Source organism: Thalia democratica, chromosome 2 (assembly GCF_965202585.1).
Source record: "Thalia democratica chromosome 2, ktThaDemo2.hap1.1, whole genome shotgun sequence".
In the NCBI taxonomy this organism is placed as follows: Eukaryota; Metazoa; Chordata; class Thaliacea; order Salpida; family Salpidae; genus Thalia; species Thalia democratica.
The window spans coordinates 29,410,414-29,482,502 of NC_139166.1; the positions used below are offsets into that span (position 1 = coordinate 29,410,414).

Genomic DNA, 72,089 nt, shown 5'->3' on the forward strand with positions numbered 1-72,089 from the left:
AAATAGTTTAACATAATGTTAATATTTAATTTTAGCAATTATAAACAAAAAAAAAAAGTTAACCTTTTTTTTTTTAAATCAATGGTGGTATTTAAATTTTAACTAAATAATACCTTGGTAAAAATACAAACGTTTAAAAATTCGTTCATATCAATTTATAAAGCTAAAATAAATCATTTGAATATGTTTTTATCTTTAAAATAACATAAATACTTTCAAAATGTTTGTAAATTTTATAAAAATTTAAATAAGTAGAAATTACTTTTCAAATAGAAAGCGTAAAATTTATACAACAATTTTTTGTCTGTAAACAGTACCGTATTTCAGTAAAAGCTTATTTTTTAGTTAAAAAGGTATTGTAATTTATTACTACTTCACTAATTAATAAAACATAAATGTTTTTGTTTTGGAATTGGATAGTTTATCACATTTAAAAGTTTTAAACTTGGACAGAATGCTTTTAAATAACTCACGGCAGAGTTCAAATATGACAGCACAAATTTTCAAAAACTTTAAAAGATAGATATACATATAATATTTATCCGTGGTATTTCAATCACGACCTTTTATTTGTAAACTAAAAGATAATTCGATGCAAAAATTTTAGTAGTTGTTTTTTATGAAAGGGATATCGAAAAGGACAATAAAATTGTTTTAGCTAAGCCAGATAAAGGCTCAGGTATTGTTATAATGGACAAAACTAGTGATGTACCGGACTCACTATCCGGGTCCGGATCCGGCCTGATATTGCCATTTTTGTCTGATATCCGGTTCCGGCCGGATCCTAACAGAGATCCTAACAGAGATCCGGCCGATTCGGATCTAGTTAGTAAAAGAGAACATACAAAAAAATATTTTTTAAATAACAAACCCTTTCTAAATTAAAAAGAGTCATTTTCGTCAGTTAAAATTAAACACCTACCGTGATTGGCTCATTTTGAACACGTGACTAGTTTACATTTGTTTACATTTAAACTATGAAATAAACATTTTAGAAATGCAACTCTTTATCTATGTTGTAAAATTAAAAACTTTACTACCAAATTGTTAGGCTAGTTTTAAGATTTTTTGAAAAACTCAGGCTAGTTTTCTTTTAGATTTTTAATGAGTTTAAGCTGATCCAGTTTTCAATATTTTGTGATTTTCTAGTTAATTTTGTTCAAGAACTTGATTTTAATTGATTTTAGGTTGGTAAGGCTATAGGGGGGGTCCTCCTTGATTTTTACAAGTTGATCTTATTTAATAGATTTTAATCTTAGCTACCAATTGTTTCTGTGATGTACTTTATCTTTCTATCAATTTTCCTTATACTAAACTTAAAGTTATTCATAGTTTTTTTTGAGCTTTTATAGAAATGAAATTTTGAAACTACAAATGTAAACTCTACTTTTATGTGAAAACTAGTGATGTACCGGACTTACTATCCGGGTCCGGATCCGGTCGGATATTGCCATTTTTGTCTGACATCCGGATCCGGCCGGATCTTGATATGAAAAAAAAGTCCGGATTCGGTTCCGGCCGGATCCTAATTTGAAAAAAAAGTCCGGATCCGGGTCCGGTACATCACTAGACAAAACTGACTATTTGAGTAAGATGAATGAGATCATAGATGATAAATTTAAATTTATTGAATTAGGATTACCTGGTATTTTGACAACTTTAATAAAATAGAAAAATGTATAATTCATTTAATAAAAAGATCGGTATCTAGTAAAGAAATTAGTCAAAAAATTTACAATGATGTTAAACCTATCGGTTCAATAAGACCCATAATGTATGGCTTACCGAAATTGCATAAATCACAAGTTCTACTAAGACCTATCTTGTTAATAACGAAGTCTCCCAAGCACAAACTAGTAAGATTTCTCAACTTATTGCTTCAACTGTTGCAGCACCAGAATTCACAGTTCCAAGTAAAAGATTCTTTTGAGATGGTAGAACGGATAAGAATAATAAAGTCAAACAATACTTTCTTATCTGCATTTGATGTAAGAAAACGATTTACAAATGTTCCTTTAGATGAGGTAGTACAAGTTTGTGTGGATAAGTTACAAGACTTAGAGGCTATTAAGAAAAATAGTTTTATAAAACGGATGAAAATAGCTACAAGCGATGTCCAATTTAGCTTTAACAACGTAAATTATAGTCAAATAGACGGGGTAGCCATGGGTTCACCTCTTGGGCATACTTTGGCGAACTCATTTGATATCTGAAATCCAAAGTTGTTGAGAATTTGTCTTCACAAGTTCTTAACGTTAGTTATATGGATGATTGTCTGCTTATTTTTTTCGAAACATTTTTTTGCAAGCTAAACTCCTTGCATGAAAATAATTCTTTCACCAAGGAAATAGAACAAGATAATCAAATTCTTTTTTTGAACATACTAATCACCAGGGGTACAGGAAAATTTCTCACCAGTATCTACAAAAAACCATCAGTCTCTGGGCAATACTTGCACCAGGGGCGTAGCGTGGGGAGGGACTATAACAAGTAGTAGCTTCTACTTGTTTCAAAAGCTAGAACGAGAAAATAACTTCAAATATTTTAGCACTCAGAAGATAAAAACAAATCAATTAAGTAAGGTAGGAAGGGTAGTATAACAAGTAGTAGTTTACTACTTGTTTCGAGAAGTACAATGAAGGAGTCAAAGATAAGTTAAGTGGAATTTACATCAAAGGAGTCAAAGTTTTAAGTGGAAAATTACAGAAAGACTTGTGCGTGACGTAGTAAGTAGAGAAGAGAGTAAAAAAATAAATAAGTTTTTCTTAGTGTGTTAAAAGGATGTTTTGGGTTGTTGTGTGTTGTTGTTGACGGATTGGGCAAAGGGAATAGAAGCTCTGCAAAGGATAGTAGAATTGCTTGAGTTTTGTAAATTGTAACCAGCGTACAGTCACTAAGCTTAAGAAAACCTCGAGTCAGTTGTGGTAGAACTTCATCACGTTACTTTATCACATTGTCGTGTTTTGTTTTTAAATGTATATAAATTCACCATTCACTTAAAGTTGTTTTCTAGAAACTAGATTATAAATAAGCTCAATACATTAAAGTTATTGATCGTTCCATTAGAACGTTTTATAATTATATTAGAATATATATTAGAACGTTTTAATATTATATATATATATTTTAACTAAGATTTCATGTCGTCCAAACGCTTATCGATGGACGACATAAAACGCATGACGCGGTCGCAAACTAAGGCGAAAAGCAATAATAAGCAATTACCTAACCTAACTACGACCGAGCCATCGGTCAGTGGTTATAGGACACTAGCGCATGCGTGCCACCTAAAAAAAAAGAAAAGAAGTAAAAAAAAACTAATGTAATATCTTTATCCTTTATTGTTTATTTTTTGTGCTTAATTTGCCATTTTTCAACTATGTTTATCTAGTATTCAAAAAATTAAACGAAAATTTGAATACCAATTATTGACAAGTTAGGAAATTAACCAATATACTGATTCGGTGCACAAGCGAAAGTGCGCACTGATATTGATAAAAAACTTCATAAAGAAAAATTTTATAACTTCATTTACATCATAAAAATTTAGACTCAAAAAGTACGCAACTAACTAGTGCACCGCGGTAGTATAACCTTATGACAGATTTTTCTACAAAAATTTTACAAAAATACGTCCTGCTAAAAGGAAAATTAAACAATTTTACAAGTTTTTTTTTTATGCTACAATAAATGTTAAGACTACAGCTAGTTTTCTTATCTTTATTTTTGTAAACATACAAGAAATAGCGTGTCGGCCTGTGAGAAATAAACTTTGTTTGTGATTTTTATTTTAGACAAGTACAATCAGATGAATTAAACTTAAAAAGTGTACTTTTAACTATTTTACAAAGTTATAATTAATTGTAAAACAGTTATAAAGTTGGTCTATTTTAACTTTTGTGTAACTTTATTTAAATTATGTGCAATGAGGTGTTACCACTGTTGTATTGTATATTAAAGAGATTGATACATTTTTTTGTAAATAAAAGAGATACTTTCCTTTTATTGAATATATTCATTTTTAAAGATATAAAGTTTACTGTAAGTAGTAAAAGCAATTTTTATTTAGTAAGTTTACATTTGTGCAAGTATAAATAATTCTAATAAAATTTATACTTATTTTAATTGTTTAATTTTGTAATATATAGGTATTTTTTTAAACAGTTACTTCGAACTTATTTTACTTAATGAATTTATTTCAATTATACTACTTATAAAAAAATCCTTTTTTAGCTAATTACAAAAATTTTAATTTAGGGGTGTGCTGAAATCGCTAATTGTCCCTGCTTTGTGATAATAGTAAATAAGTTTACAAATTAAGTAGTTGTAGCACTGCGAAATTAAATTTGTAAAAGCAATATGACGTTTACTTAACGATTTATTTTTAATACAAAATGCTATTCTTGTTGTAGCAACGGCAGTTACTGGTGAACTCTGATGAATGACACATCACTTTCTATCACTTTGAATTGAATTGAATCTTTGAGTGGAATTCAGTTAAGCGTTTGAACTTTTATAAATTTGTTGCTTTAAAAGAAAGTACCAAATTATAGATTAAACTTTGTTGCTTATTAAAGAAAGTACCAAATTATTAAATTATTCTTTAGCTTTATTAACTTTTTGTACAATTTCATTTGATTTAATGCGTATTTTTAAAAAAACATTTATTATTAAGTAAAGTATATTAAACTTTGCTGTGTAATTTATAACCAGTTGTTTTTAATTTAAGTTATTATTTAAGTGGTTACTATACTAATAGAAATGATTAAGACTAAGAAGGGCTTAAGACAAAAAAAAAAGTTAACGGGTTTTGTATCTGCTGACTTCAGGGGATTTTTTGAGAAAAAAAATTGCGCATACCCTGACCAAAATACCACGCTACGCCACTGACTTGCACTATCAGTCATTTTGTACTAAAAAACGAAAATTAAATTAATTAAAATGTTATACCATCGAGCTTTTATGATTCTTTCTGAAAAAGAGAAAATTAAAGAGATTTGGTGAAAAATGATTATCCATTGGAATTGATTAAGAGAATTACATGATAAAAATTTTAGGAAATCTATGTTGTTTGGTCCGGATAAATTTCCTGCGGTTCTTAAATTACCATATTTGGGTAAAATATCACAGTTATTTCAGAAGAAAATACAAGATCTCACACAATCAACTTACAATCAGATAAAATCCAGAGTAGTATTTGTTTCAAACCCAGTTATAAGATTGAAGCTCAAGGACCCAATACCCAACCTAGATAAAAGTTGTGTGGTATATATATTTATCTGCTTCTGCGAAAGAAGTTATTTGAGTCAGACTTCCAGGCATCGTAAAACAAGAGTTAAAGAACATCTACCTAAATGTATATTAAATTTCATGAAAGAAAAGACTAAAATAAAGAAAAAACAGTTATCAATGCTGCAAAAAGATCATCAAGAGCGGAACATTCAATTAATAACACATATTGTGCAAATAACTATATGTTATCGAGATTTAGAGTTGTTAGCAATGCAATAATGTAATTGACCTAGTGAAAATAAAGGCTATATTAATATTTCTAAACAAACCGAAATTATGTGAACGAAAATAATTTATTTATAAAGTGTCTTTATTTGTTCAATTAACTGACCATTTTGTTTTGTTTTGTATGGATTATAGTTAGTTTAATAATCGTTTTGCGTTGATTATTTTTATACTTTTGTTAATCTCATTAATGACTAATTTGCATTAAGATATTTTTTTGTTGTTTTTAAGAAAAAACTGTGTTTTAAACCTTGTTGTTCTGCAGTAACGTTTCTGAGTATATGCATTGAAAGTATATTAAAAGCTTTAACAATAGCATCTGAGTATTTTTTTATAGATTTATTAAATTACAATAGACTGATGTTTGTGTTATTTTGTTTAATAGTAGAATGTTGTTAAGATAAAATGTGCGATTCTTAATCTAAATCTTCAGATTAAATTTTGTTTGTAAAATTTATTTTGATTTTTTTTTAATGTACGCAACGTACAACTTTGCATGCAGCTGCAAAAAGTTAAGAAAAAAAAACTACATACTTGCAGTGTATCTGTGTCCGTTTATTCCTTAATCTAAAAAAATTTGATCTTTGTTTTTTCAAAAACCACCTAGGTGTGTAAAATTTAGCAAATAATCTTTTACGTATTGTGAATTAACATAGTTTTTTCTTAAAACACTTGAAAATATTTTATAGATATGTTTTAAGATATGATAGTTTGATAAGAATAAGCGTTTTCATCAACTAAAAATAAAAAACATTTTTTTTTTAATAATTTAACTCTATGTATAAAATTTGCTCCTTATTTATTAGTAAAACTCTTTAACAAACACTTATATGATAAAAATTACATATTTTTTTCTATGATTTGTTCCAAATTTTTTCAATTTGAATTAAAATTTCACAGTCGGCCCGCAAAAAAAAATATTAGAATTTTTCACTGAAAATTTGTGGGTAGAAAGTTAAAAGTCAAGCGCATTTAGTGATTTGAACTAAACTAAAAGGTTCCGCCTCTAGAAAAAGTTATGCTTGCAACATTGCATTATATAGTTGATAGAACGACAAAAAAAAAACGCTTAAAATATTTGTTTCTAGGACCTGGTGCAAGAAAAACTGTTTCGGTTATCGAGTCGCACACCACGGATACCATTTAACGTCTTGTCCAGGGCATTAGTTTTATGCCAGTTAGCATAAGGCTATTTAAAGAGTTTTTGGTTAGTTAAAATTTTGATGTCTTTAAAATTCGAAAATTAACAGTTAAACAAAAATCTACCCAATAACTACTTTATCATAAAATTACTTTCTTTTTTTGCATATTTAAAAAACGTATTTTAAAGATTTCTGTAATAGCTTATTTAGTATATATATCTCTTTTTTTTTGTAAACGAAATAAATAAACAAAAAAAAAGTACTTTTTGCATGTTTTTCTGTCGAAACTCTAGTAAACTTTATAAAAATAAAGTACTTTGTGCGCGAGATTGAGATATATATGTATGACTATTCAAAAATATGGATTTAAGCGTTTGTTAACATGATATCCTAGCGAAACAAGTTCACTGGAATATATAATAATAACAAATTATACAGTATCCTTTTTAATTACACTAACACAACATTTTTTATAACAGATAACTTTTCTTCAGTTATAGACAATATATTCTTTAAAAACACCTTATAGAACATATTTTTAAAGTTTTTATTAAATAACTTTAGTAGAAAGAGTACTTTTTTACTATTAAAAATTTGTATTTAATATTTAATAAACACCTAAAAACTGTTACTTATCAAGTTAATAATAAATGAGTTTATTTTTCCTTACTTCTTATTTTAAAACAAACATATTAAAAAAACACAGAGCAAAAATATTTTATAAGAGATACTTCTTAAAGTTATACTTAGTTGAAGAAAAAAATAATAGACGCTCAAATTGTTTGGTCCTATGATCTGGTGCAAGAAGAACCTTTATTGAGTCGCACATCACTTGGATACCTTTTAACTTTTTATCTAGGAGTCTGATAACTATTGTTCTATTAGGTACTTTTTCTATTTAATTTGCAAAGTTTAATATATAAAACCTTAGAATAAATTAGAATTAAACTTTTGTGATGATTTACAGACAATCATTTTATACAAAATTCCCTTTTTCTAGTTAAACGCGATTTAAGCCTTCAGTAAACTATGATTTTATTTTTAAATTATATAAAGCCATGTATAATTTATAAATAACATAAAAATTTATATTACGTACAAAATATAAAAATTAAGTTAGTCCTGGACACTGTCAACCTTGTTTTGTGGTTTTTCTACGGCATCAAACAGATAAATAATCGAATGATCTTAATTTGAATACATCTACAAACTTTATTACACATTAAAATTTTGAAAAGTTTTCAAGATTTTTACTTTCTTTGTTAGTAAAATTAGTAGAACAAGTTTTGAAAGTTTAGTTTTCATAGGTTTATTAAGTAAGAGAGTAAAACTCTTGAAAGGTTTTAAACTTTTAATGTGAATTAAAATTAGAATTATTCGATTATTTATCTACTAAATTTTTATAAATTAAAGTTTTGTATCCTTTTTAATTTTACTTTAAGGTAAAAAATAACTTGTTTAAATAGTTAAAATTATCAAGAAGATATTTATGTTTTTGGAAGATACTTCCTAAAAGCCTATACTACCTTTTACTCCATTGTAACCTTTATGGTGTTCTTTCAAAGTTCTTTTCATAATGCTGTATTGAATTAGAGCTGAGCAATCTACGGCCCGCAGGCCGGATCTGGCCAGCAACAAATTATTAGTTTAAAAACGACTTACAGAAAACAAGTAAAATTGAGAATTTTCGTCGGAAATATTGTAAAATGTACTCTTAAAGTGGTTTTAAAAACATATAAACAAGTTTTACTTAACATAATTAGTTATTCTTGGTTTTTAGCTAAAAACAATTTCAAAATTACACAGCCAGAGAGACTTTTTTTCCAACTTACAAAAAAACTTTTTTTACCCTATATAAAAGCCTTAGCATTAATTTAACATAGAAGCTCACTACTTAATTTAAAAAGGATAACTTTGAAGTTTTTGTTTTCTTTACTTTAGATATTTGACTACTCTAGAATAATCTTGTTAACAAAATTTACGAATACCTTTCTAAAAATTATTCATCTACAATAGCATCTTGATACTTGGTAACACATTTTTTATAACATGTAATATTGAAGTTTATTTTTCTAAAACACTTTATAAGCTATTTCTATTACAGTATATGTTCGTTCATAAGAATGTCGAAATTATTTAAGATTTAAAGCTTCTTAAAAAAAAATTGGAAAAATAAATAAAAAGCAACTTGTAACGTTTGATTTTTTTTTCTGTTTGCAGATCGGTGTTTTTCATTTGTTTATTATTAAGGCCATATTGTAGGTCTATGAAATTATTTAGAAGCATTTTTTAGATTTCTGTATGAAGGTTAAGAGTACAAACTGTAATTAAAATTCTGTTAAAGTCTTTAATAACGTTTGTAAACAATTTTGTATTCAATCGTCTAGATCTAGACCACTAAACGAATGTTTTCAATGCTAAATGTCACTTAAAGTTTGAAAGTTCACAAAAAGTCTATAAAATTTTTAGTGCTAAAAACTTTTCATTTATAACAAAAAATTTTCTGGTAAATTTAGAACGTTTGCACGATGCAGTTTCTTTTTAATATTGGAGATATTTAACTAATAATAACAATTTTGGGACAAAACCTGGGTACAATTTTTTAAACGTCTGAATGTAAATAGAACAGTAAGAATAGTATAATGTATATAGAAAAAATAACATTGGTAAAAAATTGTAGAAGAACAATAGATTTTTAGTGAAATATAATATTGTCTTTTTAGCTTGCACTTTACATATAGAAACTGTTTAAGTCAACTGATTACTTATATCTTAAAAACAGATTTAAATTTTTGTAAGCAGTAAAAACAACCTGGTGGATCAGATATAAGTATTCAAAATGAGACCAAAAAATTACAATAAAAAGACTTTTCTGTGGCGTTACTTAGTTATTAGTTTTATCAACTTAAACTATCTAAAAACTGAAGTTAAAACATCAATTAAATTATAAAACTGTTATTAAAGTGAAAATTCCAATTATATCCTATGATTATTTCTGTAAATATTAAAATTCAATAATTTTTGGTCACCTTGTTAATAAAGCAATATCAAATGATACGCTAACCACGACAAATTTTAAACATCAATCTTAAGTTTAATCATTAACACCCTTAATTAAAGTTTATCTGAAATTTAAATACATATTGTTGAAAGAAATATAAGTGAAGTCTAACTTGACTTAATAACATACTAATAAGTAAAAAAATCATGAAAGTAAAACGTAACAGAAATATATTTATAACTACATATAAATGTGCTAAAAACAACCAATAACGCGAACATAATGGATTTACTTTTAGTAATTTTTTTTATTACCTAGAATATCTAAACAGAGCTTTCTGTTAAAAATGCAACCAATAACAGAATGAACGTTGCTGAATTACTGTACTTAGTATTTTTAAATATAAGGCATATACAAAAGATTACAAAATTATTATAGATTTATTTTAAACACTCAAAAATTTAGAAACATACTGTGACACTTGTGCAGCATCAAAAAATTATTATAAATACAATAATTTTGTAAAAATAAATAAGTAAAAAATAGAGATATTTGCACTTAACATAAACATTTTTTACAAAAAAAGTACTTGTATAAAATCACAAATATTTGAAACAAAAAACTATTGGAGGTCAAACGTAACAGAAATTTTAATTCTTTTTAATATTTGAGTTTATTATTAATTTACTCAATAAAAATTTATGATAGACTCCATTAAACTGAATACAGTGCACTTGTAAGAGAAACTTCTAAAAATATAAAAAATAGCATGTAAAACTTTTAGTACGAATATCTTAGTTACATTATGTTTTAAAAAACTCATAGCTTTTTAACCATTACTTAGCTAATTGGTGAAAATAAAAAACAGTTGTTGTGCGTTTACAATTGAAACTACTGAGCAATTTTTACTGTTCAAACATAAAAACGTATAAATATCAATTTAAAGTACCAACGCTAAATTTCTAAAATTCAAAAACTCATTTAAAGTTTGACAAACTAGGTTCCTCAATAATATTTGAGTCACGTCATAATTCAGAGTGGAGTTTTGATGAGCTCGTACCAGAATTTTGAATCAAATCTCTAAATATTTCCAAGGATTTAATACTTGATGAAAGCCTGAAAAGGAAAATTCTAGTTCGTACTCAACTGTATTTTTTGTATAAAAACGATTCAAGGGCAATAAAAATTATTAAGGTTTAGAAACAGTTAACTAAACTGTGTAAGGCCTATAGGCAGAATAAACTAATAATAAAAAAATAATCCAATAAAAACAAATGTTTAAAATTATGGGTTTAATAAAAAAACACTAAACAAATGTTCATAGTTTGGTACAATTATAATTCAAGTGTTTGTTGGAAAACATAATTTTAAACACAATTAAAGTAATATTAAAGTTATATTTCTTTATAATATTTGTTTTGTCAACAAAAAATCTAATTGGTTTAGTATTTAATTTGTTATTTTAAGAAACGCTAACTCATTTTACAAAAGAATTAAAAGCCACGTGTATTTTAAATGTTTGCTTACTTTTAACATTTGTTTATTTTTCTTTCGTCTTACTTATATCACGTAACAATTGTTCTCGTACTTATCAAATACAAACAATGCAAGTGTTTTATTCATTTATAAATAAACAAATAAAATTTAACATTTTTACGAGTTACAACTAAATAAAGCCAAAAAAAAAAGGTTTGTTCATAATAACTTAGTGTTAATGCTTTAAATGAAACAAAACTCATTAAGTATTGTAATAGACAAAACAAGCATTAACCTAGCAAAAGCATTTACTAATGACACAACTTCTTGCCTAGATAATGTGAAGGAAACTTTGTCATTGTGAATTTCACGATGTGAAAATAAAATCTTCAAAGCAGTTCCTAATCCTTGGGTCTGTGAATAACAACTTTTTAAATAACATGTTATACATAATAATTAAAAAAATATTATATTAATTTTCATTCTCAGAAAATAGATATACGGTGAATTTTTTAGACGCTATTGTAATACTGCTTGTTGATGTTTTATCTGCTTTAAAAAAATTTAATACTGTGTTGTATAGTTTACTAGTAGTAAAAAAATTGATAAAAATCAAACGTTTTAAAAGCATAAATATTTAATTAATACTTATACATACAAGATATACTAAAATAGTATTATAATGTCTTTTGATTAAAAACTAATACTTACAGAAATAAGAACTTATTCAAATAAATGTTATAATTTATAGAAGTTTAAAATACATAAAACAAAAATTTTATAATTCATCTATATGTAATATGCGTATTACATTGTTTGTTGCTCTCTAAATTTACATTTATTTCTAATTAATTCTAAAACAAATAAAAATTTAATACAAAATAAAGACAGCAACCCTTTCCTCTCAACCAAAGTATTAATTATAAAAGAACAAAACATATTAATCAATAACAAAAGTAGCAACAAAAGAAAACTAAAAATAAGAACAAATACGATAAAAAACATAAGTTAACTTGTACAGAAGTTGCTTTTAACATTTGCTAACTAAAATTATTCAAAACTATTTGACAGGTCATAATGTGTATTTTTGTGATTCTTTAAAAAATTGCAGTTAGCTTTATTATTGTTCTGTTGAAACGCTTAATGCGTAGAAACTACAGAAAACAAGTCGAACATTAGTTGTTTTTTGTATTATTAATATTTACACACCTATATAGAACTAGAAAAATATATGGAAACAATTTTTTAAGTAATGTGAAACAAGCAACATAATTAAAAATAACTATCTAACCTGTAACTTTCCCCATAATCTGCACTTTTCACAAGTGACACAATCTATTATTCTAGTTACGTTTAAAAATCTTTCAGCAAATTCCTTTTTCAGGTGCGGACTGCTCTTATCTCGAAACATGACCCCTTCATCAAAATGCATAGGGAAATCTCTGAATTATATTAAAACAAATAAAAATTCTTGAGAACTGTTGAAACATTACTGCTTATGTAGCTAATTTTAATCCAAAATTTTTGTTGAACATAAGTTTCAAGTAAATTCAAGAAATTTCTACTTATGGCTATAATTATGTTGAAGATCTTCAGAAAATAGATAATTAGTGTACTGGCAATAAAGTATATATTTTGTTTGTTACTTATCTACAAAATAAGTTACACAACAAGTAACACTTCAAAACATATTGAAAAATGTTATACCTTTAATAATTATACCAAAACTATTATAAAACATACAAATTAGTTATTAAATTGATAAAATATAAATTTCAATATCTCGTTTATAATCATTAGAACAAAGTAAAAAAAAATAAATAAATGTGGTTAGTTAAAAGTTTTGCTTATGAAAAAAAAAAGATTTTTCAATAAACTAATCTAAAGTTGTTTTAGAATTTTAAGATATATATATATATACTCTATATATATAATATCTTATAAATATAAAGTTAGTCTTTTGGCCAGAAACGTATTTATTAAATTTAACTTTCATAATAACTATATAAACTGTTGTTGAGTTTTTATGTATACAAACTCTTATGTTTATAGTTTTAAATTAGAAATATTTATTCATACACCTATTTTAAACAATAAGATAATCTGTAATAACGTTAAGGTAAACTTATAGTTTTATATATTATTTTATGTTTAGTCAAAGTTTATACTGATAGATACAAAATATTTAATCTATAATTAGTAATTATTTAAAATGAAGTTCTATAAACACTTTTTTGTTCATTTTAATACCGTATTTACTTATTATACCATATTAGATCTTAATTTAATTGTAGTTTAAACATTATTGACTAATACGGTAATATAATTTTTTTTTACTTAGTTTTATCGAGAATGCTCATTAGAAGTTGCTTTGTATCATGGTCATCTTTAGAGTTTCCAGTATACAAGTTAAAATTATCTCGCTTGAAGTACTGAGCTACCTACAATTTTTATAAAAAATATGATTTAATAAATACTGTACATTCATATTTAGTAAACTTTAATCAAAATTTAGTTCTTTATATTAGCTGCTTTATTTGTTGCAACATTAAACAGCGCTTGTATTGAGTCTGGTTTATACATTTGCCACTCTTTAGCTGTCAAGCTACGTTTTTATATAGCATTAAAAGATTATACTTTATTCTCAACAGTAAAATAACATTAGTCTGAATAAATAAAAGTTAGTTTTTTATATAAATAGTAAAAAAAAAGAATCACTTTATAAATGTGTTATTAAAAATATTTACTTTAGACAGAGCACGTAATTCTAATAGATAGATGAAGTACAAATTTTTCAGTCTTTCCGTGCCCTCTCCTTCTGTTAGCTTTGGATCAAACCTTCTTTGAAATTCTTGTAAGTTAGGACCCCATTTCTGTACAAACTTATCTGTTTCGTTTAATTATAATCTTAATTAACTCTAAAAACTAAAAAACAGTTGTAAATTTAATATTTTAATGTCCTTACAACAATTATTAATTTTTTTTTTCTAATGACATAAAATATAAAATAACTTAAGAAAAAAAAGCTATCCAAAAAAAGTAGTGCAAATTAACATTTTTATTAAACTTAAAAAGACGAAAGTAAATAAACTAACCTTCAAACAAGTATTCAGCGCAAACATGTGTGTTTATACTCGTATGAAGTCCTGATATTACTCTGTAGAACACTCTTTTTTCTAAACACATTGCTGTGTAAAAAATTAATGTTTAAATTGATAAAGTTTTATGCATAAATAAAACAGTGATTATGATATCTGCTTTAAATGTCCTACTAATATTTATTTAATAACTGAAATGCTAAAAATATAATAAACATTTATAAGACTATTGAAATAAGTTTAAAAAAAAAAGTTTTTAACGTATTTCTATATTGAACTAATAAAAAGTAACACTAAAAAATAAGTAAATAAATAAAATTTTTACTTTTAAATAAAAAATAAAAAAACTAACATTGAGGTTAAATATAAACACAAAATATTTTTTTGTATTAGCTGTTAAAATGTTAAAGTGATGATCGAAAACTAATCGTATTAATTTTTCTATACTCAAAAAACTGTATAGACTATGAACAATATACGAATAAGCATAAAACAACCTTTAATAAGTTCACTACTGTACCGAATTTTGTTTGTTTTTCTACCTGTAACCAAAAATATCTACCACCTTTTTACACTACTAATTTTATACATACATATTATTAACTAAAAGAAAAAGTATTTAAAATAAACACACAAATTATTTTAGTTTAAAGATTATAGTAGCCTATGTAGTAATTCGATGTTCTAAGAAATTTTAATAGAAAAAAGACTGCAATGAAATTTAAAATAAAACTGTTACAATTTATTACTACATTTTTTATAAAATGTTGGAGCAGCATAAAAAAGTATTGAGTGGCTCTTCAATACTGTGTTGTTTCAATAAACATTCGATAAAATCTACATTTACACCTCTACAAATCACACATTTATTAAAAACTACTATATATTTTTTCTTAGTGTGACATAAGAAAAGTTGTACAAAATATATATTAACTAAATTATAACGTTTTAAAAAAGCCTAAAATATGATTTTAAAAAATCTATGTTGTACAAAATTGTTTCACTTAAAAATAATATTATATTCCGTTTTAAACTTCAACAATTTAATGCTAATTTTGTAGATGTATAAGATAATTAATCATTGAAAACAATTTAATAATTTTTATAGTTACATTATTATTTTTTAATTAAACTTTCAGAAAAGAGTTTACTAATATCATAAAAATTAAAGTTTTTTTTGAATCAAAACTAAACTATACAAAACGTGAAGAGCCCATTGTTTATTTATACTAGTCGTTTATATTAAACAATCATTAGTTATTTATTATAATTTAATCTATTTAACATAAGTCCTGACTTTTTTTTAAAAGATCAATAAATAAATTACACATCAAGCACGTTTTTATGAATACCCAGCAAAATTATTCATAAAATCTATAAAATACTCTGCTTTATAAACGATTTGAAAAGAAATCCAATTGTAAATACTCCGTAAATATAGTTTCACAATATAAAACCAATGTCAATATTGATAATAATTTTAGCTTCATTAGTAAAATTTATATTTAAACTTCAAGTATTGTGTTTAAATTCTCACCTCTAGAGGCTTGGCCGAACATCGGGTTGTAGTAATTAGTTGTTGCTACTTCTGGTCTGTGTTTAAAATAAAAAATAAATTGAGCTTTCAATCCAATATCAAGCATTTTAGATGTATTTACAAAAGTTCAAGGATAAGTTCTTAAAATTGTGCAAAAATAATTAGTTTTATAACACTATAAATTTAATTAAAGTTAAAAATATAATTCAGTAAACTTTTAAGGATTTTTTTAAAGGTTTATTCTTCTTTTTTTTCTTCTACAAATGTTACTTAACATGTAGGACTTAAAGGTTTGAAAAAATAAAGTTTACAACACTTTATATTTGCTAAAATATACAAACTTATTAACAGCAAGTCATTAAAAAACCATAACATAAATGCTAAACAAAAAGATGAAATACGAAGCATCAAATGCGTCATGCAAAAAAAAAAAACACATGCCATTAAATATCTACTTAAAAAATTTCGTATAATAAAGTAACTTGGCTAAATACTTTGCTTTATTGTATAAACAAAACTTATGGGAAAATAGTCTATAGTATAATGAACACATTATATTTCTTTGTTTTTAAGTATTTTTCAAAGTAATGCAAAACGTAAATTTTGATTATATCAAATACTATCAAAAAAAAAACTAACATTTGAAATATTACTCAATTGATTAATTAAAAAAAAATCTAATAAGAATGAAAAAGTTGAACTTCTTTATAAATAAAACTGCAAATAGCACTGGTAAGAGACGTCTTTAAAAAACCACTTGTTTGTTTTTAGCTCAGTAGTATATACTTTTAAACAAATTTAATAAGGTTTAATTTGCTAATATAGTATATATACTTAAACCATGTGTCTTTTTTTATTTATATGTGATATTTCAATAATAATAACTTGTACATTCATTTTAATAACTTAATTCTCTACAAAACTTAAAAAAAATTAATTAATCACACTCAAAATTTTATCCAAAAAATCATACACTTTAGTTATAGAAAGTCCCAAACCCAACAAAAAAAAAACACCTGAAATTTTAGAGTTTTGGAACAGCTTACCTGCATAAATCATCTTTTAATTGGCTTTGCCATCGACTAATTTAATAGTTTGATTATGAAAAAGCTGTTTTGTTTGTTATATAAAGATGTTTACATTATAAAAGAAAAGAAAAATGACTGAAGTTAATAAGTATTTAAAAGTCTCTAACACTTCTATTTATAAGTAATATTATCTTTATTTAGTTGTTTTGACATTTACAACTTTTCTCTGTTTAAAACCAGCTAGAAAATAACACTTTCCACAACTTAACATATAAAATACAAACTTTTAATAATTGCTATTGAAAGATGTTTATAGTTTAGTATGCTTATAAGTGTGTTAGTGATACATGAAACAATTTTTAAGCATACTTCAATTTTTTTTGTTACTTTTAAATTAGTTCTAAATTCCACTAATACTATGAAAAACTTTAAAAATTAGTAAATATAACTAGGTTGTGCCAGTCGAAAACCATAAATTTAAAGCTATTAACTAAATTTAGGCATTTAATAATTAATCATAAAAATAAATGCTAGATCTTTAACTACGAGTAATGTATTATAAAAAATACTATTTTGGCTAAATATTATTTCGATCAATGTTTCAAACTAGTCTTAGATAAACTTATAGAGAGGTAGTATTTATTATATGAAACTGTATGAGCAAGTTAGTATTAAATTAAAACTTGCTAAAAAGTATATAACACTAACTTTGGGTTCATAAACTGCAAAAACTCATTATTTACTTAAGGTTTTAGAATGTATAAAACAATTATGTTTTGGATGAATATTTATAAAAAACCAGTTACTTTATTTGAAAAATTTTCTATATATTAATAATTTATAAGCAACTATTATCCTTCAATTTAGCAAAATGTAATCAATATATGTAACCTTTATGACTAACAGGGTACCCAAAAGTATTGTGATTTTTTTTTCAGCTATCATTAATATCTTCCACGATTTTTTTTTGTATCATATATTTTTAAATGTAAATTTGTATTAAAATATTTTTTTTAATACTTATTCTAATTACATTGTAGTGATACTTACGTTTTTTACCAATTCATCAATACTCTAAAATTTTTGAAAAAAACTTTAAGAATATTCCAAGAGTTTTGGCAGCATGTAACATACATATAGCATAAAAGTTAAAATAACTAAAAAATTAAATAGTATATGTAAATTACTAATGTAAAATAACCTAGGACATACATTATTGTAAAAACTTATCATTACACAATAAAAAGTTAATATATTTGAATGGTAAGTAATTTTTTCAGTAATCCTAGTTACCTCTTTACTTTTTGTATACTGTCATTTGAGTTAATACTCATTATGAGAAAAATATTTGTTATCATTTTTTCAAGGAATTTAGGAAAAAATAACTAATGATTAATAAATTTATGTTTAGAGACTACAAGAATAACATTTTTACTGCTACTTATATTACCTTATTTAGTTCAACTATGATAAATTTATTACAAAATATTTATTTAAAATAAAATTTCAATCTAAAAAAATTCATTAAAATGCACATCAGAGTATAAAAGCTTTCACTTCAATTAAATCAAGAAAACACATTACACAGTTTTTTTTAATGAAATCAGGTGGTATAAAAATCTATAAGTAACACTAAAATTTACAAATTTTGGAGAGCACTGTAATCACATGCACCAATAAAAAGTAAAGTAGTTCAGCTAATTTTTACAACACTTGTCAATACCAAACAAATTTATTTTAGAAATACTAAAAAAAAGTAGAAAACTAAAATTGCGAACTATACTAAGCTAATAAATTTAAAAGCGCATAAATTATAAAAACTTAAAGCCATGTTAGTATTTAATGTAACAAAAGAGTAAGATAACTTTCTATGACAAAATCTTAACTTTCTAAAATTAGCTATAGGCAATAATGTTTTAAGTTAAATGTATCTTTTGATTTAAATGCAAAAAAAATATTTTATTTTATGATAAAAAGACAAAAGTCTTTGATTTATAATGGGGAGATTGTATAACTTATTTACTAACTTTTACAGTGCTCTAGAACTAAAAAACAGTTTAACGAAAAATAGGGTTTCGACAAGTTTAGTACAGTGCACACTAAAACGTATTCAAGTAATTTTTTTGTAGACATTTAAATAACTCCTTGTCGCAGGTTGAAATTTAATAAAACACTGGTTTAAAATTAATTTTTTTCGTGTTAGGTACGAGTGAATAATGGTTTAACATTTTGTGGAAAACTTAATTAGTTACATAAAAAAGTGCTAAGACTTGAACTCACACAAAGCAGTTTTCTTCGTATATAGCCTGCCAAATTCTGTTAGCCATGGGACCAGAATAACCAGTGAATCTCTCAGGATTAGCCAACAAGTCGACATACTGGTAACTCGAAGGCGGATCATCTGTTTTACAAATGTCAGTCAAACATTTAAAGATATTACTTTTTAACTCTAAAGTCTTTATTTAGTCAGTTTTAAAACTTTTTTATCAAACGTGTAAGCTTTAAACTTTGTAAAAAAAATTATGAAACATAATTACTAGTAACAAACCTTCAGGATCACAGAAACTGTGTATTGTGTCATCGTGTTGATCCCATTTATCGAGCAAGTCTATTGTTTTGTTGCTGTTATGATTTAAAACTTATTTAAATTTAAATCAAATCTAAGTTTTTAACTACCTTTAAAAAATTAAGACTTTAATTTAAAAACTTATTCTAAATGTTTCAAAAGAATACATAATTGTTAATATATATATTCTAAAAACATTGATAATTATTAAATAAAGTTTAAGACAATAGTTATTTTTTTTATATCAATCAATTCATTAAATTAAAACATATTTTTTATTCATTTAAAGTTTAATCTTAAAACATAGAATCATCAAGAATTTATTAAAAGTTGAAAACAACTTTTCTCTAAATTACCGTCACCATATGTTGTATATAGGATGATGTATCAAATTATGACATTATATGGTAATATTTGCCATAATTAGTACTAATTTGAAACTTGAACACTTTTTTAAAGAAAATATATTATTAAAGGTAATATTAAGCTTTATGCTATATATTAGTAATCACAAAGATTATTAAAACACAGTAAAAAACCTTAAAGTTTCATTTAAAGTTCCAAGCTGTTCCCCAACGCAAAAAACAAATGAATCATTAGACCTCATTCCCTCCGGAAGTTCTTCCTGTAATAACTCTTTTTTTTTCTGCTTGTTTAATAAAACTAAGTACTGAGTTCAGTAAGCTTATTTAGAACTTACACAACTGAAATATATTTTTTATCTACTGACTAAATACTTTTTTAAAGAACTTTCTTTTAAGTTTTATGAACAAATAACTATGAGTAAAACAAAATACTTAGTCAAGTTTTTACTTGTGATATACATCAATATTTCTAAAAATAAAATTATTTTAAACCAAGCTACATCTTAAGATCTAAAACTTTTTGCTTATAAAAATTTTAGACGTATAATAATATACAACTTACAACAAAACCTAACTTTTTCAAACTAGTGTAAAAACTGATTCACAAAACTTACAGGTTCACAAGTTTTAACTCCACAAGATTCATTTTCACACAACCCGGCATCTCCATCGAAATACATACATGGCTTGAACAAATTAACCTAAACAAAAATTAAAAATATTAATATCATATTTAAATACTGAAAAATTTTTATTACTAAAATTATAAAGCTTTCGACATAATTAAAGGTATTAAAGAATAGTTTTGATGTACAAAACTGACATAAGTACTTATAAATTAGACGTTTATATACCTGACTAAGTTTATATTAGTTATACGTATAAATATTTCATAAAAGTTTCTTTGTGATATAGTTTTCATACTTGGTATAATAGTACTCGAGAAATAAAGCAAAACAAATCATATTATGAATAAAAACAATCACTGGATTATGTAGGTTTCAAGTGTAACGTTTTACATTGATCTACAAAAGGATCCTTATGGGAGGCGCAAACTAAAATCGCAAATAACTAGAAATCACTAAAAATCTATCTTCTCCTACGTTTTTTGAGATAACTACCTCAAATTTTCAGGAAATGTCCCAAATTATATATGGGAATTTAAAAACATGAATATAAACTTACAATTTGGAATGGGAAATACCAAGCAGTAAAAAAACTTGCAAAGTCTGTAATCTGGAGAACTTTAAAAAAGAAAAAAATTACAAATAAAAAAGACAATTAATGTGCTTACCCTCTAAAAATTTTTAAAATATTTAGTTTTAAACTTAATTTTTAGAAAATACTATTATATTTACAGGGTTGCCAAATGTTTTTGGCAAATTTTTAAAGGTTTTCAAAATGTCCTCCAGGTTTTAAAAAGTACACATTTAAAATTAAGTTTAAAGTAAGAAACTGTGTTAAATAGTATAAAAATAGTGAAAAGATAATTTAAAGCTACTGTGTTTAAAAAAAAAAAAAATTGACTATGACAAAAAAAGTTTATCTATATGATACATTTTTTGATTCAAATCAAAATTTTAACTTACCATGTTAAAATTGTTAAAAATTACAGGTTTTTTTAGTGAGTTTTGTTCAAAATTCCAGTTTTTTTTTTTTTAATTTCTTTAATTTCAGGATTTTCCAGGTTTTTTAGCCTAAATTGTTAAATTCCAGGTTTTTTCAGGTTTCAAGATTTTTTATCAACCCTGTATTTATTGTAAAACAAAAAACAACTGATTTAGCTAAAAAAACTTAACAAATTAAATATTTTGATAAGAAAAAATACAAAAATTACAAAAACTATAAGTAAACCTAAACTAATCTGACCTTGTAGTACCTGAAAAAGTTTTTTTTAGTTAACTTTTGCAAAAGTGGGTACACTTCTTTGTTGTTGAAAGTTTCCAAAGTTTCAATATCACAAAAGCAATCATCAATTTGACCAGAAAGCTGAAATTTTTTTATCAGATTTATTTTTGATTAGAAAGAATCATACCACCACATTTTAAATTTCAAGCTTTTTAGGTGCATTAAAGTTTTTGTAAACAAAAGTTTTACATATTAATTAATTAAAAAGAATATTTATCATATCAAAAAGTACTGAGTAACTTACTTGGCAAAAACATTTGTCATTGTCTGATGTTTGTGTGATCGAAAATAAAATACAAAAACAAAATACAAATGGCAGGAAATTTTCAAGTTTCAACATGTTGTTTCAATTATACGTACAATAGATCTACAAATTAAATTAGTACTGTTATTTTGTTTCAAAATGAAAAATAAATATTAAAAAAACAATATAAAAAGAATTGAGTAAACAAAGTACATATATTTAACTTCTTATTGAGTAATTTAAGGTACATTCTTTAAACAGGGTTACGTACCACTTGTTTTTTCAAAGTATTTCCAGGTTTTTAAAAGAACACATTTTTGGGTCTATTTTTATTTTAAAGTTAAATTTAAGGTTTAAGAAACTGTGTTAAATAGTATAAAAACATTGAAAAGATAGTATTAAGCTACTTTAAATGTGTTTTTTAATAAAAAAAATGTTGATGATGAGAAATTTTATTTATATGTTATGTTTTTTGAGTCAGATCAAAATTTTACTACTTAACATGTAAAAATTCCAGGTTTTTTCAGGTTTTTTTAGTGATTTTAGTTCAAAATTTCAGGTTTTTCAAGGTTTTTTTTTTGCCTAAATGTCAAATTCCAGATTTTTCCAGGATTCCAGGTAAAGTAGCAACCCTGTTTAAAGCAGGCTTTCTGAAAAAAGGTAATATTACCCATTAGGTTTATTTTTGCTAGCAGGTGGCAAAATAGTAAATGAATAACTTATTAACAAAGAGCAAAATGTTTTATAAACTGGACAATTAATCTTAAACTACTACCAAAATTACTATAAATAAAATTAGTTTGAGAACCCTGCTTTAAAGTGTGAGTACTATTTTTTTTACTTAAAAGAATTAAGAACATATAGAAATGCAAATCTTATTTCAAACAAAGATTTACATATCCATAGAGATTATATGCCTCTGAGTAGACAAATGCTTAATCAAATTAACTAAATTTATTTGTTGAAAGTTCTTCCTTTAAATTTTAAAATGCATAAATTCTTTTATTAAGTTAAAAAATTAAAATTAGAAAATTTCATTAGCCCTATAAATAATCAATAAGTATATATATATTAAAAAATAATTTAGCTACCCTATACTTTTTACAGGGTTGCTAAAGTTTATTAAGAAACTTCTTCCAGGATTTTTTCAAGTACAAGTTTTTGGTCTTATTTTAGTATAAAATTAAGTTCAAGGTAAAAATGTCTTAATTAGTTCAACAACATTGAAAACATATTGTTAAGTTACTTTAAAAGTGTTTTTTTTTAATTAAAAATAACAAAAAAAATTATCTATATTAAAGATATTTTGTGTCAAATAAAATTTAACTACTTTACATGAAAAAATTGTTTAAAATTCCAGGTTATTCTTAGTTTTAGTAATTTTTGTTAAAAACTTAAGGTCCTTTTCAAAGTTTCTCAACTTCCAGGTGGTCTAAGATTCCAGGTTTTTGGGCAAACCTGTTATTAAAGTGCTTTTAAAAAATTTGAACTTTTAGCTGGAAGTCATGTAAATTCAGAAAACATGAAAAAAAAAACCATTTAAGAGAAATTTTATATTTTTAAGAATCAGATATAAAGTAAAATTATTTTTTTCTGAAATCAACCTCTATGTAAAACATATAGGAACTTAAAGGTTTAACTTTCAAGTTTTTGGTAGGAATTTTTCTGCAGGGTACAATTATCACAATAACACATTCTACTCATTTTAAGACAATTTTAAGTAAGTTTTATGGAGGCACTTCTTAAATTTCTGTAACTTTTTATCATTTGACAATTTGTTTTTTTATAAAATCTAGAAGAGCCTTCATCTGTGTTTTTGTAAGAATTTCTACATGTAGAAAAACTTTCAACAAAAAACTTGAAGGTCCAATTTGTCTTTCAAAATCAATAAAAATCAAGTATTTTAACAATTTTGTTATAATACAACAAAATTATGAAACTAATATCATTTAAATCTGGAAAGAAACTGGCCTGACATTTTCAGAAATCTTAAAACTATGCTGATTCTTTTATAAAAATATAACAGGCCTAAGTCACCCTGCTTTAAAAAAAATAAACTAGCTTGCTTTATACTGAGTTATTGTATATTGAAAAAAATAAACTGTCCCGAGTTATCCTGAGTATTTTAAGTGTGTGGCAAACCTGATATTTAATTAGAATGATTTTTATTAAAATAATAAAATAAATTTGTTTACCCTAAGTTAGTTTTATGGGAAGGGGTCTAAATTGCACAAAGATAAAATCGCACAAGGTTACTAAATTGCACAAAAGCACAAAATTGGACAAAGCCAAATTTGTACAAGGGCACAAAATTGCACCAGGGAATAAAATTGCACAAAAACAACTTTGCACCAACGGTCTTTTTGCACAAGTTACATTTTTGCACAAAAGTAAAAAAAGACAGAAAAATAAAACAGAAAAAAAAAAGAAAATAAGTTTAATACTAAAAAAAAAAGTTACTGACTGAAGGTAAGGGTAACAGTAATAGTAAAAAAAAATAACAAAATTGATAAAAAAAAAATTATCCTTGCAAAATTGTCTGCTTTTGCAAAAATATCTTAGTGCAATTTTATCTTTGTGCAATTTTTCCCCCTTGTGCAATTTTGCACACTTATGCAATTTAGACAGCTACCCAAGTTTTATATAACCTAAATCAAATTAACTTTTAAAAAAATTTGAAAGGTATATTTGTTTGTTCAGGTGGCCATTGGTTTTTGTGAAATTTCTTCCAGGTTTTTGAAAGTACACATTTTTGGGTCTATTTTTATTTTAGAGTTAACTCTAAGGTAAATAACTGTGTTAAATAGTATAACAACATTAGAAAATACTGTAAAGCTACTTTAAATGTACTTTTTAATAAGAAACTTTTGATAGTGACAAAAAACTTTGATCTGTTTCAAGTCTAAATTTTACTACTTAACATGTTAGAATTGTTTAAAATTCCAGATTTTTTTCAAAAAATTTTAATTCCTAGGTTTTTTAGACTAAATTGTCAAATTTCAGATTTTTCAAGGATTTCAGGCTAAGTGGCCACCCAGTTTCTTATGAAAAAATTATATACAATAACTTCCTACTAAACTTATTTATTTATTTTAGTTTAAAGTATTAAAAGTTTATGTTTTCAATATCATTCACCTGTGCAATAAGTGTACATAATTGTGGAGTCTGATGGCATAAGAGTCCTAATAATAACTTTAAAAACTTCCAGAAAAAAAAAAAACTTTTTTAATCAAGTCCATTTCTTAAGAGTTTAAACTGTTTTTATTTCTCTGTTGTTATTGCAAATTCTTTTTTTTATAAATTTAAGTAAAGCTGTCATAAGGGCTTATTCTATCAGGCCACACAAAATACAAATAAAAGTTTACACAAAGTTAACACAGCAAATACTTTTAAAAACTACAAAAATTTAATTTGAAAATTAAAATATTGTTGTTGATATGATGTGCAAATATTGTTTGTAATGATTTACTATGAACAGCTATTTTAAAAACCTAAGAAAATATGAAATTATGTTCCCTAACATACTAATTAAAAACATTATAAGTTTATTAGAACTGTATAAACTTTGTAACATTTATTTTGCTTCATAAAGTAAAAAGTAAATACACAAAACACACATTTGAACAAACTTCAGCTTAAAAACTACCATTTAATTTATATTTTTAATTGCACAAGATCTTTTTATCCAAGTTGTACAATAGCTCATTCATATAAATATAAAGATCTTGTCATCAAATTTTTTAGTTGATAGTAAAACAATCATACTACAATTACAATGCATGGTTTAAGTACAGATCATGGTTAAAATAACCAAGTATTTTTTAAGTATATAATTATATATACCCCTTACAGTTAAATCAGCAACATACTTATATTAAACTCTGGAAGTTTTTTTTTTCTAATCTGAAATAAAAACTGTAGATATGAATTAAAATGTTTGCAACAATCAATTTATAGTTTATATTTGAAAAAACTATAACAGAATTAAACTTTCCCTAACTTGAACAAAATCTTAATGATCAGTCGTGTCGTAATGACCAGGCGTAAAAAGTAATATTGTACCATGAAATATACAACATTACGACAATCATTTAATTTTTACAATCTATCTCGAATAAAAAAAAATTATATTTTTTGTATTAAAAACAACTGCTATCAAAAAAATGTTTTTATTTAAAAACATTTGTTTTAAATATCATAGAAAGTTTTTTTAACACGACAAAAAAATCGACGCTAACAACTTTGCTCAAATAACCAGAAGTGTAGATAGTAGACATTTTTGGCTTTGATCGTATCAAAAAATAATACTTAAGCATTACTTACTAATTCAAAAAAAAAAAAACAAGTTTTTGTTTAGTATTTAGAATATTTTTTAGCAACCCTGCTACATTTTTTCCCAAATGATTTAATCAAAGAAATGTGTATCACAAGTCACAACTTATTTAAAAAATAAGTTCTCAGATAAGAACATTTTGTAAATTACTTTAGCTTTTTTTGAATAAACTTTCACAATTTTTGTCTTAGTGAGTAAAGTTTTTTCTATAGATAAATTCCTTTAGTCATACTTATAAACGTCGGTCGACTTCTTTTCCTGTTTAAGAATCTTAAACTCATTAAATTTAATGGTTTCTAACTTGGCCACATAATAAAAGTTTAAAACAAACTTTTATTGTGCCAACAAGATTAAAGTTTTTGATTGTTTCTAAAATTTACTTTTGCTCTATATTTTTTAATGGCAATTACCTTTTAATAGATGATGATAGTCTTTAATTACAAAGAGTTAATTAGCATTTATAAATCATAAAAGGTAATATTTGTACACTGTACAAATTTAGGTTTAGTATTATGATCTCTTTTCATATATTTTTGTTCTAATCAAGGTTATTTTTTGAAACTAGGACTTAGCCAGACTTGTATCTAAATATAAAAAAATCCGGATCCAGTAAATCACTAAATACACTTTACTTCTAGAAAATATTGTTTTATGTTTTATATTTTAAAATTTACTTATTTATGAATTGTAAATATTTACTATTTAAAGTACCTTATGTTGTACATCATCTTGGTAAAAAAATACTTAATAAACTGTGTTCAGCTGGTTTATTCATACTATACTATGACTTTTTACTTAAAAAAAAAGTTTATTTCTAAACTATTTACAAACAGAATTAGAAATTACATATTATTCTTAATCTATAAATTTATTATCAGTAATGTGAATCTTCTTACTTTAACATTTATAATAAGTCATAGTAGAATTTAATTTTTTTAATATTCTAAAAGACTACGAAAGTAAAAGAAAAAGTAATGGAATGTTTATTTAAAAAACTTAATTGCTTTTAGTATTTTTTATAAAGAGATAGCAATAAAAGTTAAGAGTCAGCATTTAATGTATTTTATCTAGAATATTTTACGGTGCCAAAGTTTATTAACTTGTGCTGACTTATTAATTCAATAGATGATGTTCGTTTCTTTATTATGATCAATAAAAGTTAAAATCGTTATTTAATTATTCTGTTTATCTGAACTTTTGACAAAACGGTAGTCAATTTTAAGCATGTAAAATTAACTGTTGAGAAAATTATATCTGTTAATGTCATTTAGTATTGGGTGTCACAAAATAGTTTGTTTTCACTCAAAAAAATTATAAAAATTTCTACTCTGTTTAAGATAAAACACTTGTTAATGAAATATGTATTAAAAAAAAAAAGAAGTTTGATACTGTTTTGGTCAATGATTTTTTCGAATATTATATATCTACAACTTTTTGAGATAAAATTATTTAAGTTTGAATTAAATTAAATCAATGGCCTACAAATTTTATTCGGTAAACTCTTAAATAAAATATTAAAACAAGTACAAATTTAATATAAGTATAACATTTTTTATTACTCAAGTTTTTGTTTTTTTCAAGTGTTAGATTTCTTAGAAGTATTTTTTAGCAGCAATTTAGCATACAACGTTAATCAAAAAACTTGAGGTCAATGTAAGTAAACAAAGTATGCAAAATCAGTTTTATCTTTTTTCACTTAAAACTAAAAGTATCTTTAAATAGTTTAATACTTTTTTTTTAATTATAAAAGATAAGTTGTAAAAAAAACTATCAGTTGTTGTTAGAGATATAATGACAAATGTAAATAGTTGTTAAATTTGTATAACAGTTGATAAGAATATTACCTAAATTGTTTTATAAATTAAAAAAAAAAAAAAAAAACTCCTTATATCTTAACTAGGAAATAAATAAATGCAACTTCTTGAACTGTCTAAAAGTTTTAAAACACATTCTGTTTCTTAGCAAAATACATAACGTTAATTTAATTAAAATTACGTAACTTAAGAAAAAAAAAATTATAACCTCGTTAATGTAATAAAATATTGAAAATTAAAAAAAATTGACCAGTTTTTTACCCCTTTTATATCTAATACAACTTTTTTTCATTTGATTAATTTTCATCAAAGTATTTTCTAATAATTTGTATGTATATTATTAACCTTACATGAAAATATTTAAGGCACGAATACTTACTTATATCATTTTGTACAAAAATTTAAGTTTCTTCTTCTATTTCAACTGAGTTAAAAAAAAATCAGCTGTACTAACCAAAAGTTTATTTTGTTCTTTTTAGAAAAACCTAAGAAAAGTTGGTTTTTTACATTTTAATGTGTATAAAAAGTAAAATGAAGTAAGAAACTATAAACTTAGTATGTGTTTTCATTCAAAACTTCGTTACTAACATAAATTACGTTTCTAATATACAGGTCAAGTCTCGATATTTTATTTTACTTCAAACGATCAATCAGACCATTTGCGTTAACAACGTCGTGAATATACATGCAAAATTTAGATTTTCTTGTGGTTTTTGGTAAAACATTTGAATTCTTGAACTTATTAACAAACATGTGTTGAAACATTCGTATGAAGTACTTAGGAATTTCAAATTGAAAAATCTAATGCTTTTAATATCAAATTATTCCTTTATTAATTCATAGATAAGCATAGTTTTTTCTGAAAATAATCGGTTTTTTTTAACAACTAAGTTGTGATCAACTTTGTTGTTAACCGTGCTTGATATTTGCGTCCACGAATTACCGAAAACGCCTAGGTAACATATGAACTCTTTTATTTAAATGGTGTTTGAAAATGGTGTATATAGAATAAAAGGTGAGTATTTTTTAACACATGTTTCATAAATGTCGTAAACTTCATTATGATTTGTAATAAATATATACAATTCTCTTTCTGATCTCATTGCTATTATAGATAAATTGAGTAAATTAAAATAATCTCCATTATTTAACATTCAGACTATTTTATGTTCTCTAAACTGCTTTCAACATCTTGGTTTGTACTTTTAAATTGGAATTCTATTACATATCTTCACATATGTCCATAACCTACAAGTATCATCTAGTTCTATACGATTTAATAAACAAGTTAAGATTTATGAAATAAGTTTTCAAAAAATAATCTTTATATATTGTAATAAAACAACTATTTTTATAGTCTAGAAATATTTAAATTACTATGTACTATAAAACAATTTCTATATTTTTACATAATTTATTTTTTATAGATCTAGCATTATTAAGTTATGCATAGTTAAGTTTTTTAGAGTCGAAGTTATATTTTTGACGTTTATTACAAAACAATTGTTGTTTTTTATGTTTTCGTTATTTTAATATGTCATATTGTAAATATGTGTAAGACATTGTGTATGTTTTAGAGCTTTTGTTTTTACAACATATGCTTATACAGCAAAAAACATGTAACTAACAATAAAAAAAAAAAAAAAAATTCATTATAAAACATTATTTGTCTGGTATTTAAAGTCTCCTAGCAGCACGAACAATTTTCAAATTATTAAGCAATTGAAGTAGGACTTGCCTAGGTTAACTGCTTTTAGAAATAAATTTTGTTGTTGTATTAATGATTAAGTTTTTTTTTTAATGCTGTATATGTAATGAAGTAGTTTAATATATTAAGTATAATAGTTGACTAAAAATATTGACAGTTGAATAATGAATTTTTATTTCTAACAACAAAAAAAGTTATAGTTATTACAAAACTATTTTATATACTAGCATTGAATAACTGATACTTTTTATAAACTATCTAATTTTTTAATTGAAATATATTTATACGTTTTTTGAATTGAAATACAGTTTTAAGTAAAAGTACCTACTCTTATAATTTTGTTGTAAAAAAAATTGTACAACTTAAGTATAAAAAATTAAAACAGATACTTACACTTTTCAAAAATATTTTTTATACTTATTTAAAAACTCAAACATTTTCACTTAAGTTCCAGAACTAAATTAATGGGTGGGTGTCAAACATGCAAGAAGGGACACTTTTGCACAAAGAGTCACTTTTGCATGAAGACACTTTTGCACGGGTTGGATTTTTTTTTATGTTGTGTTTTTGTTTTCACTGTTACTTCTACCCTTTGGGTAATTTTTTTCTTATTCTTGTTCTTTTAGCTAGTTTCTTTTTTTTTTTCTTTCTTTTTTAACTATCACTGTTACTCCTAAAGTCTTAACCCTTGGTCGGTAACTTTATTTTTTTTATTATCATTTTAATTATTTGTTCCCTTTTTAAAATATTTCTGTTACCCCTAACCCTTAGTCGGTATTTTATTTTTCTTACTAATATTTTCTTGTTCTAATTAATTAGTTTTTCTTACTACTAAAATAGTTTTTTACTGTAACGATTTCCCCTAATCCTTACCCTTGGACGGTAATTTTTTTAATAAACTTTTATTTTTTGTATGTTTTTTCTCTCGTGCAAAAATGATTCCTCATGCAAAAGCGTCTTTGTACAAAAGTGCTCCTTCGTGCATATTTGACCCGTCCCTAAACTAATTGACCCAATTAATAAACATGTCAACTGTAATCTTACTTTTTGCTTAAAAAGTGAAATCAGAAGAAAACTTTTAAGTATGTAGGTTGTATTTTAGGTATGTTTTTATAACGTGGATGGCTGTTTAAAAGACTTCAAAATTTTAACATCTTATGAGTTATTTATGGCTAAATGAGAAAAAAATTATCAAGAACCGCAATATACCCTATAGTTTCGAACACAAAAATGTAAGGTAAATAATTCAATTGTAAATAAATAAGAGTTAAAGAAAATTAAAGAAGAACAGAAATTGTCAAAAAGAATAATTAATCTTTTTTTACAGTAAAAACTTTTAAGATTATATTTTTTTGCAAATTTAAATGGTCGAAAGTTGTAATTCAAATACTATTTATACTATATTTTCATTTTAATATAATATTTTTATAGTACTTAAATACTCTAATATAACTTAATTGGAACCATTTAATTTGAAAAAAGACTTTTACTAACTTCTAAAATAACTTAAACAGTCCAAGACAATTAATTACAAAGCTTAACACTTTTGATCTAACTGAAAGTTCTAAAAAACATAAGTTTTTAAAGATAAAGAATATTTTAAAATTTAAGCTTCTATTAAAAAGATAGTTTATAAAGCAATTTATAATTAAAGTCGAACTTTTTTGAATATTTACTTAAAAATAATTACGTCATTTAAAGCAAAATGCAAATAATTTGTGGAAAGGTTTTAGTTTAGATTAAGTAATTGTTTACTGATTCAAAGCTGTGTTTATTTTGACATGTTGATTGTAAATCAGTAAACAATTACTTGATCTAAATTTAAACCTTTACACATATTATTTACTTTTGACGTCACTACTTAAAAATAAATATTTAATAATTTTTTATACTTAACTGAAATCTATACTACACTTATGTTAGTTTTTAGCGACTTTATTATGTTGAGTGGTAAACTAAACTAAAAAATAAACACTATCAATAAGTAATTTATATAAAATTTCTGATAACTTGAAAAAGTAAATTTAAAACCGCTAACTTTTAATATGTGAAAGAATGAAATTTACTACTGTCATTTTCGAGTTACTATTAACTGAAATCTATAAAAGAAAAGTTAAAAAGACTTTAGTAACTTTTTTCGATTCTTTTATAATTATATTGAAATAACACCTATATAGCGAATATATACTACACTCTGCTAAAAACTACAACAAAATCATAAAGTTATTGGACAAAGATGTTTATTAATAATTTAATAAAATCTATTAAGAATGTATGAGAAACCTATGTGATCGATTTTTTAAAACAACTTTTTACTAATAATAAAATGGGTACACAATATAACCTTTTATACATTTCTTGTTTATAATCACTTGAACTTAAGATTAATTGTTTATTTAATGTAAATAATTTTACATGTTAGTTAATTTTAACTTCTTTAGAATGTTTGTTTAAAAAATATATAATATGGTTCACTTCTACGATTATTTTACACAATAACTAAAACAAAGCAATTACTTATAAGATTTTATGTTGCCTTAAACAATTAGAAATGGTAAACACTTACAGAAATTATAACTTAAACGAAAGGATCCGCAAATTGTTATTTATTTTGATTTCTATTTAATTTTTATCTAATTATGTTTTTTTTTATTTTATAGACAAAATAAAATTATACAATAATAATTACCCATCGTACTATTTAAAACAACATTTTCCAGATAATCTGTTGTAAAAATCTAAACACAAAGTTGTATTTTAAACAGCAAAGTTTATACAAGATTAATGTTTATTCTTATTAAAATAATCAGTTCAAAATATTAAAAATGTAAGGTGAAGTTCAAATACTTAAAATTTTATTTTGGCATAAATAAAATTTGAAACTTATAGTTTGAAAAAATTACTTTCTAATTTAAAAAATATTTAGTTTAATAAAAAAAAATTGGGAAGTTTCTATAAAACTAAAAGAACTATCAATTGAAAGGCTAAACATGTAAAGGCTATAAGAAATCTTTTAACAGAAAAAAATAATTGAAAACAAAAAAATAATAAAAGTTAAAAGCGCTCAATAAAACTTTCTAAAAAGAAACCAAAACCTAGAAATTGCACCGAGAATTTTATCAAGATATTTTAAAAGGAAATTTTTAAGTTATTTGTTTAAGTTAAAATAAAAATGTTTAAGATTGCTCTATATTAAGCTAACGGCGTTAAAAAATTTTCATTTTAATTTAATTTATCTTGTGTTTATCACGTATCGCTAAATTTAGAAAATTCTAAAACAAAGAGCTTTAATTCACTATCCAATATAAACCTAAAAATTTAAAATAAGCATTTTAAATTTACAAGTGGAATATTAAAATTAAAAAAAAACCTTAGTAATAATAAGCCTTAAATCTAAAGTTTGTAAATAAATACAAACAGTTAAGTATTATCTATTAATTAACACCTTTGCGATCTTTAACAACTGACAGTTAATGTAACTACATTAAATATTATCAAGTTCAATATTTATATGATTTAGCTAGAATATATTATAAAACTTGTTTTAAATTAAGTTTCAAAGCTAACATATTTATATTTCAGTTAGTTGTGTTTTATTAAAACCTTCTGTAAGTTGAAAAAAATTTTAGAAATCAAAAAAAAAGTTTTAAAAAGATTTGTAGTTTTTGAGAAAGAACAATACTTTTAACAAAGAAACTGTAGTAGTTAAGTAGCACATAATTAAAAATTGTAAACTTTTAAAAAATATATCGTGTATGTAGTTAAAATAAACGTTAGTATGTAAAAGCAAACACATAAAACAAAGAATAAATTACTTAAAAATATAGTTACAAATAAAACAGTATAAAATTAATGTTTCAAAACTTTATAACATCAGATACGGTCTTAAATGTTTATCACAAAATTCTTAAAAAAATTAAAAAATAGTAGAGATATTTTTTATGTATAAATGTAACTACCAGTTAAAATGAGTTTCAAATATACAATTAAAACTCAATGATAAAGTATATTCTCGAAAAAAAAATTAAGCAAAGTATTTCCACACCAACCACATAATAACTGTACTTGCAACCATTAGCCCATACAACAAGTATTTGTCTTGCTTTATTCTTTGAGCAGTTAGCCTTATAGTCGTGTTTGAAAGTCCTAAGTGATTTACTATGTTCAGCATTTTTGTTTTGGTACCCTGATTAAAAAAACAATATTGTAAGTCATTATTAGGCTCTTTTAAAATATATTCTTTAGTAATGTATACATTTCAAAGTAATTGATATTAACAACTATAGAACTATAAAAATTGAATTTTAACAAATCTGAAACATCAGTTTAAATAAATACAAACAAGTTTTTAGATTATTTAATATAATTTTTGCAAATGCTTGTTATAAAAATTCTAACTTTTAAAACGCCTCTTTGACTGCGAAGATTTTCAAGAGCTTGGTATCCTTGTCCGATAATGTTGTCAAGTCCTATAAGGTTAAATATAAAATATTAAACAGTAATAAATAAATTAACAAAATTGTTTTACTTAGGCTTGTATCTAATTAAACATTTAATAAAGACAAACTAAATATTTTATTTTAGTTTAAGATATAAAATAATTTAATCTACATTTAATGAAACAAGTAGCTAGAACTATTTTTGAAAAGAAAACAGGGTTGGAGAATAACAAATACACGATTATTCATACAGTTAAATATAAATATCAAACTTACCATGATTAGCGTTGCGTAACGCTTCATTGTGCGCTACGTCAGCATCATCCATACTAATTGCTAATGCTTCTTCATCCTAAAAAAATACTTGATTTTTGTCAGAACTGATTAATTAAACTAGGGTTGGACAACTTGTTTAGTAAGCAAGTCAAATTTATCAGGCCGAATTTTTCAATAAAAGTGTTCAGGAGCAAAGTAATTTAAAAAATGCATAAAAATAGAAAAGTCTCTATAAAAAGAAAATTGTAAAAAAATTATCATTAAATAAGCACTAGTATACAATGAAAGTAGAATTAAGAGCACATTTAAAAGTTTATGTAACGAAAAATCTCTACTTTATTTGTTTTATGCAAGTTTTTTTAATCTAAAATTTGATCGCAAAGAGATTTTTTTAGTTTTGCCAGTTCTGGTCGGGCAGTCTACATTTTCCACCCTAGTTTAAATTATATTAAAAAATGATTATATTTACAAGTTACAACTGATGTAAAACTGTAAGAGACCTTAAGTAAAGTTCAACTTTAAGGCTTCCTGTTAGGAACAAAGTGAAAAATTAGAATAAAAAAATGAATTAATTACAAACGTTTGTTCTGAATCTGGTGTGTAACAAGAGTTCTCTTTCTTGTTTCTGCTTATCCTTTATGTGTCTTCTGTTTTGAAAGTTTCTGTGAAGAGCTTGGACGTGTTTATACTCGTGTCTTAATTGTTCAGACTTCCTGTAAAAATATAGTTTTGATCATAAAAAAAAAATTAAACGAAATTTTTATCTATTTAAAATACTGTTTCAATTAAGTAAATTTATTTATTTTAAGTAAGCTCATATAAACATTTACTACAATAAGTAATGATGTAGTTTACTTTATCTAGTTATAATGTCAACTTATTCCCTATTGTTAACCAGGAAACACATAGCTTAATTTTATAATTAGTGAGCAGGAAACAACTAATCAAACTTCGTTTGTTGTTTAAAATGTAGGAATACTTAACGATTTTGAGTTTCATCTTTGTTTGAGCAGTGCATTCACTAAAACTGGAGTGATAAATAGAAGATTAGCATGACCCAGGCACAGGGATTATGCGCAAAACTGTGAAACTTATTTACTTTTTAAACAACAAACGAGAATTCAATTAATTGTAACTGAAACATAAAATAAATTGCTTTTTAGAAAAAAATTCTAGTAATATTAAACATAAAATTTAAACAACAGCCTGATTTTAACTTATAGCTTTATGAAAAATGTATTTAGATTTTTCTATTAATTTGACTTAAATAAAGTATTATTTTTGTTTTAGTCTATAAAAACAATTATATTATATTAAACATCTTTAAGTTTACTGTCTTCACTTTTCAAAATTAAGTTTAGCTAATAGATATTTAGAGTAAAAGCAATGATAAAAATTGAGCAGATATATATTGAATTTTAAAACACTTTTCAAATTAAAAAAAATATATCCAAGACTTAGTTAGCAGTGCATAGAAAATTTTATTTTATATTCTAATTAAACAGAATTTATCAAGTTAAATTTTATCTTTGCAGAAAATGAAACAGTATAACTTATTAAGAAACATTAATTAAGAAAAAAATAAAAATCTTTGTTTGAGAGATTTAAACCAAAGTATTAGTGCAGTATTATTTTATGTATTTAATGTATTAAACTAATATATATGCAATTTTTTGTCAATACTGCCATTATAAAAACCAAATAAAACAAGAAACACTAGTAAAATCAATAATAAACTAAATATACATTTGCAAAGGTTATGATAAAACATTATTTATATTAAATAGCTTACATTCTATAGATTTGTCTTCTTGAAAAGTGCTCTTTATTTACAAACATGTCAAGCCTATCAAGTTTCAGACTGATTTGATCTGATTTCATGTGAATGTCATTCTCAATTGCTGTATTAAATAAATGGTAGTTAGTTAAAAAAAAACATGAAACAACTTTTTTTGTGTTTAAACTAATTTTAATGAAATCACAACAGTGTCTTAGATAATAATAGATTAAAAACCTTGTGTTTGATCAGTATTAGAACATTCCAACTTTCCAACATTTGCTTCCATGTCACGAAGCAAGCTAAAAGAGTTGTTTTGTAACAGTTTAAATCAAATTATTAACTTACATGTTAGTTATCATACATTTTGATATTTATGCTAACTTCAACAATATGACAAAAAAAATTAAGTATGAAATAATAGATTACAATTCGCTTAACTATTGTAAAGTTGTCAAGAAGTATTCTTAAAGTTAGCAATTTATTAAAGCTTTAATTAGTGAGTTACAGACCAATTAAAAGAATATAGAGTTTTTAATTGTTATTGTAAAACTATCTAAAGCTTAAGCAACAGCTTACAGTATTTATCTACAAATAAAGTTGAGTTTTAATTAGTAAAAATCATATTAACAAAATGTTTCAGAACTTTTATAAAAACTGCAAATTATTTCTAATGCAAACAGCTAACCATTCAATAAATGTTTTTTCTAATTATTAATATTTTCAAATTGTATAGTTTACTAAGGACTTATTGAATCAAAAGTATTAATCAGCTCAAATATTTAAAATTTTTACCTAAATTATACAAATCAGTTTACATAAAACTTAAAAAAATTTAAAACAAATATTAGCAAATATAATCAAACTTTATTATTCTTCAATTTGTAGATCTATAATCAGTTATGTTTATAATATGACTTTTTTATTTTAAAAATTAAATAAATATCATAGGACTTAACTAACTGCTGAATTTCATACTGCAAATTTTCCATAGTATGGATTGGTAGTTTTTTAATTATATGAACTGTGCAAAATTCTATATGTTCAAAGAATATTGAAAAGATAATGATAAACAAAACAAAATTTATTAAATGCTATAACTTGCTATAATTGCTAAAGAATTTAACTTAATAGTTAATCACAAGCATATAAGTTCAATAAACATGTTTAAAACAACATACTATCCTTTACAGCATTTAATTTTTTTTAGTATACTTATTAAAAGACAAGTTTTATAATAAAAAAATAAGTTAAAAGTAGCTTGAGACTTGAAATGGAAATAAAAACTAGTCAGATTTGAAAAAAAGTCTTACCCTAAAAAATAAGGGATAGATTACTTTTAAAAATGAAATTTTTAATTTTTAATTGATAGAAGAGTATATATAGTTGATATTTTAACTGCTTAAATTTCTTTTAACTGAAAACAGGTAAAAAATTTTTTAGAAAATTAATACTTGTAAACTTTTTCAAATAATAAACTATCCAGTTGTTCAAGATTACAGCTATAAAATTTTTCATACTAAGTAAATAATTTTCTTTTAAAAGAAATATTTTTTTTAATTAAAATTAATTTAAACAAACTCATATTTTGGTTATTCATTTTTGTAACAGCATGTAAATGTTAAGTAGTTATAAAGTTGTGATTATAAAAAAGAATACTTTCTACTGAAACTATTCAATGAAAATTTTAAAAGATAACTTCATTAGGTGTTTTCTAAGAATAGACTAACTAAGATTGCATAAAGTATCAAAAATACTTTAACTTTCTTTTTATTTGAAAACGTGTTTTATTAATTAGTTTGATTCTACTAAGTTTAAAAAGATACATATATAAATAACTCGGGCGGAAAGTACCTTAGTCTTTAAAACTTTACTCAAGTGTCAAAAAAATGCAAAAAATTCATATATTTTTTTAACAAAAAAGATGAACAAATTTTAAATGGAACTATAAATTGAAATCATTTAACAGCACTTTAAAGTACCTTTTTTTGACTTAAAAAAAACATTAAAATAATTAAAGGTTAAGCATTAAATTTTATTTTGCTGCTAATTTTTTTTGCAGACAACTTGATTTATATAAACTTGATCTATTTTAATCCCTTCAAATGGCCTTGCCCCTACCTGCATAAACTCTGCTGTAGACATATACTTGAAGCTCTAAATGTGTTAAAATATTAGCTTTCTAGCCAAAGTAAATTTCCAAAATTACTTTTTTTTTAACTTCCAGTTACAGGCCAACTGTGTGTGTTACACAAATAATTTATAACTTTAATGATAAAAACATTAATAAATTAATAAAAAAAATCCATAAAATTATTACGAATTATTGTATTACATAAACAGACTGATAATAATAGGGTTGTCACTAGTTGTTTAGCATATCTAAATACTAGATTCCCTAAAATCTTTCCATTGCTTGATGATAGGTCTTACCAGATTTTAATTTAGAAATTTAGTGTAAAGAAATTCCAGTTTGGTTCCAACAAAATCTAGATTAGAAAAAAGTTATTTTCAAGTTTTAACTGAGTCTAAGTTTTAAAATAAGATGTAGCCGAAAACTATATTTATCAATATACTAGATCCGGATTTTTTTTTTAAATTTGAGATCTAACAGGAACCAGATATTACTTTAAAAAAAATCTGCTGTATTCAGACTCAACTCTTGCTTTGAAAACAAAATATGGTGAATACGTATCTTAGCAGTTTTAGGATCTAGTAGAACACCAGTTGCCATTCTTTGAAACATAGTAGTCAGCCTTAGCTACATCAAAACATCTAAGTAAGCCATAACTTTTCAAAAATATATAAAATCAAAACCAAAAAATCTTTACTTTTGCTAAAGTACATTAAAACCATGATAATAAAAAAAACAAAATTATAAAAAAAATCTATAAAAAAAAAAGATTTTAGAGTCAGAAGAACTAGTCTGTTATATAACAAAAACTCTAAACTAGCCAATATTTTACAAAAAAAAATTAAACACTCCTGAGTCAGCCTAAATTTTTCAAGAAAATTAAAAGTTTTAAACTAGCCTGAGTGATAACAGTGTGGCGTGTCAACCATACATAAAGTATATTGTCAAATCACACATAATAACCTAATTAGTCAATTTTATGACTTTTAAGTAAAATAGAAAGTTGAATATAAAGTAGTTAGAAATTTGATTTGGCAAAACTTCATTTTAATTGAAAAATATATTCAAGATAAGAAATCAAAATATTTGTAAAGAGAAATTGGTTTATTTTTATGAAACCATTTTGGAACATTAATCTTTACTAGGGACAAAAAATATATATCAAAGAGCAAAAATTCTGTAGTTTGTTGAATATATTTGAAAATTTATAAAAACATTGAAGCATCTGCAATAGTAAAATCAAAGTTTTAAATATTAATCTTTATAATGTAACATACAAACCCTTTTACATTCATAAGTTTTAAAGCATGTCTTACAAAATAGAAAAAAAAACTATTAAATTAAGTAGTTTTACATAACTTTTCTTTCCTTTGCATTCTTTAATTGGATTAGTTTTTAAAAAATATAAAATATTTAAAATACACAAAGTCATGTTGTTTAGTAACTCTATAGCACAAAGGGAACTACAAACTAGATTAAGAATACGATTTAAGATTAAAAAAAATTCTTTGCTTATAATCAAAATATTAAAATCTTTTGATTACAACCAAATTCAACCTAGCCTTTTGAAAACTTGATAGTGTCCATTAGTTTATGCAAGTTGGCCATTAGACCTGGAACTTTAAATGTTTACTAATTCAGCAAGTAAAATAAGAACATTTTATTAGATAAAAACAATCTAATATATACAGTATTCTTTTGAATTTTTATTTTTCTACAAACATTTCAAATAGCAATGCAGTACCTTTTAAATACTTTCATACTATGCTTGGGATTTTTTAACTACCATTTACATTTTATTTATAAAATAAACATGACAACTTGTACTTTTAAAACCTGGAAGAGATTTTTTTAAAATTGTTTAACTATGCTATTGATCTTACACCTTTTTAAAAGTATGCACAATAAATGACTGGAAATTAAAATCTGTACACAAAAGTTGTAAACTGTATAAAATATTATTTAAAAGAAATATTATCTTTATGTTTTAAAAGACTAAACAAAGATAAAATTTATCTTTATGCACACTGTGTAGACTGGCTTATGCAGCTCTGAGAAAATTCGGAAAAACTATATATTTTGCTATCAAATTAGACAAAGTAAGATATTTAAGGTTATTGAAAATAGCAAATGTGTGAGCAGCGCATACATCACCAAAAGAAAAAAAAATCTAATTTCAGCAAAAATGTATGCATATGCATTTTAATTGTTCTTTTATTTTCTCCTAAATCTTTTTGAGTGTAAATTAAGTTCTATTAAATCATTTTTTATTTTAACTTGATGCTTTAAGTTTAAGAAACTGTAGTATTTACAATCAACAGATTTAGCAATACTCAAATCAGGGTTGCCAATTGTTTTTGGAAAATTTTCTCCAGGTTTTAAAAAGTACTCATTTTTGGTCTATTTTAGTTCAAAGTTTGAAATTAACTTTAAGGTAAGAAACTATGATAAAGAGTATAACAACATTGAAAAGATACTCGAAAGCTACTTTCAATGTGTTTTTTAATTAAAAAATTTTTGATGATGACAAAATAATTTTATCTGTATGATAATTTTTTTGAGTCAAATCAAAACTTTACTACTTAACATGTTAAAATTAATAAAACTTAACATGTTAAAATCAATAATAATTCTAGGTTTTTCCAGTTTTTTTTTCAAAATTTCCCAAGTTCCTTTTTTTTTTCCAGGTGTCAAGGTTTTTTGGCAACTCTGTCAAACTCTGGTAATTATCAATGAACACATATGTCGGTACAGCCACTGGTATTTTAGAATTATTTTTTAAGTTTTCATTAATAAAAAAATTATTTTTTATTATAAAAAAAAACTTGGTAAAAAAAACTTTTTAGTATAAAAAAATTACTAAAATAATTTTATTACTGTATTTTAAATGCATTTCATAAAAAAAAACATTAATTGATTATTATTTGAATATTTCTTATGTAAATAATAGTTATTTTGTATTCAATTTAAATTTTGATTTGTACTTTTTTTTTTATTGTGCAAAATTCAGATATTTTAAATATTAAAAAAACTAACAATTTCTTTTTTTTTTGACAAAAATTTAAATTCTAGGTTTTTCTAGGTAAAATGAAAAAATGAAAAACCTGGTCTGATTAACTTAGAACATCTCTATAAAAAAAAATAAAAACTTTTACAAACAATATTGTATTAATTAATAAAATCATTCAGTTTATCTAATTACAGAGCTGACATTTTTAGAAGTAAAAAAAAAACTTGCCTGAGACACTAAAATTAAGCTTAAGTTTGTTAATAAACATTTAATGATTTTTCTAGCAATTACAACTTATTTTTTCCTTGGACCTAAATATTGCTACATTTAATTAAATATAAAAATTATGTTTTATCAAAATTATTAATTTAACTATTAATTAAACTATCTAACTGTAAATTAAAGTAATAGCACACATATAAAAGATCATTTTTTTATAAAAGGGACCTGGTTGCAAGGCTAAAAACTTACTAAAACTAAAAAACTAAAAACTAAAAAAACCTACAAAATGAACACAACTTAAATGGCACAAACTTACTAAAAAAGTGAAAGTTTAAAAACTGAATAACTTAAAACTCTAAACAAAGCACAACAAAAAACTAGACCACATTTTCAAAAAAAAAATAATTAACTAGTTTCAGTTTTTTTTTTAAATAATCAAACAAACTAGAGGTGATTGAATCAAATTAAGTTTTTGAAAATTTGTAAATTAGCCTAAGATAAGTTTAGTGGTAACACTGTTATAAAAATCTTATATAGTCAAAGTTTATATTTTAAAAACATATAAACAGTTACTTTGTTATGTGATAAACTTGAAACAAGTTAACTTTGATTCTAATAAAATTAAAACTTATTATTTAAAATAAACTTATATGTAATTCTAAACACTTATGTATATATTAATTTAACAATTTTAATCTTGTTTACTACATTTAGAAATAAATATTGTTGAAAATTAAGAAAAATAATAAAAAGTTACCATCATCTTGGAAAGCAACCAGATCAAATGCAATTTTATATATTAGTCTGAGCTATAATTTAATGAAGAATTGTAGAATGTACACATCTAAATAGTTTTTAAAATGGTTAATTCCCACTTAGCTTAAACTTTGAATTCTTATTTTTCAGAAAAACTTAAATAGCATATTTAAGGGGTGTACAACGGTGGTATGGTAACTTTTAAAAATATATAACAAATATATACCTCTAACAAAAATATTGGTCATATGATAATTAAAACACGGAAAACAAAAATTAACAATGATATGTGCCCAAGAGTTTAATTAAAACATACAAGTGGCAAAATGAAATCCTTAAAAAAAAAACATATACTGTAGAAAAAAAAAAAAATATTTTGAAATTTAGGTAGTAAGTTTAATATTTTTTTTTTTTGGATAATGAAAAAGCGAAACAAAATTAGCCTTAATAAATACATAGATTAACTTGACATAGGCTTGCCGTTTTGGTTTATATTTGTTAAGAATAATTATTTATATATGAAATATCTAATGTTTAGTTCAGTCGTTTAGTGGCAAAAACATCTTAAAAACCCTGCTTCACAAATTACGATTTAAATAAACAATTTAAGTTTTAAATTTTGATAATTATCGTAAAATACTTATGACTTTTCGTAAACCTAAGTGTCAAAAATTTAAGACAGAATTTATGAAAATAACTAGATGAACAGGTAAAATGAGCTTATATTGATACCTAATTCGGCAGCATTATTACAATAGTTTAGAAGTTTTATATGATACGGATTACGGACGGCCCGTATCATACGGCTTGTTTTTACATCTAATATTAATGGTTTAGTCATACAGAAAAGTTTTAATTTTACTAATTTCAGTTCTTAAAAAGCTTTATTTACAAAAGCTCAGCTTTTGAAATAAAAACTATATGACCAGGAAATTTAGGGTCGACTCAACTGATGTACCAAGGTTTTTTTTTAATTTTTCATTATTTTTACAGTACAGTAATAACATAACATTAAATCAATAATATTTATATTCACATACCTAACCATTTTTACCAACAAAATTAAACTCTAAACCTTATTCAACTTGCTTACCTAAATCAAAAAAATAAAACTTAGAATTAAGAGAAGTAAGGTTTTAGTCAATCATAATTGCCTAGAATCTACAGCTGACAGCAAAATTTAGTCACAGAAATAAAAATGAGCATATAACGAAAAATATCTTTAAACTTTATCAAAAAAAAGTTTAAAAGCTCATTAGATTATTTCAAGTATTCTAGAAACCTTACCTGCAAAGCAAAATGCTTCTAATTCATTCTGGCAAGTTCTCTTAATTTTTTTTTTGTGAAGGCAGTTATAAATAAGGCTTATTTAAATATATATGCTTTAAACGTTACACTTTTTAAACTAAATTTTAACTTAATTTTACAAGGCTAGTCTCGCTAAATTATCTACAAAAAATACATTTCTATCTAAAACAAAGTATATGTTTTACTATATAAATTTTATTAATAAAAATATCATGTGAGGGAAGAAAAAGTTAGATTAAAAAATATATGCATATAATCTTCTTTTACACTAATTAATGATTATTATTATTAATTGTTCAGATAGAACCTAGATTTTGTTTAAGTTGTAATTTAAACTTAAAAATTACAACAAATACTTAGCATCATCAGACTGTTTAATAAGTCTTTCTACAGAAAATAGTTGATAAAATAAGTTTACAGTTTATATTATAAATTTTATAAGCTACTATCTAAGTCAAAATGTACTTAAAATAAATTAAATGTATAAGATTTTTCTTTTTTGATGCAATTTTTTATTTATTTACATAAGGTTGAAAAATCTCTTTTACTAAGTTTAGTTATTTGATTCTGTTATTTATTACGGGGCGTCGCGTGGGGTGCCACACTGGAGCTGATGTTCCACATAGTCCAAAAAAAAGAAGGAAAGCAAATGTTTTTAATAGTTTAATATTTTTCGCCTTTTTTCATTGAATTTAATGATAAATTTGATTGTTTTTCTAATTTCTATATTCGAATTTCAAATACTAGTAAAATTAGAGCTGAATGGTCAATCTGTGTCAGCTGCATTTTAAACATATACCAATTTTCTATACAAAAAATTGTTGAAAAGCTCAATTTTAGAGCTGCAATGAAGTGCTGCACTATGTGAATTAAAAAATTAGTCTTTAACTATATGCATCGAAAACTGTACTGACTGTAAACAAACTAAATATACTGAATTTAAATTTTACACTTAGAGTTGAATGTTGCTAGATAAGATACCCAGTGGTCAACACATACACCACAAAAATGAAACTACCAAAGCTAAAAGTTATAACAAGTTCTTAAAAAGTATAATTGTTATAATTACAAAAGTTTATACTTTTGTCTGTGTTTTATTGATGATTGTTTTAGTAATTGTTCATAAAAAATTAACCATCTTTTTCACATCACTATTTTTTTATTTCAGAATAACTTAAAGTATTTAGAGAAAATAAAAGCTACCTATCTTGTTTACAAATAACACTTGGATATTCTTAAAGATTAATTAATTTTGGTTTTTGGTAGTTTTTACTATTTAAATAAGTAATATGTAACTAACAAGTTACATGCATGTTTTAAATGTGCTTGTCCTATGCTAATAATATAAATTGTGTACAAAAAACACTTCAAAAACTTAAAACACTCATTATAAATAAGTTTTGCAGCCACTTAGTAGGATATTTTTTTGTAAAAAACAAGGATAAGGCTAGATCCACAATCTTTTATTAATTAAGGTCATAAGGGGGTTAGGTGGTAAATTTTTTTTTCTGTAAGTTATATAATAAATCTTTAGCTAGCCTACAAATTAATTTATTGTCTTTTAAAATTCAAATAAACCATTTAAATAAGGCCAGTCAAAGTAAGAATCTTTTACTAGAGGTGAAACAAAACTATAAATTTAAAAATTTATTAAATATATCTCTTCTTTTATTATTTAAGCAAGTAACCCAAAAACTTTAGGAAGTGGTTCTAGCTTGATTTAGAAAAAATTTTTTTGAAATGATTTAAAATATTAAGAAAATAAGTATAGAAAAAGTTATGAAAATATACTTTTAACTAAAATAAACTCAAAAATTTAAAAATAAATTTCTCTAAATTTTAGAAATCTTAAATATTTTGCTGAAAAAAAGTTATAAACAATTATTATTAAACAATCAAGGAAAAAAATAGGATAAAATATTCGTTTTTCGCTGTTAAACACCTTACACAAGGAACTTGTTATTGCCTTAGTTTTATTTCAAGTATTTTTTTAAATTCTGATCAAAATACTTTTTTTTAATAGTTTAAATGCTGTTCGTGAATAATGTATGGTTTGACTTAAATATTAAACAGATATTTAAGTATTAGTAAAATAAGTTTTTAAAGCTTAGCTTACTTTGAAGACTTTTAATAAATTATAAGTTGTTTTAACCGCTCTTTGGAATTAAACTTTGACATATAGCTGGTTAAAGTTGGAGAGCTCACATTAAATAAATAAATAAATAAACTTTTCTTTATGTGCGGGAAATACAGAGTTTTCAAACAAAAATGTTTTATTATTTATCTTAAATTTAATCTTTCAAAAAAATACATTCAATTTTAGTGAAAAACATACTTACACAACATAATAAAAGCATATTTTAAAAGGTAAAAAAAGGTTGGTAAATAAATAAAATGATAGATAAATCTTATAAATTTTAAGTCTTATAATCAAATTTATGGTCGATAAATTTAATACTTCAACTTATATCAACCTTTATTTTAAATCACAAGTTTAATGAATTTATTATAAATGAAAAAGTTTTTTTTGTATAAAGTAAACAGAAAATTTGTTAAACTGTTTTTTTTTTTTTTAATAGTAAATTGCTTCATAATTAAAAAAAAAATAGTTTTATGACTTTGAAAACAAGCTACTGCTTAATTGTTTTTAAACTGTGTTATGTCTACTTATTAATGTTTTCATAGTATTCAAGTTTTCACTCTCTCTGATGGCATGATAAGTATTTATTCCTAGAAAAAGTTATTAAATTAAAATTACTTTTGTCTCCTGTAGGCCTTTTATTAATGATTAGATACTTATATCTGTAAGTTATTTTACATTTTTAAGTTTTTAAGTTTGCAAATATTGTACTATTTCAAAGATTTGCTAGTTTTGTATATTAAACCTAGTTTTTATTTAACTTTTTTTTTTATTTGAAGAAGAAATAGTTGTTTAATATTAATATCTTGAAATTTTTTTAAATAATTTAATACAATTTTACAACCTTTAGTTTTTAGATTGAATACATGGACTTTTATATAAGTTTTGCTTTATTTGTTAATTAAGTGTATTGAAAGCTAAGTCTGACTAAACTAAACTTTTTACTTTTTTATAAGTTTTTTAAAACCCCTACATATTTTGTATAAGTATTTTTCGTTATTAGATATTATTACCTGTAGGAAGTTTGATTTTTTTTATTAAGTCTGAACAAACTTAATATAAAAAAAATCAATCTTCCTACAGGTAATAATATATTATAACTACATTAAAGTAACGAAAGTATAATATATATATAAAGATTTAGCTATTTAAGATAAGTACTTTTTTAAATTAGATTTTAATAGCCTCGTTTTTCAATTACTTACATAATTTATTTTTGTTTTTATTACTAGTTAGTCAAGTCTTTGTTAGTAAATCAGGGTTGCTAAATGTATTTGGCAAATTTTCTCTAGGTTTTCAAAGTTCCTTCTAGGTTTCAAAATAGGTTTTCATTTTAGGGTCTATTTTTAGTTTAAAACTAAGTTTAAGGTAAAAAACTGTGTCCAGTAGTACAACGACATGAAAAGAAATCTTAAAACATCTTCAAATGTGTTTTTTGATAATCACAAATATTTTCTATCTATATGATAGATTTTTTGTGTCAAGTCGAAATTTAACTACTTATCATGTGAAAATCGTTTAAAATTCCAGGTTTTTTAGTGTTTTTTGGTCGAAATTCTAGTTTTTTTTTTTTTAATTTCTTAAATTCAAGCTTTTTTCAGCCTAAATTGTCAAATGCTAGGTTTTTTGGCAACCCTGGTAAATTTATAGTTCTGCAAATACAGAAACTTACATAGATATAATTTACAAAAAGTAGCTATATTTATAAAGAAAGGGTGATAATATACAAAGGTAAGATAAATATATTTATTAATTTATATTTTGTTTAAGATTCTTTATTTGTTATCATTAAACTAAAAATATTATAACTACATTATAAACACTTTCTTACGCTTTTATAGTATCATCTCTGCAAAAGTTAGATAAAAATCACTAAATAATTTAAACATAGAGAGTTGACTTAAAAATAACAAAACTAAGCTGGTTTAGATGAATATCAAATTTTTCCAAAATATTTTCTTTAATCTTTATTTTCGTTAAATTAAAAAAAAAATAGTTAATTTATGAAGTTTAAAGGTATTCCAGATTTTACTTGATGTTTATTTTTTTTCTTTTTAATTTAGCGTGAGAATAAAAACTAGAGTGATGAATATCAAATTTTTCCAAAATATTTTCTTTAATCTTTATTTTCAGGAGTTTTATTACATTAAATAAAACCAAACAATTTAATAATATCTTAATCAAAAATTTTAGCAGAAATAGCTGGGAACGGGTCACTTTTGCACGAGGGGACACTTTTGCACGAGCGTCACTTTTGCAAGAAGGGTCACTTTTTGCACGAGTGTCACTTTTGCACGCAGGGTCACTTTTGCACGAGGGGACACTTTTGCATGGCGTCACTTTTGCACGGTCGTCACTTTAGCACTAAGGGACATTTGTGAACGGCGACTCTTTTGCACGGAGGGTCGCTTTTGCATGAGAGACACTTTTGCACGGCGACTCTTTTGCACGGAGGGTCACTTTTACACGAGGGAACACTTTTGCACGTTAACTCTTTTGCACGCAGGATCATTTTTGCACGGCGTTATTTTTGCACGGTCGTCACTTTTGCACGGCGACATTTTTACACGTCAAAACTTTTACGACGTTACATTTGCATGGCGACATTTTTGCAAAGCGTCATTTTCGCACGGCGTTATATTTTCACGAATATACTTATGAACTGAGAAAATTTTAAACAATAAGTCAATTTTTAACGGAGCTTCACTTTTTCACGCTTCTAGTTTTTATTTTCTCAAGTAAAAATTTCAATAGGTTAAAAATTTTTGTCAGCTTAAATAATATTCGCTTTTAGACGAAAGTTGTTTTCAATGAATAAATTGTGGTAGTTTTTTAATGAAAATTTAATGTAAAGTTTTTATTTGAAGTTTTACGTAGAACAATATAATAACGGTATACTATCAAAATCCACCCGCGTTCAAAATCTACCCGATTTTTCGTACATTTTCTTTATTAGCTAATTTATTTTATACAATTTTTGAATCTTTTATTTATTTTTCACTATTACCCCTACCTAACCCTCTCGTTCGGTAAGCGAATTTTAGACAAGTGTTAAATTAAAAAAAAAATAGTTAATTTATGAAGTTTAAAGGTATTCCAGATTTTACTTGATGTTTATTTTTTTTCTTTTTAATTTAGCGTGAGAATAAAAACTAGAACAGTTTACTTACACTTAAAGTATTTTTTTATCTTAGTTTCTTAATAATTTTTTTGTCCCTGGTATGAAATTTTTATAAATAATTTTATGTTATCTTTTCGTTAGTTTGTTTCTAAGATTAAATTTTACTGTTTAAATTTTTAATACTTAATTTTTTGCCTTTAATAAAAGTATGTTATAAAATTTTAGTTTTCAGTTTCTTCTTATGTTACAGACTTTGTACTAGCTAAAAGACTTTTAATCGGCCTGTATACAATATTGATGCTCCGTGCGAAAAAGTCATCGTAAAAATGTGACGTTGTGCAACATAGCTGCCGTAAAAAATTGTCATCGTGAAAAATGTTGCCGTGCAAAAGGAACCCTCCGTGCAAAAAGTGACACCCAACCGAAATAGCTATTGTATTTTTAATTTTAATGTAATCTCTAAAATAAAATTGACACCGTTAACAACAAATTTTAAGTAGAACAGATATTTTTGTTGTTCTATTGTACTTCTATAACCCATTTAGTCCGCTCAATAAAAAGTATAAGAAATCCAAAATTTGAGAAAAACATTTTTTATGAAAATAGTAAGTTTGGTTTTTGACAGTTTTAACTTTAAATTGAAGTTCTTGATATCCAAGTCTTTTCTAAGTAATGATAGATGAAAACAAGTCTTTGATCACTAACTGCAATAATAATAAACATTATTTTTGTGCAAATGTGTTTTAGAACTTTTTATATTAAACATCTAGGAGTTATTCCTTAAAAATAAGATAACTTCTTAGCTAAATAATAAACCATGTTATGCAGTTTAATTTTTATCCAGCTGAATAAGATTTAATTGTGTGTCAAGAACTATTTTTTTATTGGGACTTTATTGGATAAAGAAGTTTATAAAATATTATTTTAGATTGTTGTATACATCACTTATTAGCGTTGTTATTTAAAAATTAGACAAATAAAAAGTATTCATCACGAATGCACAAAAATTTAAATGTTAAACACAATTAAAGTTATGTTTGTATTTCTGTAACGTTTTGATTACTATAGTAATAGAGTACCATAGTAAAAGTATTGGTTAAAAGACTTGGTAGTTATTAAAAATGTTTATGCGAAACAATATTTCTATTGTTTCGCATAAACATTTCAAATAACTACCAAGTCTTTTAACCAATACTTTTACTATGGTACTCTACCCTCATTAAACACATAGTCACTGCTTTAAAATCAATAAAGTATTCATATATTTTATTGCGACCATTTATTTATTATTAATAGTTTAAAGCTAAAAAAATTATAATTTACAAAACTTTAAATTATATGATGTTTTGTTTACAGATCTTAATTTAAACCTCTTTATATCATATCATGTTTTTTGATCAATTTAGTTGTTGACTGAAAAGTTTATACTATACTATTCATAAATTAATCAATAATTTAATTTTATAATACAAATCCGATAAAAATAGCTATCTTGTGAAACTTTTATTTCATTACATGTATTTTATTAATATTTTTCACAAGTCCTTTTTTATATTTTAGTTTTATTTTCTCTTTCATATACTACCAAGGTATTATCTACAGTACTAATTTAATAGAAAAACATCGACAAAATACTAAAAAGAAACACAAAATATACGATGATTCTTAAACTGTAAAACAAAAAATAAATAAAACCTCAGTTTTATTAAAATTTCCTAAATGAAGATAATCTCAAAACTCATAAATTACTAATCAAGATGTTTATATCTTTTTTTTAATATTAGAAAACTAAATATTCAAGTAATAGTTCAGCAAAACAATAAAAATTTTAATAATAAATATTTGCTAAACTTAATATAATTCAACTAGCAAAAACGAAAAATAACAGTCTTTATCTCCAAACTTTGTCATTAAATTATTACACCATAAACTGAAAATTCTTCTTAGATTCCATTAAGTTAATATCCATAATGATACGATGCACCACGGAATCCCCTTCTGTTAATAAAAGCTAGTAGTAATAACCACCATAATCATAACCCGGATCATTATCCATGCTGCATAAACAAAAAAGAAAGAAAACATTACTCAACACATCACACTAGCTAGTTTCAAATAGACAACTAAACTGTGTAGGTAACAACTATTTATTTTTAAGTGTTCGATGTTAAGTACATTTTATATTTATTATTTTTTAACTGATAAGGACAAAAAGCCGCTAGTAACAATATACCACTATTATATATAATTTTTACAATAATTACTACTTTTTTATGCTATCTAAAATTAAGTAACTGTAGAAAATATTCAAACTTTCCCCGGCCCCTTCCACGGCCGTACGGATTGTACCTCCTGCCCCTGTATCCACCCCTGAAGAAGCCCCTGCCTCTTCCTCTGGGCGGGCCGTAAAAGTTATGCTCGTTCGTGCGCTTTTGACTCACCTTAAAAAAAAAAAACATACTTATTAAACAAATATATAGATATGATTTTAGGTGAATTTATGATTTATATACCTCTATGTTCACTTTTAATACCACATAAAAACTTATTATAAAAAAAGGTAGTGGCCAAAAATACTTTGATAGTCGATTCATTTGATTTCTCTATTTTAATTGATAATAAGCATTAAACAAACTGTGTGAACAGCTTATCAAAAGCAACACTGACTTTGAAGATAAGTTTTGATGAAAAATATGGCTTGAAAAAAATAGCTTTAAATCCTAGGAAAAAAAACACCATACTAACAATTTTTTAATGTCTAACTAAAACAAACCTGTAAGGCTCTTCCTCGATATAAGGACCCGTCTAAAGCAAGAGCTGTTTCAACGGACTCTGCATCGGCGAATTCAATGTAGGCAAAGCCCTTGGGGCTTCCGTCTCTGTTACACAATATTGTCACCCTGTTCACTGACCCCACCCCATGGAAGTGGGCCTCTAACTCCTCGGCTGTGGCATGGTAATCTACCTATCAGTTAAAAAATATTAAAGTAAGAATTAAAAGATTACTTAATATAATTTAAACTAATCGAATTAAAAACATCAGGTTAATTTAACAAACAAAATTTTTAATAGCATAAAACATATCGTAGAAACAGGGTTGCCACAGATCAAGCTGAGAAAAAGTTTCTGACTTTTTACTAAAATTTACCTGACTTTTCTAAATCAAACTCTTAATTTAAACTTATTCTAAAATACATAATTTAACACTTTTAACTATGTAAAGCTTTCAATCTAATTTTAATAGTTTAAAACAACAGTTTTTTTTGCTGAATTCAATCATCAAACTTCCATTACATCACTTGAACCATATGTGTATGATTGACGTATTTGCAATAAACAGTTCTATCAGCAAAATACTTGTATTATTACTTTATAAACACAGCTTGTTTAAAAAAAGACACATTTTTTTAGCATTTCCTAACATAAATGTATCTAAATAAACGAAACAATATATAAGGAACTTTCACAACTAAAACCTTAAAACAATAACAAACTTTTACAATTAAAAACTTAAAAGAATAAAGAACTTATCAAACACTGTTTTATTTATTATATGTAAAATTTATTTTCTCCGTTTCTATATTAGCACTTCAACCTCTTCATCTAATGAAGACATGGTTTCCTTCATCTGGTCTGCATCCCGCTTCATTTTCTTGCCAATTAAAACCATTTGCCTCATTTTATTTTATTTAAATTGTTCTCATCTGCTGCCCCTATATTTGTCAAAGAGAATCTTTTCTCTAAATCTAGCCACAATTTGTGGGCTTCATTTCTTTTCTTTTTGCACTCATATATTTTTACCTCAAATTTTGCTGCCTCAATTATTTAATTTAACAAAAAACACTTTGATTCTAAAACTATGCCAGATAAACTTTTGTGTATATATCACAGTTGGAGTTTCACTATGGAAGTGTCCTTGCTACAGATCATCGATACTAAAAAGCTTACAAAACTGCTTGTTCAAGTAGGGTAGTTGTTCAATATGTTGACAGAAAAATTTTGCAGTTTTATAAAGGATATTTTATTGATCATACCAGATGAAGGCATTGGAAATTAAATAATTTTGTAAATATCTAGGAAAATTTTGCAATATCAATCTGACTTTAAGGGATTTTTGATAATTTTTTTACCATTTAAAGGCTTTGAAAAAAAAGAATTTTGTAAATTTTAACTATTAAAATCTAACTTTTTTTAAATTTTGTCAAATTTCCTGACTTTTTTTAGAAAACCCCTTTTTTTCCTAACTTCTGTCTTTTTTTTAGTTTTTCCTGACTTTTCCTGATTTCCTGAACTGTAGGCAACCCTGTAGAAAACAATTTTAACACATTAAACTAAAATTTATATATACATAAAAGTTCTTAGTATAAGGTTTGAATGATCTATAACTAAGTTTACTTTAAAAAAAGGTTTTTGAAAACACATGATTTCAAATTCATTAAATTATATGCAAAATAATTTGAGCTTTTTCAAGCTAGTCTAAGTTTTTTAAGACCACTAAAAATAATATCCTTTTTGTTAATTGTTTTATGGTAATTTTTAAAGTTAAAAAAAGCCTGAGAGTAACTAAGTATTGATTATACAAAATTTCACCTTAGGGTTTTTCAAATAAAATTTAAGTGCTTTATAGGTACATGCCATAACATATGACTTGCAAAGCAAATAGAATTTTTTTCATTAAGTTTAAAAATTTTCTAAATAAAATAAGATTCAAAATAGTTTCTGGGTGTGAGAGTAAACATGTTTCTTGTCACATTAGTATAATAGCACTTGAGCACAATAAAATACACATTTGTTTTCAATGTTTGATAGAAACTTATTGTTAGCTGTAGTAAAAAATAGTCATACAATTTTTATCTTAGAAACTTTAATAATAATTGTTAACTGAATTTATTACTATACCCAAGATTTAAAAAATATTATATATATATATTTTTTTTTTCTAACAATATTTACTTTTTAACAATGTTTATGGGATAAACTATATTTTGATACTATTTTTTCATGTTCAGTGAACAATTGAAATATGAAAGAGCAACAATATTACAAAATTAATTTAATGTCATTTTAAAAACGTTGTCACATTGAAAGTTAAATTTTATGGTTCAGTTTTCAATAACAAACGTGTTTAAGATTATATACTGTAAACTTAAATGTTTATTTATATCAGTATAAATATTGTGAAAATAAACTAACATTTCCAACATATACAGATCTTGAGTCGGCTTCTTTTCTTTCTTCTTGGGTGGGATAAACAATAGCGGTTGGATTAGTGGCAACCGGCGAAGTCGGAGTAGGGCTGCTGTGCTGTTCAGCAATCTTCTTTTCAGCTTCCTTAGTAAGATCCTGCAACAGTTTTGATTCCTGCTCCATTAGCTTGATACGAGTTTTTATTTCTTCTAGCTCCTGGTGTTATTTGATTATTAAAACAATAACAAGGTGATAGGTAAACTTGAAATTGTAAAGGCTTTTTTGATGAGAATATTTATATTTTTTGTTAGACTAAGTATTGATACATTTTATACTAAGTTATATTTCAACTGTATTAAACTCTTAAAAAGTAATATATTTTGAATATGAAAACTTAAAAAAAAAAAAAAAGTTAAGCAACATTAGAATTTGTTTTTAAATATTATATGAACCACTTTAGCAAACTACTACAGTTTTAAATAAAAGATAAATTTTAATAGACTACAATTGATTGTTTATTTAAAAAACATATAAAGTAAAAAACTGTGGGAAAGTTTACTTAAGATTTTTGGTATATTGTAAAATTAATATAAATATTAACCATATTAACATTCACACGAATGAAAAAAAAATTTATTTAAGTCATATAAAATAATACTCTTAAAATTATTTTACGTTTGCTAAGAATGCATTATTCAGGGTTGCCAAATGTTTTAGGAAAATTTTCTCCAGGTTTAAAAAATTTCTTCCTGATTTTCAAAATTAGACGTTTTAGGATCTATATTTAGTTTAAATATAAGTTCAGTAAAAAAAATTGTGTCAAATAGTATAACAATATTGAAAAGATACTATAAAGCTACTTAAAATGTGGTTTTTAATAAATAAAATTTTGGTTGATGACAAAAACTTCTTACATAAACAATAGATACTTGTGTCAAATCAAAATTATAGTACTTAACATGTAAAAGCAGTATAAAATTACAGGTATTTTCAGGTTATTTAGTGATTTTTGTAGAGAACTCAAGGTTTTTATTGATTTTTGTCTAAAACTCCAGGGTTTTTTAAAAATTCTCAAATTCCAGGTTTTTTAGCCTAAATTGTCAAATTTCTAGTTTCTCCAGGATTCCAGGTTTTTTTGGCAACCCTTATAACTAGAAATTATAAATACTAGATTGCATGTAAAACATAAAGATTAACTTTTAACAAAACAAAATGTTAGATATTTTGTGGTAAGCAACTTTTTAATTAAAAGAACAAAGTAATAAAAAGCACAAACAGAGTTATTTGTTTAAAAATAAAAATACTTGTTAGATATATCTGAGATCAAGCGCTAAATCATCAAGATTTGAAATTTTTTATCTTAATTTTCAAAACAAAAGTTTCCTTAGATTCAATGTTTAAAAGATTTATAAATGATGCAGTACAAAAAAAACAAACTTTAAGTACATAAATTTGTATCTTATTTGAATTCTGTTTTTTGAAGGAACTTCATAAAGCTTGCTAAAAGTATAAAAATTATTCATAAATACTCCGTAGAATAAAAGAAATTTAACAAAATTTAGATTTGTTAAAAACATGAATGAAATTATTATAATTTAAAATGTTACTACTATCTTCAAGTTTTTAAATATATATTAAGCAGTTACATATTTAATTAAAATTTAAAAAAAATTATGGCTTTCATAAATAATTATCAGATTTTTAAATTTAAGGTAAAAATTAAACAAACTTACAAGAATTCATTAAATTTTTCTTGAATAATAAGACAATAGCTTTTATAACCTATTGTTATTGCAGTATATGACATATAATTTATACAACTGTATTTTAAAATACAAAACAAAAAACTCTCAACAACTTAATATTAAGGGCATAAGGGGGTCTACCTTGATTTTTACAAGTTGAACTTATTTTGTAGAGTTTTATCTGAGCTATGAGACATTTAAATTCAAAGTAACTTTCAAAATTTAAGTTATCAAAGTTGGTGTGCTCAAAAGGTTCTTAGTGGAAGGCGCACACCAAAAATACTGTTTCATTAAAAATTTATCTTCTCATTTTTAAACCAATCTTCTTTAAACTTTAAAAGAATGTCCATTACTTAGTTTAAAATAGGTTTATTTCAGGAAATCTTTTAATTTTGAAATTAAATTTTTACTGAAAACAATTTTTCTTATTCATCTAAAATTATTCAAATTTTTTTTTAATTGTAACAATAAATGTCCATTAAACTATAAAGGATCGTTTTCTGAAAGTTTGAGGTTGCTTGCTCAAAAAATGAAGGAGAATATTGATTTTTAATGATTTTTTTATTTCTAAGAAAACTGATCCTAAAAATTTTGGGTCTATACATTTGTATTGGAAACGTTTTACAAAGATTACAATATCTCAAAAGATAATAAGACTTTGAAATTATATAAAAACTAGCTTCTAGTTTTTATTTAAAGCTTTAATATAAATGCCTATGTTATACTTTGTAATAGAAAAAAATTCTACCCCTATATGCACTTTAAGCTTACATATTATAAAGTAAGAAAAAAATATTGTGCTAAAAAAACTAAAACAATAATTAATTACTTTAGTTTCATTATTTGGTTCCATGTCTTCTTCCCTAAGAAGGGATTCTTCAGTTTCTTGCTCTAATAACTTACTATCATCATGGTTAAACTCATCATTTAAGTCTTGAATATCTACTGAATCTCCGAGGTCAGACATATTTAAATATTTACTACTTTAATTTGCTCTGTTTATAATAATTTTACTTTTTTTTTTACAAAATGATGAGAAATAATATTTTAACTGAAAACTTTATTTTTCTTAATGTTAATGGTCTATTTTCTTTAGCTTTGTTATTGCATTTTTTTAAACTATTTAAAAAAAATTCTCGAAATAAAACTACTATATACCTGCAAAAAATAGCTCCATAAAGTTTGGTCCCTCTTTATCAAATAATTATCCTTATCTCAAAAATGAATTTACTAAAGTAGTTTATACGGATATTCAAAAAGCCTTTGATTCAGAATCACACAAAAGATTATTAAAAATTTTAAATTAGTATGGGCTACATGAAAGCTTGATTGATTGGTTTGATAACTTTTTAAATAATAGATCACAAAGAGTACTCATCAATAACACGTTTTCTGACTTTTTAACAATCTACAGTGGAGTACCACAAGGTGGTGTAGTTGGTCTGCTTCTCTTTATAATTTATATTAATGATATTTGTTCAAACATTGATATTAAAAGTGAATTAAGCTTATTTGCAGGTGATGCCAAAATCTTTAGTCAGTCAAATATTTCATTACAACTATCTTTAGATAATATTTACATATGGTTAAAAACAAGAAAACTAAACTTAAATCCTAGCAAATGTAAAATTGTAACCATTAACAAAAAAAAATCTTCTCCAACTGACCTCTTAATCAATAACATCAAGTTACCAGAAATTAAAGTTTTTAAAGATTTGGGAATTTATATTTCCAAAGATTTAAAATGGAATGAACATATCAACTATATATAAAATTGCAAAAACTACATGTTATCAAATATTAAAAAGTTTTAAAACTAATTCTGCTTCAATTCTGACAAAACTATTTAAAACATACGTTCGCCCTGAACTTGAGTTTAGTACCCAAATTCGGTCACCCCATTTAAAAAAGGATATTAACAAAATTGAATCTGTGCAAAGGAGTTTTACCCGTCATATTTGTAGTCGATGCAACATATCTTACACATCATATAATGATAGAATGATTAAATTTGGCTTGAAATCACTGGAATATAGAAGATGGGAATTTGATTCATTAACTGTTTACAAAATTATTAATGGCAAATATAAAAGTTTTTTCACCAGTTTTTTAATATTTCCTAAAATAAATATCAACTAAGAGGAAATAATTTGAAAATAAAATGTAAACATGATTTTAAAAACAGTCTGTGGCAAGGCGCATTTTTTCACAGAGCAAAAGCTATGTGGAACAGACTACCTCAGGATATAGTATCTTGTGAGAGGGTAGAACAATTTCGTTTAAAGCAAAAAAGATTTGATTTAAATACAATAAATACTAGTAAAATTCTCTAATTTTCCACTATAAACAAAAGAAAAAATATTCGTTTCCCTATGCCTCCCCCCTACAAACTTTTAGTTTACTTATTTATTTTGTAATTATGAATTTTGTTTTATAAGCTATGATTTAGACAAACTTCTTTATTGTGTGTACTAAGTAATATATAAGTTTGAAATTTTTTGAATTGAATCTTTAATTTAGTTCATTTGTATATCATATTGTGTTTAACTTTGTGTTTTCATTTAAATTATGTTTATATATATAATTTATCTTAAAGTTTTGTTAATTTTTTTCTTTTTCTCTTTTTGTGTGTCCTGTTTAAGTGGCTCAGGTTTTGATGCCTGAGTCCAACATTGCACAATAAACAATATAATAATAATAATAATAATAATAATTACATTTTTTATATAAACTTAGATTTCTTAGTATAAATTATTTTATTAAATATCTACTTGATTATTTATTTTCACTCTTGGGCTTGACTATCCATAATTTTTGTATAATAAATAATTTAAGCTAATCTATAGGTCAGGGTATGAATTGCTATAAAAAAATTAATTAAGGATATCTTAACTTAATTTAGAGTAAAAACATACTTTACTTGTGTTGAAATTTAAAAAGTTGTTTTTTCAAACAATTTATTGCAAAATTAAAGCTACCATGAATAGTAAAAAACTAGTCTCGGTTTATAAGTTAAGTTAATAATGTCAAAAGAAATAGGCAATTTGAGTAGCAGTAAATAACACTAGATAGAAAATTTTATTCTAAGCTCAGATACAGTACTATAAAATAGAGGGTTGCCAAAGGTTTTATGAAATTTTTAAACATTTTGAAAACTTCTTTCAGGTTTTTAAAAGTAAAAACTTTCTGTCCCTGTTTAGTATTAACAGGGTTGCCAAAGATTTTTTAAAACTTTCCAGGTTTTCAAAAGCTTTTATTTTTAGGTCTTCATTTAGTACAAAATTAATTTTATGGTAGAGATTTTTTTTAATTGTATAAAAACATTGAAAAGATACTGTTAAGCTACTTCAAATGTATTTTGTAATAAAAATTTTTGATGATAACAAAAAAAAATATTATATGAAATATTTGTATTGCTGTTTTAGTTTGCGCTTCCCATAAGGATCCTATTGTTGCCTCCGACTTTGTCAGACTATATCTCAAAAAATACTTTGAATTTTTTTAATCTGTAAAAAGCATCTTGTAGCTTAGTAAAAACTATATAAAATAAGATCAAAAACCAAAAAAGGGTGTTTACCCCCCTATACCCATAATAATTTTTTTGTCGCATTTAAAGTTTTATCACTCAAAAACACATTTAAAGTTGCTTCACATTATTTTTTTAAGGTTGTAATACTATTTAAGACAGTTTTTTAACTCAAGTTTCATTTTATACTGTAAATGGATCAAACAACTTGCTTTTTAAAACCTGGAATAAGTTTACAAAAAACCTTAAAAAACCCTGATTAGTTAAAACTTTTAATACTCTTTCATATTTTAAAATTATTTTTACTGTAATATCTAACAAGAACTTTGGCAAAAATCTGCAGAGCAGAAGCCTGGACTTTTGTTTGCGGTGAGACAAGCTCAAGTTTAACAAAGGGTTGATTATAATTCCATCATCAGAACACAAGCCTTCAGTAATAATATAAATGTAAACTTTGCTACAAAATGCTTTTTACAGATTTGAAAAATTCAAAATAATTTTTGAGATATAGCCAGACAAAGTCAGAGGCAACAATAGGTTCCTTATGGGAGGCGCAAACTAAAACAGCAAAAATAGACTATTTCACCAAAAATCTATCTTCTTCTTAGTAATAGATAGATTTTTGTGATTTGCCGTTTTAGTTTGCGCTTCCCATAAGGATCTTATTGTTGCATCCAACTTTGACCAGCTTTATCTCAAAAATTATTTTGAATTTTTTTAATCTGTAAAAAGCATCTTGTAGCTAAGTAAAAATTATATAAAATAAGATCAAAAACCAAAAAATGGTGTTTACCCCCCCTATGCCCTTATCTATAATAAATTTATTGTATCTAATCAGAATCTTGTTACTTTCAATATAAAAATAGTTTAAAACTTCAGGTTTTTTCAGCATTTCTTAAATTCCAGGTTTTATTTTGCTTATATCAGGGTTGCCACTCTTTGAGCCAAAAAATCTTCCCTGAGTGACCAAAAATTTCCCTGAGTAACCTTAAATTTCCCTGAGTTTCCCTGAGTATTTTTCAAATCTTAAAAATATTTTTTTCTCTTCTAACACAAATTATTAATACCTCATTCTCATTTTTCATCTTTAATAATAAAAGGAAGGTTGTATGTGTATGCTTCTGCATTAAATTTATGAAAAAAACTGTTTTCAAAAACTTAATCTTAAAAGGTTTAAACCAATTAAAAATTAAAAACTAAATTTTTGCACAACTTTGTGTAAACTTGTTAGTTAACTTTCTACATAAAAGAATAAAGTTTAATTTGTTTGACATTTTAATTGACAAAATTTAATTATATATAATAATAATTTCACATGAAGAACTCACTTACATGCATACATAATAACTTCATTATGACTTGTATGTCTTTCCTAGCAACTGTTCTGAATGCAGTAAATACAACTTAAAAGCTTAACATTATTGTAAAAAAACCTGCAAAAAGAAAGTTTAAAGAAATAGCTAAAGAAATATCTCATATCAAAGTACAACGTAATACCTAACAACTGATACAAAATAATCTAAAATTATTTTTTTTTTATGTCTTTTAGATGTTCATACACAATCTATTTTAAATAACTGAAAACATAATTTTTATTTTAAAACAATTTCACATTACCTAATAAAAAAATCTTAATACTGTTTTTTTAAGTATGCAATTTCTAAATCAATAATTTTAATTTTATTTTCAAGTTTATTTGCGTTGTCCTTAGCAGCTATTCCTCTTGCTAATAATTCTTTCATTGCTTCTAAATCAGACTGTTTGTTGGCATCTGCAGTATATTTGTCATAGTCTTCATTCAAACATTTTAGTTGCTTTGTAAGTTTACTTTTTTGTTCTCCTAACTTGCTCAAAGCATCACCTTTATTTGGAACATTTTTAGCAAAGCGCTGTTGCTCAAGATATGCTAAATATTGGGCCCTAGAAGATTTTACAAATTTTAACAATTCAGAACTTAGTTCAACTGTGCTTGGTTCTAGACTGTTTGCATATAGATGATCTTTGATCATTCTTCGGGACCTTATTGTCATCTCTCCCATATTAGTTGATATTACTTCCTTATTTAAGCTAAAGCCCTGTTCAACACTTGCCTGGCCATTGTGAAGCACAAAAACAGCCTCAAGGACTCTTGTCAACCTCTATTTTTTTAACAAAAGTAATACAACACTAATCTGTATTCATTTTAATTTTTTTTACTGAAAACAAGTAGTTGTAAACAAATAACAAACAACTTTATTATTTAAAAAATAAGAACTAATAGTACAACATAGTGTTTTTTAAACTACATAAGTAACTAAAAATAAAAAGTTTATTAGAACTTTTCAATGAATAGTTAACAACAACTTTCATTTCTCTAAACTGTTTGATTTTACTTAAGTAAATATAAATTTAAAACTTAAAAAAACTACAATGTTAATACTAAGAATATTGAAGAACTAGCCGCAAGGCTAAAAAAAATTCTAAATAACCACTTAAATAATAAAAATTACTACTTTTGAACAAAACATTGAAACTGGATTATCTAAACCTCATTCTAGATCTAGAAAAAAATTTCCCTAAGATTTTCGAAAACTTCCCTGAAATTTAGAGTAAAAATCAAAACTTCCTCGAGTTTCCCTGAGTTAAAAGAAAAATGCTAAAATTCCCTGAGTTTCCCTGAGATTCCCTGAGTTTCCCTGAGATTTTCTACAGTTTGAAAATTCCCTGAGTTCCCTGAGTGTGTGGCAACCCTGTTATATAGCCAAATTTCAGGTTTTTCCAGGATTTTTGGCAACCCTGACTATTATAAAGTGGCCAGTGTTTTTTCTTTTCAGACTTTCAAGGTAAAAGTATTTCTGTTTCTTTTTTATAAATATTACACTTAAGGTTAAAAATCACTTAAAAGAGCTGTTATGCTGTTTTAAAAAGTGTTTTATAACAAATAAAATTATAAATTTTATTTAATTTATTCATTTATTTCTTGTATGATATAAAATTATCTATTTTACATTTAAAATTGTTTTAAACTTTATGCTTGCTATGTTTTAAAGTGCCAGGTTGTTTTTATCAAATTTAAATTACAGGTTAAATTAGCCATTCTGTTAAAGTATTATTTCTAGTTATTAGGAATTTTTGAGAGAGTTTAAACTTGTTAGTATACTACATCAGCATTCTTCTATTTATGTAACAATAAATGTTGTTTGTTGATACATATTATATACATAATGATAAAATAGGACTTTAAGTATTTTAATATACTATATTCTTTACTTTAAAAGATATATTAGTTCATAGTATATTAAAATTAAATAAATTTGTATTATTTTAGGCAAAAATGTCATATTATTTCCATTCAAAGAATATATGAAAAACAGGAAAAGTTATAAATTTTAAAACAGAATATATAAATATATATATTTTTTAAATCTACTAATAAATATTAAAAAAAATTAGTCATAATTTTTAAATGATTTTCAAGATACTTTACCACTTATGACACATAAACTAAAACAGTTTTGTTTAGCATGGCATGTTATACTCATTCTTCTATATTCAATTTTATGTTTGTCATATGTAAAGTTTTAACAAATTTTCGTATATTTAATGGTTAAATGATTATTAAATCTTTGAACTTCAAAACAATACTGTTTTGTTTTTGTTTTGTTTATAATTATCTAACAAACTTAAAAATTTAATAAACTAATGTTGCTAGAAATAAATAATTCTTATCACTGAGCAGCCAATCAAATTTTAAACTAAAAATGACATGCTTGAGTAACTTAAATTACTCAATAAGATTAATACTAGCAACTCTGAATACAGGCTTTAAAAACATCATAATTAAAAAACTAATAAAAACTAATGAATAAAAACGTAAGGTCGAACTTTTTTTGTTTTTTTAGTCTAGAATTTCATTATTAAGCTAAGCTTCTTTTCACAAAAAAATTAATTAATTCATCGTGTCAAAGTGTCTGTTTGTCATAAGTTAATATAGAACAACATTTTAAGCGTGTTTAAAAAATAAGTACAAACAATTATAAAATCTTATTTAAAATACAAAACAACAGTTATAACTTCTTAATATTTTTTGTATACAAAACTAGATTTAACGGTACTTCTTGCGTACCTTATATTTTGTTTTTAGCGTAACAATATCAAATTAATAATTTCAATAAATTTGCTGAAAACACAAAATTTTAGAGTTATAATGCTACTATTAAATTATAAGATTATCTTATTTACTAAACCTAAAGTATAAAAGCTAAACAATAGAAAATCTTGTTTAGCAGAATTTAATGAGACTTATATTATTGATCAGCATAACCTGCGATGCGATTAGCTTTCTAAGTTAAGAAAATAGAGTTTGACACAACACTACGATAGGCCCAAGCATTTTACATTTATTTCATACAAGGTTTTTTACATTAATTTTTTTATATACTAAATTTATTTTTGACTGTGCTAAAAAAAATTCTTTTTAATTTAGCAACATTAAAAGTAATACTTAACTACTATATTTAAATTGATTTTTGAGCTTTCGCCTAACTTATTTTAAGATAATACTCAGATTCAATTTTTAATAAGACAAAACTAACAAAAATCAACTATGTTTAGTTAAAGAGCAACAAAAAGTAATTTTTCTGGCAAGTGTGGCTAATGAAGAATTAAATATGATCTTAAAAAAGGAAAAAATAGTTTTAAATGGAAATAAAATTCAATCTGTAGAAACAAATCTAACACAAAACTTTAATTTTTATATTTTCAAAAAAACTTTGTTGAAAGAACTACGTTTAACTTTTTTCTCTATAAAATAAATTTTTTATATTAGTTATTAAAAAAAGCTATACTAGAGAGTATAAGTCTTTTATAAATTGAGTTTACATATGTATACAATAGGTTTAATTTGTAATTTTCTGTAACTAAATAGCAGATGTTATACTTTTTGAATACTTATTTATTAGTTATAAAATCAAGCTACTTGACAACGAAATGTGAACGCTTTAAGATATGCTTAAATGGTCAGACGTGTAGAACGTTCTTTTTCAGCATTGAGCTACATTGTTTTCAAAGTTTTGTTAAATCAACAGTTAAAGTGATAAAATAATAAAACTTTTTTTAGTATTTTTAATTTTACTAAGTACATTTTTTCATTCGACTTGAATTTAACTAAATAGTCTGTATAAAAGTTAAAAATTGCTTTAGAGCTATAATCTCAAAAATTTTTAAATAACCTCAACCCTACCGTCACTTAATTTGTTAAAAATATTAGTTTCGAACTAACATTAATTAACTAATCGAGTGAATCTCACTTAATTTGATTGAGTGTAACAAATAACCACGGACCACGGTAAAAAATCCGTGCACAAGATGATTACTAAAACGAAGTTGTTATTAAAAATACTTTTTTATAGTTGAATTTTATTTTTCAGTAAAAACATATGTTGGCTGAGAACAGGGGCAAAGACGGGACAGTGACCATTTAAGCGACTGAAAAATAAACCAAGTGTTTTATTTAATTGTAATATCTGATTTTTTCTTACTGTTTTTGTTTGTATTCTGCAAAAAGTGTATTAAAAGTTATGTAAGCTTAAATGGAGTTTTTTTTTTGATGTTCTAAAGTTAAATAATAACTTGCAAAGCCCTGACATTTATGCCAAAATTAAGGTCTCCATCAACTGCTAAAAAATGCCTTAAAAAATTTCAGCCAATAATCTATTATTTCTGTTTCTAGGTTTAGTTTTAATCAAATAAATTTAACTTTCTTTGAGTATTTAAAAAGAAAAGCATGCTATTTTTCTTTAAAAAAACCTACTATTCTTTACGAAAATTCATTGGTTTTTGTAGGTCAATATACTGTATTTTTAAGTATTTATTTTCTCAAAACCCCCGTCACAGACAATTCTGACTTTTTTAATGCTTTAGTTAGCAAACGTGACAAGCAATCTATATTTAAATTACAAATATGTATCTTAAAGGAAGTATAACTTTTTGTTAGGTTTTGTATTTTTGGGGATAAATGTGACTCTCATGAGATAACCTTTTTTTTTCTTTTTAGTCCAAAAGTTTTATTATAAATTAAAAACTTTAACTTTAACTGTTTTTTAAATAAAATGTTTATATATGTACTTAGTTAAAAAAACACTAATTTTTAGAATTAGTTTTGTGCATAGTGTACCGAAACAGTTACTACATTTACTTTTTTGTTATATTTAATAATTATAAAGAATTAAAGTGGAAAAATTTTACAGCTTTTTGTGAAATCACAATTCGTGTTGAGAACAGAGGGTGAGAAAAAAGAAGCGTTAAGAAACTTTGAGAGAGAGTTTAAAAAATTGTCTTGCATACGCACGAGGGGCGAGAAGCAAGACAGGGCAAACGCGAGACGCAGGGAGACGGACACAACGACGCAGAGACGAGTGGAGCCGGCAATGCGAATGAAGCACATATAAGAAAGGCGTTTATTAATTAAATGGGGATAAAAAATGTACATTGTTGAGTCTATTTCTAGGCAATTTTAATATATAGTCAGCAGAATGTATATTGCTTAGTTTTCGTGCCTACGAGACTTAATTCAGCAGTTATTGGTAACACTTTTATTGTAATTTCTTTTGTTTTACTTATTTCACAATGTGTTTATTAATCTTTATATAAATCACCTGAACTAATAACCAGTTTAATAACATTATTTTTGTAGTAAGAACTAGTATATTAAATTAAGCCGGCGTTCCATCTGAACGTCTGTAAAACTTAAAACAACCATTATTAATAGTTTTATTGAACAGCAGCTTTATCAATAACAAACCCAACCTATCAATGTCGTTATTGATGACGGTTACAATAGTAAAATTGAATCAATGTATTCTTATTTGCACAGATGCACTGCGGCCTCTGAGAAATGCTGACATAATATATTAAAATATTTAAGATTAAATATGGAGCAAAAAAAAATTTTATCATAACTGTATCATTATACATCTTGTAATTATTTTAAAAAATTCACAAGTTTAAAATTTATCTTTCTTTAAAGTTTAATTTTTCATATCTATAGTGTTTTTTTTTATCTTGCCTTATATATATAAAAAGTATTTAATTAGTACAAAAACAAATTTTTGCTACATATTTTTTTTTTGTTTATTAAGTGCATTTAATAAATAGTTTAAGATACTTTTGCTTGTTCTTTCTAAATGTTTTTGGCAAAATCATTAAAGTAAAAAGTAGATATATAGAGATTCAAAACAATATTAATTCTTAGTTATGAATGTAGAGCTTTGAAAGTAATTTTTATTTATTTAGACTACAAGGATAATAAATGAAATATTTAGGCTACTTAATTGTATAAGAAGTTATTTTATTAGGTTTATTTTAATGATTTTATGACAAAGCAGATAAATTGAAACACATTTAAATTAGCAATTAAAGGCTTTTCTAATTATGTTGTTTATATTTTTAAGATTAATTAAGAAATATTGTTTATAGGATTAGTTTTCTTAATTGCTAAAATAAAATAAAAACTTTTCAAACAGTTGTATACTTTACAAAAAAATTTGAAAAATTTCAAGTACAATCAGTATTTCTTTAACAAAAAAAAAAAAGGCTATGAAAATACATACATTATAATACATATAAAATTTTAACTTTGCGTATAGTTAATATGCATACTATTTGATAACTTATGCGTTTTTAAAAACTTTTAAGAATGATCTACAAATTAATGCAAGTACTCAAAAGTTAAAAAATTTATAATATATAAAAAATTCTAAAACGTTTATAAATTAATTGAGTAAAACTACATTAAAAGTTAGTAAAAGTTGTGTATAAAAGTGTTGGAAAAAATAAAATCAAAATAAACAAAAAATATCTGAAAGAAATGAATAACTCTTTAAAAAAAGTTAACACATACCATTTTGCAAAAAGTATAATTTTCGTTGGGTCAATTCATAATCAAACAAAGATATCTATAGTCTCAAAATTAATTAACTATCTTCGTTTTTCGTGTAGGTGGATGTCATTTCTTGGTAGACCTCTTTTCTTTCATCTGATTCAGAAGCATCATTTTCCAGTTGATCAGATAAAAGATTAGCCTGCGAAGACCGCATTGGTACATAAGCCTCTTCACGAACTAATGGCTGTTGTTCATCATCTAAGAAGCTTAAATCTATTAAATAGTGTTTATATGTTATAAACTTATTTTACAAATTAGTATTAAACTTTTTTTTCTGAAGTTTAAGTTTAAAATTGATATTATATAAGGGTGTTTTTTAAATTAGACATTTTTTTGTTTTTGTTACATAAAAGCATCTTAGTCATAGTCGTTTAAACTTTGAAAAAATTCTTGAGTTTGAAACATACCAAGAATCTTAAATCTTTACAGTGAGAAAACTTAAAAAATTTATGTTATGTTCTTAAACCAAAACTAACTAATTAAGAGTTTTATACAAAATATGATTACTTAAAAAATATAACAAAATAGTTATTAATGATAAACTAAGTATACATGATTTGCCTTTATGTTATTTGCCTATGATATATAGTTTTATGTCAGTGGTTAATATATAAGACCAATTTAAAATTAAAAGTTTAAATTGTCATATAAACTAAGATGTTTTTTATAAACAAAATAACTAAAAATAAGCCTTGATGTTTTTAAATATTTTCGTTATTGATAAAACAAAGTATCTAAAGAAGTAAATTACTTGTACTAAAAAACGATATAGTTGAATATAAGTGTCTTTATCATGACATTTAAACAAAATAAGAAAATTAAAAATAGTCTATTAGTTAAACTTGATAAAAAAAGTACAACTAAATAAACTAAAATTATTGTTTGAAATACTACGTAAGTTTTTATTGTACGAATTATCTACAAGAATAATACTAGTAGTGAGTATTTGTTCAACTTCTATTTATATATATATATGTATATATATATTACCTAGTTTTAGAGTTTGAACAAATATTTAAATTAGAAAAAAAAAACAGTTTATTATGTTCTAAAATTATTCAGTTTTGTTATTCTTTAAGTTTACAGTATATACAATCATTTAAACTTTTCATGCAAAAAATTATACTAAAATGATCAAAAAAAAGGCTACTAATATAGTAAACTTCCCTGGTTTTTTATTACATATGATAAATACAATGAGCATGTTTTAGTAGTCCACCCACAACAAAACTACTTACGACACAATGTTAGTCACTCTTTCTATGACGTCACAACACCCAACTTATAAAACTAACTTTTCTCCCTCTTCCCCCCAGCTACTCTTACAAACTCTCACCATTATAGTTTTCAGTTGCCGAAGTGGGGTCCTCAACGTACGGGTTTTCGAATACTTTAGGTTCTGCCAGGGAGCTTTCGTTGTTTCGCGGTGACGTAACTGCCGCGGAATGTGACGCCACATTGTTGAACACTTCATCATCGCTTTCATCGCACGTAGGCGCTATGTTTCCTTGAAGGTTAATTATTTACTTTACTCTTAATTTACGTTTTTTTTCAATAAAAAACAACAATGTTAAAGAAGTGTTTTTGCTTTAAAAAACTGCATAAATTTTGTCTAATATGCTAAAACTTTACTGTTTATTAACTTAATCTTATCAAAGCTTTTTACAAAAAAAGTATTGTTTTTAAAGCTACTCAAAACAAATTGATATTACCATAATGGTGGTTGCAAAAGTCATTAGATGTGGATGGTTGATTATTTCCCATGTCTGTAAAATTTTTTTAGTTACAAGGTATTTAAACTTTCCAAGTTAAAATAAAAGCTATAAAAAAGGTTACTTTATAGTCTATAATCCAAACTATAAATAAGTTAATCCTTAAATCAGCTACTTAGTATAAAGTTGTAAAAATAGAAAATTTTAGGACTGATAAAAAACCATTTAGTGCTATATGAAAGGAACTATAAACGAGTCAAACAAACTAGAACTGTATAATTTACTACTACAACTACAAAAACACTATTCCTGGCTAGGAAACCATGAAATTAGTATCATTTACTTAGTCAGCGAACAAAATAAAAATAAAAAACTATACAAAAATATACACTTTTACACCTCTTCAAGTAGAGTAAAATGTAATAATTAAACATTAAGTTTAAACGCTACATAGAAGTAACTTTAACTAAATAGCAGTAGTTTAAAAATGTTAAACAAGCTGTGTTTAATAGTTATTGAAAAGAATAAGTAAAAAATATGATATCACATCTAGAAACTTGTTTGAAAATATTAATAATAACAGTGTTTATGAAAGTCAAAATATTTATTTAATTCTTAGACCGGTGTTAAGCTATATAAAAACTATCAATCTGATAATCTGAACTTAAGGTTAAACAATTAATACTTCTTATTAAAATACTACAAAATAGTTTCAGCTCTTTAATTGGTCTTACATAAACTGTATTGCGCATTAATTACTTATTTATTGTTATTAATGACGATAGAAAGTTTTAACATTTAATTAATAAGAAACCTAATAAACAGCTTTTGGTTGGTGTATTAAAATTTAATATCCTAAATTTTTAGCTAAATCTTTGAAATTTAGTTAAAATTATATCGTTCGAAAATTTATAAACTTATATATACTTGTTAAGTATGAACTAGTCTTTAGGTATGGGTAGGAGTCTAAAATGCACGAAGAAATGTTTTTGCACAAAAACACTTTTGCACGGCGTCAAATTTGCACGAGGGGTCACTTTTGCACGGGTTGAAACTTTTTTGAGATATTTATTTATTGTTAACTTTAATTATGTTTTTTTTTTTTTTGTTTTTTTTCTGATTAATTTTTTGTAAATTTCTTTATATTCTTGTGTTTTTTTTTTTTATTAACAACAATAGGTTTTTTTACTTTCTATTATTTTTATCTCTAACCCTTACCCTCGTTCAGTATTTCTTTTGATTAGTTTATTTATTATTTATTTTTTCTATAGTTTTAAAATGTTTTGTTTTTGTTATTTTTACTTTTACTATCACTGTTACCTTAACCCTTATCCTTGGTCGGTAAATTTTTTATTCTTTTTTGTTCTAATTTTAGTAATATTTTTATTTTTTTTTTTACTCTCGTGCAAAAGTGACCCTCTGTGCAAAAGTGACATCTCGTGAAAAAGTTACCTTTTAAGCTATATTGTAAGTTGCAGGTTGATCACCAAAGGATATGTTATAAAACGAATACATGTATAAAAAATTATTAGAAAATTGCATTGGTATAGTTTTCAAGTGTTTAAGATAGTTACTGAAAATAACTTTATATCTAAGGATAGTTGTTTTTAAGTTAGTTGAATAGATTTTAAAAACATCGGTCTAGTTTAGTTTATAACAATTGTTTCTATTTTTTCATTTTATTTCGACTAACAAAATACACAATTGTTAAAATGTTAACTTTTCTTTTCTAAAAATAAATCTTACTAAGTGTGTGATATTGATATCAGAAATAGGTAAACAATTAAATCATTAGCTTTGATAACTGATAAATTATAAAATTGATAATAAGCTAGTTTATTTTATAAGAAATGTAATTTGAGTGACTATTTTTGTGCCTTTTTACATTGCTTGATTCGTTTTAGACAAATTTATAGGCTTAGATGAACGTTTACAACTGTATAAACTTTACAGCTGAAAATAAGTGCAAACAATATTTTTTTCTGAAACTACATTAATTTTTTTTATAAATTTTTAAATCAATGGTAACGGTCTGAAATAAAAGGTTTTAAAATGTTTAATTTTTATGTGTGTACCAAATTTGTATAATATTTTCATACCGAAAGTAGGCGAGGTGTTCTTCATGGAGGGATGTTGTCCTGGCAACGGAGGAGGAGTCTCAGCTTCTTCCACTTGTGTTGTTGATGCTAACCTGATTATATTTAAATGTTTTATTTTTTGTTTATTTACTATGTTATAAAAATTTTTGTAATGTCCGATCAAAGTGATTTGCTTTTTGTGTATAAAATATAATTAAATATTTCTGTTTTATGTAGTGTGCTACTCTGTAGATTTTTGTTAACTGCTGTAATGTAGGAAAAAAATCTCAGTTTATCGTAAAAAAATGTAATAAAGATACATTCGTAATAAGTTGTTTTTTGTAATGAATGTTTACTTTAAACGATTGAAATACTAACTCTGATATAAACTACTTACCTATAACAAAACTGCATATTTTTCAACAAATTAGTTTTAAAGTGTATACACATTGACACTTACCCTTTTTTAATTCGATCAATTTCGTCCATACTTTCGTCTATTCCATGATAAACATTTGTATCATTTGCTGCTGGAATTTCGGCATAAGGATTTTCTCTCTACAAAGAATTTTATTGCTTGGATTGATAGAAATATTTTTGAAAAGTGCTTTTCTTTAAGCTCAATAAAGAGAATTTTACTACATATAAACTAAGAAAAATTGGAAAACTTGTAAAATTTAAACTCAAAAACAAGTAGTTATTGATTTTTATCGTAAAATTGTTATTTTTCAATTAACTTTATATATTAATAACAATAATCCATAAATGTTTTTTTAAGTATGTACTGAAAAGTTTTGTTACTACTGTTACCATTAAACATGTTTGTTAAGCTTTTAAGGGTATAATCTATTTTTCAACAAGTGTTAAGATTAAGTCTTCTAGTCTCGTGATTATGATTGATATTACAAAGTTTTACAATAAGTTTTCATGTTAAATATTTCTTTTTATATTTGAAATACTATACTTATAATATTAATATTTTAATACGATAAAAAATAAC

At 24.4% G+C, this 72,089-nt stretch overlaps 4 protein-coding genes and 1 non-coding gene across 8 annotated transcripts in view; 1 reads left to right on the forward strand and 4 right to left on the reverse strand.

The window, feature by feature from the left end:
• Positions 1-10,293: 10,293 nt before the first annotated feature.
• On the reverse strand, positions 10,294-22,007 carry LOC145829512 (ERO1-like protein alpha). 2 transcript variants are annotated; one of them, XM_082937333.1, is made up of 14 exons: positions 21,883-22,007; positions 21,600-21,719; positions 20,345-20,431; positions 19,905-19,990; positions 19,348-19,421; positions 19,080-19,200; positions 15,772-15,827; positions 14,732-14,776; positions 14,232-14,324; positions 13,884-14,023; positions 13,474-13,577; positions 12,428-12,578; positions 11,432-11,550; positions 10,294-10,776 (listed from the first exon to the last, which is right to left on the reverse strand). In XM_082937333.1, exons 1-14 carry the CDS (start codon positions 21,976-21,978, stop codon positions 10,686-10,688), a joined length of 1,383 nt encoding a protein of 460 aa, XP_082793459.1. In that variant the 5' UTR covers positions 21,979-22,007; the 3' UTR covers positions 10,294-10,685. The 2 variants fall into 2 exon arrangements, with proteins under 2 accessions (XP_082793459.1, XP_082793460.1); XM_082937334.1 differs by lacking the exon at positions 14,732-14,776.
• Positions 22,008-33,265: 11,258 nt separating this feature from the next.
• LOC145829376 (Golgi SNAP receptor complex member 2-like) lies at positions 33,266-37,249 on the reverse strand. Its single transcript, XM_082937145.1, has 7 exons — positions 37,193-37,249; positions 36,467-36,531; positions 36,245-36,353; positions 35,033-35,165; positions 34,453-34,528; positions 34,136-34,206; positions 33,266-33,923 (listed from the first exon to the last, which is right to left on the reverse strand). Exons 1-7 carry the CDS (start codon positions 37,219-37,221, stop codon positions 33,762-33,764), a joined length of 645 nt encoding a protein of 214 aa, XP_082793271.1. The 5' UTR covers positions 37,222-37,249; the 3' UTR covers positions 33,266-33,761.
• Positions 35,451-35,556, forward strand: LOC145830305 (U6 spliceosomal RNA). The gene has a single exon (XR_014369643.1). It is a non-coding gene; the product is annotated as a U6 spliceosomal RNA (small nuclear RNA).
• A 13,447-nt stretch (positions 37,250-50,696) lies between the features above and the next one.
• LOC145829445 (polyadenylate-binding protein 2-like) lies at positions 50,697-56,841 on the reverse strand. Of its 2 annotated transcripts, none has more exons than XM_082937231.1 (5): positions 56,682-56,841; positions 54,114-54,323; positions 51,694-51,885; positions 51,234-51,361; positions 50,697-50,918 (listed from the first exon to the last, which is right to left on the reverse strand). In XM_082937231.1, the coding sequence occupies exons 1-5, from the start codon at positions 56,817-56,819 to the stop codon at positions 50,879-50,881; spliced, it is 708 nt and encodes a 235-aa protein (XP_082793357.1). In that variant the 5' UTR covers positions 56,820-56,841; the 3' UTR covers positions 50,697-50,878. The 2 variants fall into 2 exon arrangements, with proteins under 2 accessions (XP_082793357.1, XP_082793356.1); XM_082937230.1 differs by lacking the exon at positions 50,697-50,918 and adding an exon at positions 50,926-50,977.
• Positions 56,842-66,678: 9,837 nt separating this feature from the next.
• LOC145829187 (uncharacterized) overlaps positions 66,679-72,089 on the reverse strand; it is a 14,179-nt gene continuing 8,768 nt past the window's right edge. Inside the window, exons 9-13 of one of the 2 annotated variants that reach the window (XM_082936916.1) lie at positions 71,550-71,647; positions 71,111-71,202; positions 69,012-69,065; positions 68,636-68,806; positions 66,679-67,512 (exon numbers count right to left, since the gene is read on the reverse strand). In XM_082936916.1, coding sequence (XP_082793042.1) covers positions 67,331-67,512; positions 68,636-68,806; positions 69,012-69,065; positions 71,111-71,202; positions 71,550-71,647 — 597 coding nt within the window. In that variant the 3' untranslated portion in view covers positions 66,679-67,330. The remainder of the gene's footprint in view (positions 67,513-68,635; positions 68,807-69,011; positions 69,066-71,110; positions 71,203-71,549; positions 71,648-72,089) is intronic. The other variant, XM_082936915.1, reaches the window with a different exon arrangement.

Excerpts from the sequence above, each read along its gene's own strand:
- LOC145829512 (XM_082937333.1), bottom strand. The coding sequence starts at position 21,978 with ATGTTGAAACTTGAAAATTTCCTGCCATTTGTATTTTGTTTTTGTATT. Across the intron at positions 21,720-21,882 it reads ATGACAAATGTTTTTGCCAA|CTTTCTGGTCAAATTGATGA; the intron begins GTAAGTTACTCA and ends AAAAAATTTCAG. Across the intron at positions 13,578-13,883 it reads AATTACGTGCTCTGTCTAAA|GTAGCTCAGTACTTCAAGCG; the intron begins GTAAATATTTTT and ends TAAAAATTGTAG.
- LOC145829376 (XM_082937145.1), bottom strand. The coding sequence starts at position 37,221 with ATGGAAAATTTGCAGTATGAAATTCAGCA. Across the intron at positions 36,354-36,466 it reads TAATACTGATCAAACACAAG|CAATTGAGAATGACATTCAC; the intron begins GTTTTTAATCTA and ends TATTTAATACAG. Across the intron at positions 34,207-34,452 it reads GTTACGCAACGCTAATCATG|GACTTGACAACATTATCGGA; the intron begins GTAAGTTTGATA and ends TTAACCTTATAG.
- LOC145829445 (XM_082937230.1), bottom strand. The coding sequence starts at position 56,819 with ATGTCTGACCTCGGAGATTCAGTAGATATTCAAGACTTAAATGATGAG. Across the intron at positions 51,362-51,693 it reads ATCGAGGAAGAGCCTTACAG|GTGAGTCAAAAGCGCACGAA; the intron begins GTTTGTTTTAGT and ends TTTTTTTTTAAG. Across the intron at positions 50,978-51,233 it reads CGTGGAAGGGGCCGGGGAAA|CATGGATAATGATCCGGGTT; the intron begins GTTTGAATATTT and ends TTGTTTATGCAG.